The sequence below is a fragment of the Aythya ferina genome (genome assembly GCF_964211825.1).
Source record: "Aythya ferina genome assembly, chromosome: 8".
Classification (NCBI taxonomy): domain Eukaryota; kingdom Metazoa; phylum Chordata; class Aves; order Anseriformes; family Anatidae; genus Aythya; species Aythya ferina.
Genome location: NC_140304.1, coordinates 30,864,590 through 30,936,261, shown reverse-complemented (window position 1 = coordinate 30,936,261; position 71,672 = coordinate 30,864,590). Strand labels below are relative to the sequence as shown.

General features: G+C 42.7%; 2 protein-coding genes and 1 long non-coding RNA gene across 19 annotated transcripts in view; 2 read left to right on the top strand and 1 right to left on the bottom strand.

Annotated features, from left to right (window-relative positions):
• Positions 1 to 17,909: 17,909 nt before the first annotated feature.
• Positions 17,910 to 45,000, bottom strand: ATG4C (autophagy related 4C cysteine peptidase). 2 transcript variants are annotated; one of them, XM_084528552.1, is made up of 13 exons: positions 44,872 to 45,000; positions 44,432 to 44,510; positions 42,413 to 42,548; positions 41,660 to 41,790; positions 40,557 to 40,640; positions 39,655 to 39,888; positions 36,598 to 36,928; positions 34,568 to 34,638; positions 32,954 to 33,090; positions 28,425 to 28,503; positions 27,687 to 27,763; positions 23,285 to 23,404; positions 17,910 to 19,177 (listed from the first exon to the last, which is right to left on the bottom strand). In XM_084528552.1, exons 4-13 carry the CDS (start codon positions 41,733 to 41,735, stop codon positions 19,007 to 19,009), a joined length of 1,380 nt encoding a protein of 459 aa, XP_084384678.1. In that variant the 5' UTR covers positions 41,736 to 41,790; positions 42,413 to 42,548; positions 44,432 to 44,510; positions 44,872 to 45,000; the 3' UTR covers positions 17,910 to 19,006. The 2 variants fall into 2 exon arrangements, with proteins under 2 accessions (XP_084384678.1, XP_084384677.1); XM_084528551.1 differs by lacking the exon at positions 42,413 to 42,548.
• On the top strand, positions 24,772 to 27,707 carry LOC311440978. Its single transcript, XR_014695697.1, has 2 exons — positions 24,772 to 25,844; positions 25,880 to 27,707. It is a non-coding gene; the product is annotated as an uncharacterized lncRNA (long non-coding RNA).
• Positions 45,001 to 51,977: 6,977 nt separating the features above from the next.
• Positions 51,978 to 71,672, top strand: part of DOCK7 (dedicator of cytokinesis 7) — a 97,850-nt gene continuing 78,155 nt past the window's right edge. For all 16 annotated transcript variants that reach the window (XR_014695703.1, XM_084528589.1, XM_084528588.1 and 13 more), the window contains exons 1-2: positions 51,978 to 52,130; positions 60,106 to 60,211. Coding sequence is in view for 15 of the 16 variants with exons in the window: in XM_084528589.1 (XP_084384715.1) it covers positions 52,093 to 52,130; positions 60,106 to 60,211 (144 nt within the window). In the remaining variant the exon portion in view is untranslated. The remainder of the gene's footprint in view (positions 52,131 to 60,105; positions 60,212 to 71,672) is intronic.

Genomic DNA, 71,672 nt, shown 5'->3' with positions numbered 1-71,672 from the left:
TAATTGAGCTGTTTTGTTCTGCTCTCAATCAGCTTCAAATCAAAGGACAAATTGCTCAGAGACAGCATAGGTTGCAGTTGAAAACTGACAATAATAAGCAAACATTACCGTCAGATTTGATCTGCTCTCACTCCAGTGTAATAACTTTCTTTGAAGGTTGGTTTGAGATACATGGCAATGTCTGCAGGCCAAGAACCTGATTTTGTTCTTGTTCCCAGTCCTGTGCACTGCAATCTCTGTACTATATATCAAAGGATGCTTGGCAGCTTCTCTTGACTAGCCATGAGTGTCATCCCCATTCTTCAGGTGAGCGACCCACGCAGCACAGCCAAGCTGCACTGAGGCGTCAGTGCATAGCCAGCCGCCTTTCATAAATCATGTGCTTTGACAAAAAGCTGCAGATTGCACATTCAAGGTGTGCAGGAGCACCAGGGAAGCTCTTGCAATGGGATTTGTGTTCCGTGTTCGGATCTCATGAGGCAAGATGTGTTCCTTCCCACACAGTGATCTTCTTCTTCCACTGCAAATGTTCTCCCCAGTTTCCTGAAGAAAATAGTCTGGAGAAGAGTCATCTTTTAACAATAAGAACTTGGATGGGAAAACTTTCATGGAGATGAGACTCATACAGAAGGGTCACCGCAGAAAGGTCTGTGGTTTCAGGAGCAGAGGCAGTACATTATGCACTCACCCAGCACGCTTCATACAGCACCTTCCAAACCGACAGCTAGTTAATAGTCCCTTTTCTCTTCAGTGTTTAGAGCTACAAAGATTGTTTTTAGTATATAGTAACACTTTAGCACCTTTTGAGGATCTCAAAGCAGATATTAATTAAGCTTCCTAGCACCTATGGGAAGGGAGTAAATAGCCCAATTGCCACTTTATAGAAGGGAAATGACTAGCCAAGGTCATCCACTGAGGCAGAGCCAGCAACAGCATGCAGGTGATAAAGAGGAATTATACAGCTGCCTTTTCTCCAAAGAAGGATGGCCCCAACTAAGAGCTTACCCAAGCTTTTGCTCAGATATGGGGAAAAAATATGCAAGACAGTTCCTAAGATTTTTCCTGTCTCTACCATGAAATCTCTGTTACATTTTTCACCCCTAACTCTGAACGCTCTCACTCCATCTGAGGTAGGATCTATACTTCATGAATGACCATGGCAGATATTATGCTCCTGGCAGGAAGTCTTTGATTAGTTTTTTTTTCCTTTTAGCTCGATTCCTTAAACATATGTATATATACATGAAGAAAACATTAATTCTGATGTGTTTTCTATAGCTTTTTAATCTCATTTACCTGTTACAACAGCCTGCAATGGATCCAAAAAATAACACTGAGTGAAATTTCTTCTGTTGTCTTGGGCTGGGACTAGTTCGTTACTTTTCAGGGATGGTCTCAGCAATGGAAATTGAGAATTAGAAATAGAATGCAGAAAATATTTTGAGCAACACAGCAGACCTTTGGCCATATGAGACATCCTCATTAGAGCTTGATAGCAGCCGTTGTGACTGAGATCACAACTTTCCCTTCGGAAGCCCAGATACCTGCTGCTTGCATTCAGGTAGAGCTACCATCATCTGTTGTCAGTGTGGGACCTAGCACACAAAGTCATTCTACCCAAAAAGAAAGAGCAGACATAGCAACCCACGTTCTCGTTATTTTCTGTCTCATTTGTCGTTCAAACATCCCTGTCCCCTTCCACCCTATAAAAGAAATTGTAATTGAAAGTAAGCATCAGCTCATATGTTTTGAGGCTAGAGTCACTCTGTGATCATTTAGCTTTATCCAGGATTTAACAAACGCTGCCACAAATGCTTATTCCACTTTTTTTTTTCTGTACGAAGAAATAAAGAGCACTTGCACAAATGACATGCATGTCAATCTTTAGGTCACAGTACTTCTTGCAATTGTATCCCAAGTAGGAGACATCAAACTAAAGGCATTTAAGAATTAACAGTCTGTACCCAAGACAGGAAATGGAGTTTATAAAACAGGTGGATGAAGACCAGTATTCACTTGCATCACATTAAAGCAAATCCATTTATATTTTATTTCCTATATACTGACTCGAATGTGCATTTTTACAATAATCAGACTCGGCAGTTTCTGCAGGATATGTGGGATTTGCAGGCAGATTGGTGTGGCTTGGTAGATCTTCCATGTAAGAAGCAGTCCATCAGAGGAGAAGAGGGAGACACTGACCAGACAGTGCTGTACTGCTCCATCTGTACCAGCTAAGGTTGGCTTTCCTCCCCAAATCCGCACACAAATTGTAGGATTCTTCTGTAATGTCATAAATTGTACTAAAACACAGCGAAAAGTTAGCACCCAGCGACAGTTCTCTAGGTTTTTGTACAACTGCTCACTTATATTGGTATTGCTATCCTGGGTGTATATTAACCATGATTGAAACAACGCCCATTGGAAGTCTTAAAACCTTAACCACCAGTTTTACTTCTAAAATAAAGTAAACTGCCAAAAGTTCTGATAAAAGTGACAATTTATATTTTTAAGTAGTACATACGGAATTTTCCTATAGCTGTAGACAAAGGAATTCTTACCCAGATAAGTATAAGAGCACCAATAAATTTAAGGTAGCTTATGCAAGTTAGGCACTAATGAATGTCATCTTCTGTTTTGTCATGAAAAAAGATCTTTCTGCTGCTAAAGGAGACTGATTTAGATTATGAATAGCTGTAGTGATTTGCAAAAATGGCTCCAGAGAGATAGACTGAGATTCCATATACTCATGGCACTTGAGGTTTCTGCCCTTTTTGTTGAAAATTAATTTGTCCTGTGGGTTATTGGATTCTAGCTCAGCCAATGTATATTGCTCAGTCATCACAAATTTACTTAAAATTTAGTGTAGCTGAAGTTCATTCAACAAGACAAAAGTCTACAGTTGAAAGCTTCTAAAAATCTTTTTAAAAAACTGGCTAACAATGTAATTGAAAGTGCTGGAATCAAAGTAGATTCACAAAATGTTTTGCAGGTATCAATATATAGTTTATTCAAGTAAAGAGACTTTTCACTTTCCTTTTTCAATGGTGAAAACAACTGGGTAGTTACTGTCTCCTTGACATAAGGCATTTTTAGTGGCCTATGCCTCAAACCCTAAACTTGCATTCCTAAAATGACAAAAGGCACCATGTAATGTTGTACAGCTTGCTGCACTACTTCTCTAATTTGACACATACTCCTTTTTATTGAGCAGGGAGGAAAACTCTGGTTATAAAATGTGAAATGCATCTCCTCTCCTACACACACTTTTTCTTTTTTTCCTTTTTTTCCTTTTTCTTTTTCCATCTTTGTCAACCTTTGATACATTAGTAGAAATTTTGGTTGTATTCTTAGAATCCCCATCTAGTTGGTTCACTTAGGATTAAACATTCCTGATGCTTGTATATTTGACGTCCCAAAGACAAACAGGGTAAGGTTAAAAACAAAAACAAAACAAAAACCCTAATTCCGTTCAAATTAGCAAGCTTCTTGTTTAAATTAAAAGGCTGTAACTAATTTGATTGATGGGTGGAAGTCATCTGTTAGCCTCCACGTTGGTGAATCGGACTCCTGAATCGCCACTCAGAGGGATCAGGAGGTAAAGCTCATCAGCAGTGCAACCACACAAAGGTGGCTGGGGTACAAAAACTAACACGGGCAATAGTGGAAGGAGGTGATTAAAGAATAAGCAGATCTTAAACATTCACAGGAGAGTGGTTTTTCATTAACTATAAAGGATAAAACTCTTCTTGAAGAGAAATAATTCTCTTTATTTTAAGCTTTATCGGAAACAGTTTCATGTCTCATTTAGATGATGGGGATGTTTTAAAAGAAAAATATAAAGGCAGATGGAACTGACATTATATGGGAAAAGCTCATTTTGTGCACAACTACTGTGGATGGTTCCCAAGTAGTAAGTCTATAAACAGTTTGTTTGTGTGCTTTCTATCAGGAATTACGCTTTGAAAAGCCAAACAAACATGAATTTAAAATTCAGTGTAAATTTAATAATAAAAGCAGTTCATACACACCTCAGTAAAATAAGACAAAACATTCTGAACAAAAAATCATTCACGGCCCAAGTCTGTGTTCAACTGGCTATTTTTTGTTTCTATTTATTTATTTTATTCCTAGCACCAGTGATATGTCTGAATACAATTGATCATGTTTAAGCTATAAGGATCTCATCTCGTTGCTTGAAACACAAGGCTTATACGATTGCAAGAAATGAGATACAGTGCGGCAACCAAATCATGACACAATGGACTGGAAATTTTAGATTAATAAACCTCTTTCAGAAAAGAACTAAATAACTTTTACAGTTTTATCTATGGCTATTTGTTTCTTTGAAGATTTATGGTCCTTGCAACAGATATGCATCTTATCCTTCAGTCTTCAGATTAAAGAGAGATGATTTTAAACAGGCTCCTGACTGGCATAATCTGGAATTGCAGATGATCTTCCTTTAAAAAAAAATGCTAAAAGTGAACTTGCAAGTCAAATGAGAATATCATTACATGTGTCAGAGGGTCTCAAAAAAAAAAAAAAACAAACAAAAAACTCTGCATTCAGCTAAACAAGATCTAATCCTTCTTATTGCAACCTACTGTCCTCAGGAAGGACTTTAGCAGCGAGGTGCGAGCTGTAATGCTTAACTAGGAATTAAAACTTTCCATGCTGCTGCTGCTGCTTTAATTGATTGATGCTAAAAGTTTAGAAACTAAAATCCAACCAGCTATTACAAAGCTCCTTTAACCAAGCCTTCCCCTTTGAAAGCCGGATCCTCAATTGAAACTGGCAGCCCACATTTTTAGGTTTCAAGCAGCTCTGTCATTCTACGAGGAATGTGTCTGCCACTTCACACGATAGCTTGAGCTGAAAGACATGTACTTTGAATCAGAGAATCAATAGAACACTTAATGGACAATTAGGAGAACAGCTGTAGGACTGTCAAAGGCCCATCTGTACACAGCTCAAACAGCCTCGGCCTGGACAGGGCATGGAAAACACAGCTTACTGCCCCAGGGCACCCGCTCCCATTACAAAATCCCCCTTTCATTTCACATTTAATGTTAATATAGTATTCTTTTTTCATTACAAATTTTAACACGTGTAGAAAATTATGGAAATTGCTCAGGCCATTTGTCAACTTATATCATGTGAATTGATCAATAAATTTCACCACTTTGTTGTTAATGTAGATAAATTTTGGCATTTAATTAAGCTACAGCGAAAATGTGGCCACTTTTAATTTCGGCAGATGCTACCTTTTCATCTGTAATACAGGACTACATTGGCAAATGCAATCCAGTCGCTAAATATTTATAGACAACATGACAATTCCTAAAAGAGTTATCATCAATGATTTTGGTTCTGAAACAATTAGCATTGTTTAAAAGAGCTCATGTGGAAAGCCGAAATAAATTCTGAGCAGCAGATTAAGTTATGGCTCTACGGATACACTGCATGTATATAAAACACATAAATCTACGCACATTATTAACACATAAGCCCACGGTGATTATTATCGGAATACTGACTACGGCACACATGCACACAAACATATGTAAATTCTGATAAACAGGTACTAATTCCTGTACGCCTAAATACGCATGCGCTGCACATACATCTCTACAGATATCTCTGCATTAGACCTATATAGCAATATTTATCTTTAATGGAGCAGCTTTGCTAAACTGTAATGGGAGAGATTGATCTCAGAAATTAACGGCGCAGGAGGAAACATTTCATAGCTAAACAGTTTATGTAAAATAACTAAGAGCCGAAAAGGCATTGCTATTTAGGAAATGTATTTAACTTTTTAAAATACCAAGTAAATTTCTAAGCCACAATAATGCAGGGATCAGCCTTTAAACTTCTGGATATTTTTTAAGCACACACAGATTTGCCCAGACAATAAGAAACATAAATGAACATTTTAGGCTTTCTATATGGCCTTAGGGACCCCAAGATGAAATCCTGCCTCTGACAGCCAGAGGCCCTAGACACAGCACTCAGCAGCAAGGCTTGACATGATAAACTGCTGTATCTCATTGGAGCGGGTAGGGGGAGGAGGTTGCCTGGTGGTGATATTGCCAGTGCCTCTGGGGTAGGAAGACTCTTGAAATCCCAGTGATGTTTTTGCTATAATCCCTCTGACCGAGCAGACTCCCCCCCAGACCTGGGATTTCTGCTAAAAAACTTGCTTATCATTTAGAGGACAATTTTGCTATCAGCATAAACTCATGTTATGGAAGAAACCACAAGACAGGGAAATCCGTGGTGGTCACAGACCCCTAACCCTGACGGGGTACTCGCAGGAACTCGAGCAGACAGGTTCAGCATCTTCCCACACTCAGGCAACAAAACAATCCTGTATTCAAGCACCAGACAGAAGGGCAGATGTCCAGCATCCCATAGGTAAAATTCCTTCTGTTTGACTCCTGTGTGACTTGATCAATTTTCAGGGAAGAAAAAAAAACACACACACACACTCAGACACAAATCATTTTTAAAGTGGAGTTTCTGTTTTTGTGGATTTGTCACCACTGCAGCATGTTTTATTTTTAGGTTTTCAGAGAAACTGGTCAGCAGATTTCTTGAAGTTGCTGGGTAGTAAAGGGGACTAGAAAAGTGCTCAAAGTGAGACAAAGTGGCTTCTAGCCAAGGATTTGCAATTCACCCGGCGAGACCATGGGAACCCAGATCTGTAACTGTGGTTTATGTGCAGCAGTTGAACCGCAGGGAAATATCTGGACAGCACAGAGTACACTCAATAAATATGGATCATTCTAACCAAATCTGGAGTCATTGAAATTACCTCACTGGCCTTTCCTCTTAAACAGAAAGCATTGCCTCAGCTTTCCGAGGAGCTTTCTGCATCCCCAGCACAGCCATTTACTCCTCCTGGCTGGAGCTGGGAGTGCCAGCAGAGCCTGCCTGCAGCTTCTGGAGTCCCAGTGGAAGATGATCGAAGGGGAGATGATGATGTCCCAGTGGAAGATGATCCAAAGGGAGCTGATGATGATGGGTGTCTGCAGTTCTGGCTCAAGAGCTGCAGCTTCTACATGATGTGCTGCAAGTGGACTCAGGTCAGTGGGAAGAGGCCTGTTGAGATGGTTTGTGTGAGAGTTGCTTTTTGGTCTTTTATGTCTTTACCTGGTGAACCATGCATTTCATGACAATTTTTTCTCTGGAATTAGAAGATCTTCAGAAGGGAAGTTAAAAAAATAAAGATTTAAAAACCTCAGTGTCATATTCTGCAGTTAAATTTCACATGCACCCATAGTAGGGGATGACTGGTGATACCTGCTGCTGAGCTCTTTTATCACCCACCCTTTCTCCCTGTCCCTATGGCAGAGGCAACGAGCAGAGAGCGAAGGGACGTGTCCCAGCACCAAATCCAGATCTGGCATCTACAGCTCCCACACCATGCCTTTGTTTCTTCTTCAGTGAAGTGAAAAACACTTGATGGTTTGAAACAGGAGTGCTTGTTGCTCAACCAGATGGCACTGCCAAGGATATTTACTAAGTTTTTAACATCAAAGAGCTAAACTCCAGGTAGGAGGGGATTACACTGGAATGAACAACCGAAGAAGCCTATTAAACAATCGTTGTTTTTAAAGGATCTCAAAAATAACAAATCCATTTGTCTATTTCACCACTAGAGCATTTTTCTGGGAGATCCCTATTTATCTGATTTATTAGAAATGCTCCATTGAGACACAAAGCATTTTTCTAATAAACCTAGAGGTTAGCACTATTGTTTTCAGTACAGCTGACCCTTGGATTTGCTGTAAAACCAGAATCATTAGAAATGCTCCATTGGTTATATTGAAGCATTTCTAATGAATCAGAGGGTCAGCTCTATTGAAATAATGTAAAATATCTAGATTCATGAGGAAAACTCCATTGAAATGCATAGAGCGTTTCTAATAAATCCAGATTTTAGTGGAGCTCAACCCTGAATCCATTAAAACGTTATGAAAAAATAGTTACTAAGCATGCACCTTAAGTACTTTTTCCCTGTGTTAATCTCTCATTTATTTTAAAATGCGTTGTAAAGATAGCAAAAGGCACCAGTGAAAATTTGTTATTTAAAGTCTGCTGTTTCCTCTGTGTACACATGAGCAGAAGGCCACTGATGCCACCAGAATGACAGTGCCTGGTAGCTCGTGACAAGTGCTCAGCTTGGATCGTGCTCCAGCAGCTTCCAGGCAGGAGGATGCACGGGTAGGTGGCTGCAGGGAGCACAGCCCTGGACATGCTGCTGCCTTCCTGATGTTAGGCACATACCAAGCAGGAGGGAGCGCTGGGAGGGTCAGAGCTTCAAGTTTTAGGTGCCTGCAGAGGGGCTGCTTGCTGGGAGCACTTGGGTGCTGCAGTCGGGATGGCTGCAGGAGGGATCGGGGAGCTAATAGAGACCAGAGAGATGCTGGAGTCAGTGCCTGGGAGAAAGCATCCTGGGTGCACACAACAAGAGGCATATCATTGCCTGGGGACTGTGGAAGGAAGGAGCAATTGTTTATCTGGATATTTAAATGCCAATTATCTATGGCACCTGAAAGCAGTTAATGATCATAAGCAGCAGCGCTTCGTGGATAAATATCGCCCTGGAAGTACATTGCTGCTAATGTCATGAAGGGCATCCTCACTGAGGGACACAAGCATGTTTGGTGGAGGGCAGGGCAGAGGTGTTTGGCTTGTCCAGACAGAGCCTGAGTCTGAAGTGCCTTACTCTTTACTGAATAACAGACACTGAAGGTGATCCCTTGCTGTTTTCAGAAAGGGATGTTTAGCCAAATGAAGCCTCTGCTAGCTAGATGCAGATGAGAGATGCTCTTTGGGCATGTGTCCCTAGATTAATTGCCAGGTACCTTGAGGCATCTGCGGTCTACAAGTGTAGTTATCAATGGCGAGGTTAGATGGTCCATGCCTGAAGAGAAATCACAGCCTGCTCTCCTCTGCAAGTTTGATATTTATTTGTAAGTTCCAATCACAAGGCCAGCAGTAGAGTAAGATTTTTATACCTGACAAGCTGAGTTGGCTTTTTCCACCATTTGTACTGCACAACACTATCCCAAAGCCTGGCAGACTTTCAAGTTTATTTTAAGACAGATTCAACAGCTATAATCTTCTAATAGTGCATCCTAAGGACAGGTTGGTTTTGGCTTAATGCAGTGACAGACTTTCTTCTTGCCATACAGCTAAATTACACATTCATGGGAGGTGGCATCTTTAATAACAAAATAATAATAGTAAAAACATAATTCTCAGTTCACTATTTGCTCATTCAATGCTGCCAGCTTGTTAACTCTCTGAAAACTGAGGCCCATAGTAATAAAAATTAGTTATTAATAGTAGCGTGTTATGGGCCAGAACACAAAAAAACAAACAAGAAGTCTCTCTAATTTATTGTTTCACAACAAAGCAAGAAGAAGTAAACATTGGCAAAATTTATTGTAAGGGCAGGGATGAGTCAGTCCCTCAGTGCTGCTCCTGGACTCTCAAGCCCCTCCTCGGAGCAGAGTTGAAGCTAATTTTGTCTGTTTTGCACATGAACCTCATGTGTAAGTTGATGTGGCGAGTTTTCACGATGATGAGGATGGTGTCTGCTACTCTTGCGTTTTGCAGCTGGTATTTCACTTCACGTCTTCTCTTCCAGAGCGCTTCTGTTGCAGTGCACATGCTGTGGACGTGGTGCTGCATGTGCCAGCCTGCAGAGGAGTTTTGAGAGCTCTGGACTGGTGATGTCCTGGTGACCCCCTGCTTTCAGGTGACACGGGTCAAAAGCTCTGAAGACAGAGGCAAAGGGGGTGATCGTATTTATGGGCTCATCCGATAGGCCCAGAGTGAGTGACGTGAGGTTCAGTATCCCTGATGCTGTAGTTGAAAAAGCAAAATTGATCACGCCAGAATTGATTAGACCAATGTTATGTTAGGCTCCTTTCTCCCTCGTATTTCTGATGACTGAAAGCTGGGTAAGAAGCACCTGGAGGTTTGGACTTCACTGCTCTGTAAGCCATAGAGCTCTCTAGTCCTGCTCTTAGTTTCAAAACAATTGAAAGAGATTATAAGAAGCTTCTTTTTAGTTCAAGGGCACGTCACTGAAAAACAGAAAACCAATTTTGGACAAAGGAGAACCTGCCGTGTGACACTGAGCCTCTAGCTCTGCATGCTCCTGGAAAGGGTTCCTTGCTGGAGCTACACCAAGGTTGTGAATGGCAAGGCTACAAACACCCCAAGCAGCCTCTCATTTCTGCAACTTTACAGCACACCTTAGATGTATTTCAGACTAGTTTGCTTAAAATTAAGCCGAGAAAGACAATACATTCATCACATCCCCTTTACAAGGCCATTCAAGGAACTAGGCTTGTGTGTGTCGTAGTGTTTTATAGCAAGGGTCTCTCTGTAGGTCCCCACGCTTTCAGCAGATAACAGAGAGGCTGCTTTGCCTCGGAGATGCAGACCAGGTTCTGTTTATTTTATGAATGCATACAGTCAGCGTATCTGCAGTTTGTCAGCTAATGGTGCTCTTCGCTTAGCTGCTCTGTACTTACATACACACATACATAAAATGTATATAAAAAGTATATTAATAGAATTCTATCTCAACAGATTTAATTCTTAAATGCTACATATACTTGTTTAATCTCTCATTTTAGAAGTAGGAAAGGTTAGATTATAACATCAGGTTAGCTCTCTTTGAAGCAGGTAATAATTAAGTTGATTCACTGTTGCAATTACTGTCAAATCCCCCTTAATTACCACGGATTTTATAGCAGCTTCATTATACGTCTGCTGTAATGCATTGTGGCCCTAAGGAGAAGTGTTGCAGGAAATTCTGCATAGCATGTATAATTCTAACCTGCAGTTAAAGCTTCCAGTGAAAGCCTCTGCACTAAATTTATCTTTTTTTGACATTTTCCCCCTATTATTTAAAGCAGTTGAACTGCAGTAACACCACTAAAATATACACCTAACTTCATAAGTGAAAATTGATCTCTTCACAGGTATTAGGAATAAAAATGGAGAAATTATAAAATTAGCAGTGAATTATTCTTGGGAAACTGCTCAGCAAAAAATGAGTAACACTTTGGGTCTGGTATCATGGAGGAGAACAAACTTCTGCCCATCCTACAAATCAGGTAGCCCTGAACAACCTTTTCTCACTTTTCCAGGATGTCAGAATTTGCCAGATCAGTCTGCCACACTTTGATACGTTCACCTATTTTTCATTTTACGTTTTATAAACTGGATTACACAAATATAAGGCATGTGCACAGCTTTGACGATTTTTATTTCATCAACATATTGAATATGCTGTTATCGTATATTATAAATATATTTGATGAAAATAGAAATTTGGACAATGCTAACACCTACTGTACGATCAAGCACACCAGATTTTTTAAAGCAGCTCTTCGTTATAACTGACCTTCCAGCTAACTTTTGTAACAACATAGCCTCATGAAACTGCTGCTTTATGGCTCATGTGTCACTGCTTGTTTCCATTGGAAAAATCTTTACAAATCAGGGTCTGTAAATTGAGCCTGCAACAGTTCAAAACAGATAACTGAATAATGTGTCCCATGGATTCTCTTGTAACGAAGGAATTTACTCCACCGAATATATTAGATGCAGAAAGGGCTTCAGTGTCAGTGACACTATTGGCAGCTGTGTTAACAGTTAAGGAGCTGGCTTTGTACAGCAGTACAGTTATTAAATTTCTCCAGAGACCATGACTCATTAATCAAATATTCATACATCTCTGTAAATACACACTGAACAGAGAATACCCTCAGAGTTGAGCATCCCAGCACAAGTGCTCTTTCATGTAACACTGACAAAATCCTGAGAACATGCGGTCATGTTTTGCATTTCTAATGCTGTATGTACTCTGTAGTACCCCGATTCCTAAAAACAGAACACAAATGATCTTACTGATTGCAAGTGTTACACAGTCACAATTAAAATTGCTTCACTATTGCTTCATACCATCTTTTTTAAAGTGAAGACAGTGAATCAATTCTTCTATTCTTTGTTTACCATCAGACAAGTAACTTTTTCCCATACGGATGGAGAAACCCGAGGCCATGCTCCTATTAATACAAGAATTTGTATTAGCATGAAAACAACAAACCACTGCTTGAACTGTGAAAGCCAAAGCACTTCATATATTTGCAAAGACATGAGCTTGTATTTGACAAGTACTTTATTCTGTGTTTCCTCATTGCTATAAAACAGATTGTCCTCTCACCTGGCAGAAATGTGTCTGAACTGAGGTTTTGACCTTGATCCTGTTGAGATCACAGTTCATAGTGGAAGCCTCTCTCTGTGATCAGCTGAATCTCTTTCTCCATGAACCTCTGAAAAAAAACACAACAGTTTTCTGTTTGAACACTCCATCTTAATGCATCTGTATCTAGGACTTTGTTTTGGGCTACTGCAGAGTTACAAAGTTCAGATTTGTACTTCTGATTATGGCTCTCTGCAGCTTGAAGGAGTCAGATGCCTTTACATAATGTTATTTGTAAGTGGGGGTTATCATATTACCGAGTGTAGATTTTTTAATTTCTGTGCTACTGTGCTTTGATCTCTAGGGAGCAAGGGCATGGAAGGGAACAACCTGCATCTTCAAATCCAGCCCCCCGAAAGCATGGCCAGCACAAAATCCTGAAAGATCTTGGTAACAGAGAGGGAATTTACAAATGAATCCTGGAAAGAGGTGAGTCTCAGAATATATTCATTTTTCATTTGTAGAGGCCAGGGCATAGACTCTACCACTGGAACCAGAACCTAACGGCAGGTTTTGAGGGGCACTTTATGAACCTCCATAACTTCCTTATATTCTGAAAGTACCTTGCAAGGACTCAGCCTAAGGACTGATCTCTGATTAGTTTATTGCGCAGCAATTTAGGAGAACAGGTTGGCTGTGTTTTTTCACCAACAGTATGAAGTGCTTCATTAGATTTGTGCTTGTTGGAGGAACAATAATCCACAAGAGAAAATACTTCTTTTTCTACTTCCTCTTCTAAAAAATGTAGACTCTTTAAGCACCTCCACAGTTTCTGCCACATCAATTTCATTGTGTTTTAATTTTCTTTAACAGAAGTTGACATTTACGTTTTAGAAAGAAAATCCTCTCCTAGGCTTAATTAGGGCACTGATTGAGACAGGGTGGTAATAACCTCCCCCACTTCTTCCAGGTAAGACAAAATCCAAGCCACCTTGCTCCACAAGTCATCCCACATCAGTAAAGAAGCTGTGGGTATATGCTGTGTGCCACATCGAGACCAGCATGGCCCTGTGGTTACCTTTGCCTCTTGTTTGCCTGGGGACAGGGACAAGAGTCCAGTCCCAGTCCTGGTGTCCTGTTACCCTGGGTGACCTTATCCACTGACCCAGCAAACTGACGGGTGTGGATGAATACCTAAAATATTGACTTTAATAATGTTCCCTTGGGACATGGCGATTCATTGGCAGGATCAGAGTGTAAGAAAGGAGTGGGTGGAAAATAAGACTAATGTGTGAATGCTGAGGGGAAAATGCACAAAGCCTTGGTTTTAACACATGCCTGCACACCCACTAGCGCTAGGTGAAAACAGCAAACATTTATTTGTGCATCTTCTTGCATAAATAAAACCCTGCTGATTTGCTTTGATGGCATTTACGACCACATTTATTCATAAACATTAGAGTGAGCAAGTTTTTATTTGCAGGAGCGTTCATAGAAAACAAAAGCGTCGTGAATTCTGGTGTAAATAAATACCAGAGAGCTCTCACACAAGAAGGGCTTCTGCAGTCATTAAGTAAAGCTCTTTTTGCTATTCACACTGTGGATTCAAACAATTACAGCTGCCCGTGAACTGCTTACAAACAGAGAAGGGAACTGTTTATAAAGCTCAGTTAGCCTCAATTAGGCAACAGAAATCATCTCATGAAGATAACCAGTCATACGGTCAAATGATGATTACTTGGGGCTCAATCCTGACTCACTCAAACGCCTTTTTACATCTTGTTGGCAGCGGAGATAAGTTACCAGCATTTTACAACCTCCTTTACATGACATGGTGGTGTCTAACCAAGGTGGCACCGGGCTGTAACACGGTTGTACAGCTGGAAAGCAGCTAGAGTCTAGCAGGGGCTGGCCGAAGGGATGGCACAGGAGTGCTCAGCAGGAGTGCTGCTGTGCCATTTCCACCCAACTGTGATCCGCAGCCCTCAGCACAGGATGAGGGAAATGTGCTCCAAGCACTAAGAAAGATTGCAGCCATGCTCCCAAATGATGCACAGCAAGACCCCACAAAGTGATCTGGCATGTTCTGCCTCCTTGGAGCACAAGAAGAGCTGCTGCTTCAGCCTCACCAAAAAGCTGTCCACCCGTGTCACCTGGGATGAAAATGTTTCATGAGCAGAAAGCAGGGTGGGCTGGATTTCAGATGTGCTGTTTGTATTCGTTTGTGGTATTATTGACCTTTCATAACTCACGCTTGCTTTTCATTCCATCATTGGTTTAAGCGATTGTCAATAACTCTGGAAATAAATCAGCTCTCCAGAGTGAGTCCCCTTTCTTACTGTAATTAATGGCAAATAGAAGAGACCTTCCCTGCATCCCCAAATCCACTGCTGCACCATGCCTAACAGACACACTAGCCTGCTTTCCATTACCAGCACTTCTTGATTTAGAGGGTTAAGTTAAAATAAAAGCAAAACAAAAAAAACAAGACTCCATCTTGCTGTACCCACAAGAGCGGAGCTGCTCTGAGACCTTCAGGATCAAATTAGGGAGGCCTCAGTTTTCCATACTGCAGAAGTACTGGGGACCAGCAAGAGGAGAACCAGGCCTTAAAGGAGAGGCAACACAAGCAACTCTGTTGGTGGTCACAAATGGGCTCTGACTGGGTGATGGCCTTGAGGTCCTTTGTGCTGCACCCTGTGGGCTACCCATACTTCAGTCCCAGCCGCAGCAGGGAGGGACAACCCCGAGCACCTTCACCTGCAGATCGGGAAGCATGACAGGCTTTGTTCACTGGTCAGTGAGAGGCAAGTCAAGGGGAACCCTGCAGACTCACAAAATGGAGCCAATCTTTTTCTGAGAAGGGGAAGAAAGAGTCCCAGCTACTCATTTAGTGTCCTAGGGCTGCTAATATTAGTGTCAAGCTAATATTAGGTATTATAAACACACAAAGAAAGGTAATTAGGTGATTCAAGATCAGACTTCTCTGAAAAGAACAACTATTTGCCACCTTCTGTGGTACGTGCAGTCTGGTTCAGTCAGGCCAGCGAGTCATCAGTCAGTGATTCGCGGCAGTCCTTTAAGGAAATAGGCCACTGCTGGGTGTGTGAGTAACTAATGCTCATTTGGTTTGTGTTTGAAGGCAGCAGCAGCAACAGTGATGACACAAATTAATTGCACAGTTTTCAGGAGATAATGCAGACGAGGTAAAGAGAATTACTATGCGATTAACATAGTTTCCAATTAAAGTCCCCTGTAGTTACTGAAAAACATTAATTTCTAGTAACTTGGTAATTTAACTTGTGTCACCACTGTACATGGATCTTCAGCACCAGGGCAACTTGTGGGCTTGTCTACGCCAAGTCTTGTATGAGAAACTTGGGAAAAAAAAAAAAAAAAAAAAAAAACACAACTGAAAATATCTATTAGTTTTATCAGCCACTTATAGCTGGCTTCAAATAAAATGGCACTGTGGTAAACAAAAGGATTTGGTAACAGATTAAGGAAGCACACTGAACAATGGCAGCTGTTCCAGCAGTGAAACCTTGCCTTTAGTTTTAAAAGGAAAAAAAAAAAAAAAAAAAACTATTTAAATTTAGCAATGGTTTTCAACCGTTATGTTTCTTTATGAACAAGTTGCAAGAGGGCTGAGACAAATGAAACTATTTCTCCCTTACAGATAAGTTTGCTGTTGGGGTGGTAGAATTACATTTTTCTTTTTAACACACATACCGTAGCTCTTATATTTCCATTCGACCATTCCTATTACAGCACTACCAAACCAAAAGCCCTTTTAATAGCAGCGCATTTCCAAAGACAGAGCTAGCTTTGGTGGTACGTGCACATGGGATTTTTGGAGGTACCCGAACTTCAGCCAGTGGAGCTGAGGAAAAGGGGAAATAAATCCTTTGGCTCCCAGCTGGGGTCAAAGATCTCCATGGTCTGTGTGTGAGCGTAAGGCAGGTCAATGGGTACAAAGGCCTGGGCATGGAAAACTTGCAAAGGATGGGTCTCAGCCAGGCCTTGTGGTCTCAGCTGGGCCTCAGTGTGAGCTCAGGGGGCCGCACAGCAGCAGCTTGGCCTCCTCCAGCCTCCAGCCTCTGGGCTTGTCCCTGCAAGGCTGTGAGGTTAAACCCCAAGGGGTCACAGGCCTCTGTGTAGGTCTGGAGTGACTGGAGATGGATATTGGTGCTGTGCAGGTTCTGGCATTTTCAACAACAAAACCAGAACACCATCAGGGAAAAGCCCAGTGCTCAACTCTCTATTTTTCTGTGTTTTACAAAACTGAGGGCTGCTCTCAACTTCATTACAAATATTGTAGACTCCTGTGCTTTAAAAGCCTGTAGAGCTTATTACATTTTATTATTATTACTACAACAACAACGTTGTAAATGGGAGAGACGTTATTGATTCAACTAATGTGCTGAATGCAGGATTGCTCTTTACTGTGCATTTGTTAGCCTTTGGGCCAGCCTGCTTCTGAACAGCCTGACATGGGAAGACTTCTGACACTGCTGTGTGAGTAGCACACAGCCTGGCATTCCCCTCTAGGAAGCTTTTCCTTGGCTGTCTTCCCCTCTGCTGAAGATGTACGGCCTCTTGCTGTTCCCTCCAACTCCTCCTCAGCAGTGCAGGCAGAGCGTGCATTTGTAAACTGTCCTGCTTCCCTCTCACCCCGAGCTCTCTTCAGCCACAGCCTACCAAAGGCCCAGAGCTCCAAGTTTATCTTCCTTAAATCTGTCCCTGCAGGCTCCCGATCATTTTTACTGTTCTTCTGCGACCTTTAATTAGTTAATGCCTTCCTCACGGAAAGGTAAGCAGACAGGAGAGCATCAGTGAGACCAGATTATGCCAAATGTATCCCCCCGCTCCGTGACAGCTTTTAGTGATGCAGCATAGAACTGCATTTTTGGTTCTTAAATGGGAAAGCAAAGTACAACTTTGTGTGTAATTTCCTCTCCACTGTTACCCAAAGGAACCACTTGACACTTTTGCATTATTTTTGCTAGAGCTACATTAACTTGAGCTTCACTAAACAGAAGTCTTCTATTTTCTGGTTCTCACTGACATTCACAATTCCCCTCCTTTTGACATCTAAATTCCATAAATATGTTGTTTACTCCCTCTTCTGGGCTATTAATGGAAAATACTAAGTAAGATCCAATCCGAACACCCTCACATACACATGCAGCATGTAAAAATACCGTGCCAATTATTAGCGTGATTTAACAGTGCAGAGGTTACTAATTCAGACAAATGATGTATGTGGTTTCTGCTGTTGTTGTTTTGTTTGTTTTTCCTGAGAACAAGTGAAATCACAACCTCATTTTGGCTTTTCAGAATATTAACTCAATTTTAACACCTGAAGATGCACACCACAGCTCTGACGTGTATACATGATTTAGTTCTGCCTGACATCTAGCTATTAGTCACTTTTTTCTCAGAAAATGAGCTTTTTTAATGTGTACACGTTGTCTCTCCAAATAAGTATCACATTTGTGTCTTCTGTGCCTGAATGGCACATAGAATGGGTTAACATTTGGTTTACAACACAACAATTAAATTTGTCTTTATTACACATAAACAGAGTATTTGCACCTTAATTTTTTTTTAGATGTGGGATTACATTCACTTTTAGTGGACCTGGTATTAATAAAGGAGGCACATGCAGTTAATGTTTTCACACCTTTTATTTTCCAAGCAGTGTTAATACATAGTTTAAATATTGCATTTGTTAAAACACGGAACTATTTATGTACATTTCTTTGCAGTTTGAGAACACACACCATCAAGTAATCATTTGTACAGTAATAACATATCAAAAAAAAAAATAATTCACACCCCAAAATTTTAAACATCCAGACCCCATTTGCTTTGATCTAAAAGCTGCGCTAGTAGGAAAGAAGCCTCAACATTATAATAGCTGAAACAGGAAACAAACACCACTCCTTTCTAATAATTGTTTTTAGCTGCTTTGATTGGTTGCAGTTAATTTAATAGTATAACCTTTAAAAATTGTGGGGCAAGGTAATACTTTATCTTCACTCCTCAAATTAAGGTTCCAAAGCTGGCTTAATGAGACACCATTATAAAATCATACTGCTAAATAGTATCTTAACTCACAATTCAGCCTATATAATTATATCAGTATTGCAACTGGCAATTACTTCTGATATATCAAACTTACATCCTGGGCAGCGCAGTGGAAGAGAGGTATGTTGCAATTACCACAATAATTATTATTTGGGCTTAGGAAGTGTAAGGGTAGAACTCTAACCTGTTTCAACAAGAATTACTCAAATTTTGCTTACAAACAGAAATAAGATGGTCTCAAAACCCACAGGTATGTGCCCATGACATAAAACCAACACGTATTTGACAGCCTCTGCTCAGGATTTGTCCCGGACTGAAACAACCCTAGGATCACGTTCAGGCTTACGGCCAGCCCAGCTTTTTCCGAGGGCGAGACCAGGACGCAGGCACATTTCAGCACACCTGCCTCTAAACAATGCCATCTATCTTCACTAGCACGATGCGACATTACACTCATCCAACTAGTAGTGAACAAAAATAATTAGTAAGTACATTTATAAATGACATTTTAAAGACTATTAACATATAAAACATTATCATCTTTATGAAAATAGACCAATTTCAGCACAGCTAGCCTTTCTGGAAGAGAAGGACACTATTATTATTATTTAAAAAAAAAAAAAAAAAGACAAGTGTTCTCCTGGACAGCTGCCAATAATCTAGTGTAAAATGTCCTTAAAGCAAGACAAACTCCTCTGTACTAAATCTTTTTAATCTTTTCTTTTCATCCTCAGAGAAAAGGTCATTTTCTTCACGGAGTGGACTGGAAGCAAAGTCATAGTCTCTAGAATGACCCTTTACAAAAGTAAACAAGGGGTATTTCTCCTTAGATGAAGATTTCAGCATCTACAATGTAGAACACATACCAGATAAAATGTTAAACTGGATTTGAAGAAATACAGTAAGCAGCAATATTGATGTAATTATGACTGTAAAATGAAAAATGCATTTTTTATTTTCATTATCATATTAAAACAAAAGCATTGCACAATCTAAACATCTCCTCCTCCTTTGAAACAAACATCTACTTCTATTTCTTCTCCTTCAGACAGTGAATAGCTTCATTCACAATTTTATGCCTAACCCTGCAACTTGTTCGTACAGATCACCTCTACATACAGAACGCAGATTGCTTCAGTGCAGCTTGAGATCTTGTAAGATTAAAATATATTTATCTACAAAACAGTTAATGCCCGTAACACTCTCCTCAGACACAGGTACGAATTCTGGAGCACTTAAACAACCCAAGAGATATTTTTGGTGTAGTATCAGTATGTACAATAGTCAACACTGAATAAAAGCATAAATATATATACTTAAATAAGCCAAACAAGAGCACGTGGTTAAAAATACATTGACAATTGTAACAGGCCGTGGTAACTAGGGCACCAAAAATCTATATGTATAAATAAGAGAACTGAGCATACAGGATGAGGATAGTAGGAAACGATAAATACTTGAACAACCACCACCACACCAGCTACATTTAGTAGCAGATACTAATCCTCCAAATACTGGCAGTCATTTCCACTTTTCAGGCTGTTTTGACAACTGTTCACTGATTTTATTCATCTATTTCTTACCTGCTTTGAAAAAACACTCGGTAGATAACAATGCAGTGACATACAGAACTATACTAGCCTACAGGTAACCGCTGTGTGGAACTAAAGCCTCTAAACATTGTTTTAAGGAGAAACACTTAATGTAAAGCAGCAAAAAAAAATCTTTAAAGAGTAGGACCTATTTTTAAAGACACAATCGGGAGGCTGGAAAGAAAAAAAAAATCACTCAGATTCCTTGATTTTTACTGTGGTCTGAAATTTTCCCCTTTACTCTAGCCTACTTTAACTGCATTTGGTTATTTTGATGTGAAACCTGGGAAAAGGGGAAGGAGATACAGAAAAGACGTACACACAGTAACAAACAAAAGCAAATAATAGTAACAAGTATTTGTGGAAGAAAGGAAAAATGCTGGTCTGGAAACAAAGTGTTTCTGAGTCTTGCACAACTAGGTAAGTGGATGCAAAGCCTCTCATTTCTAGGGGTTGAATACAAGCTGGGTTAGGAAGAACTGAAATTTGGAGCCATATGAAGGTCTGTGAAGTGGACGGCTGGACTTCTCTTAGGAGCTAGATGGCTGGCCAGCTCCTAACTGCAAATCTGCAACAGAAAACTTACCCAAATACCGCATCTCAGGGAAGCCATACGTTCACGGAGAGCACCTATAAAGACAGTCCCTCCAGCTGAGGACAGCAACACACCTGCAGCGACGCTGCTGCCGTCTGTTGAACTTCCCCAAAGCGCCCTTCTTACCGTGCCAGGAACATCGCTCTCCAGTTACCCAGGGAGGCGATGAAATACTAAATACATCAACTAGCCCGACAAGCAGGAGCTGAGTGGATCTTGGTTAAGGTTACTGCAATGATTATCAAGCTACATCTCACTTAGTGATCACAGGTAATAAATACCTGATTTTACCTACTAAGTTTCATTTATTTTATAAAAAGTAAATTGTCCAAAGCTATGTCCTTTATGACTTTGAGAAGGCACCACAGAGGGCATTTTCCAAAGTCCAGATTTTTAAGAGTACTTCACACCCAGCAGTTCTGAAGCTCCATGAATGAGACTGGTTCATAATATCAGTGCAAAAATTAAGAATACAGATCTATGACATTTACATTACAGCTGAAATTACCCTAGGCAAAGCCAGTGAACAAACTTTAGAAACATGGTTTCTGCTCTCAGTTTTGCTGGGGATATCCTATGTAATTCAAAGTAACCAAGTGTTGGACCCTGGGCCATAACTTAGTATAATAATTCTCTAATTAAGAATGCCATTGGGCAGATCTGTTTCACTTGCAAGCTCTTCAGGTAACACTGTGATGATTTCTACAGCTTATTTAATAAAACATCAATATTTTTTTTAGGATTTCAGGGTTAAACAGGACTCACACTGTTGCCACTGCAATAATTCATTTTTGTACTGAGCTGCATCCAAGCTCAATACACAGTCAATTCAGTTCTTCAGAGAACTTTCTCTTTCTGCTTAGAACCTGGGCTACAAACAGTGAAGTGCAGTTTGGCCCAAGTGGATTATTAATTTGCAGCCATGAATTGTGGTAAGGGAATGATTCATTGCGTTAGCAGAAAGGCAAGGCTGGTATCAGTCAGGTAATGTAGTAAAGCAGCAGCAGAGGCTGCAGCCAGGGAGAGGCAGAGGCTTCCTTCTCCGGTGCTGTGCAGGACTGGAGCTTCTTGCTGACCTCCTGGATGTGCCACGTGGAGCCAAGAAGCCAGGCAGGAGTGGCTGTGCCTGCTGGGTATTCATGCTGGAAATAAATCTACTGACTATTTAATTCTAAGTATTATTAAACTGCTTACTAACACCCACCTAACTAGCAAGTACAGAATGCAATTTGGATGGATTTTCACCATTCACTCTATTTGGGCCCTTGATTTCAAATTTCTCTATCACTGAATAAATGGCTCATCAGGTTTATCCTCACACAATAAAAGCAAAATCTTTCCTCCCACCTCTTATAACCCACAAAAGCAGCAGGAATCTGAATTTGCTAGTTTGGCCTATACAGTGAGAGTACGCAGTGCTAATAGTTCTGAGTTAGAGCATTCAAATTGCAAACAAAGGGAAAAATAATGGAAGAGAGCAGGAAAAAACAAAGGATGTGAAGGACGGATTGAAAGATCATAGGATGTTTTTCGCTTGGTATTTGTATCCAAATTTTCCTCTGCTATGAAACTTGCTGTGTCTGAAATACGTTGATACAAGATAATGTCATCAACATTAAAGAACTTCTATCTGAAGTGCTAGTTCAAAGACTTCAATCAGACCTGGCCATTTTCACAACAGATTATTAGGGGAAGAAATGTACTTCAGCCCAAATTCAAAAGAAAAGTGGGAAAAAAAAAAAAAAAAAAAAAAAAAAGAGAGAACTTCCAATGCAGGTGATTTTGTAGTTAAATTTTTACCTCTCTGTATGAGAACCAAAAAAAAAACTTCAACATCAGTCAAAACCTACTAAACCTTATACCCGGTAAGAAGTTTAAAATCCTGCTTTAGCTATAATACTAACGCTGCTTAACAGGACACTCAAAATATTGCACAAACATTAATTCTTGCATACTTATGCTAAGTAATATGGTTTGAATATTAGCATCGCAAATATCTTCACTGCCACTGAGTCTTTCACAGACCTTTTTTAAGTCACAAAGCATGGTTATTGGCTACCACAGTTAATATATTAATAAATCTGTACTTCAAATATTCATATATGGGATAATCAAGAAAAAAGAAGTCAATTAGATTTGAACCTAAGTAAACCTATACCTGTATTTTTCAAGTGGAAGGACACGATCAGACAGATTTACTGGGTGATACCCGCTCCGCTGACTTCCAAACATTGTTACCCAATCATGAGCACGCTGCTTTACATTGAAATGCAATCAGAAAAAGCACTTATGCTAACAAGAAATAATATACAATTTTGGCTTGATCAAATACTTTCATTAAAAAAAAAAAAAAAAATCTTCCCAAGGGATTTATTGCCTTTTAAAAATTCCTCATCAGGTACCGGGTAATTCCAGCACCTCGGCAGGGTGGCTGCAGAAGGATTTTCACTTCAATAGTGCCACCTCGTGGAGCTGCCATGTGCCATCCTGGCTGCCCGGCTCCGGCTTTGTTTGGAGCCCTTCACTTTGCTCCGTTAGCGACAGCCTCGCAACACGCAGCTCGGTTCTGCCCAGCTTTTATGTATTGGTAAAAACAGACGAAACGAAAAACAATCTGGATTTCTCACGCTTATAAATTCAGCAATAAATATCAAGAAAAGAATTACTGGTATTTAGTAAAGCTGCGCTGATCCTCTGCCCTTACCCCTACAGAGCACACACATGCTGTTCTGGCTGAGCAATCGATTTTGCAACTTCGACACCTACCTTGGTAATTTCTTCAGAAGCCTTCTCAAAGTCCTGCACAGTTCTACAATAAAATCCTATTGTACAGCTCGGATCCATTTTTTTGAATGACATCTTTTTGGGAGACGGACAGTGGAATGACTGCAATTTGCAAGATTAAAAAACAGGAAATGGATTAAGGTTGAGAACGGCACAGAGCAACGCATTTACTTTTTCCTTTTTCTTTAACCGACAGCTTTGACATCCAACCCGCTCTGTCACTTGCATTAAACCCCAGCACATGCCTCTGAAGTTGCTTCTTCCAACCCCCACCCAAAGAGATTCTGGAAATTTGACTCTCCACACGTGGAAAGCCTCTTGCTGTTTGTGCTGCATTCACCAAACTTGCACGTAGCACCACGTTAGTTTGAAATCTGTCAGAGGTCCGCCGCTCCAAGCAGCCCTGTATGAATATTCCCAAGGCAGAGGAGGTGAATGCTCTTCTGCAAATTGAATTTGTAACAGCTTTTGCACTATCTTACAATTACTGCTTTACTACCACCGCCCATTGCCCCTTTCCCTCCCCCAGCCTCTATAAAAGAGGCATAATGGGATAAACCAACCTCATCTATTTTCCTTGAGTGAATTAAACGGGTTAAAAAACGCACACACAAAAGCAAAACTGCATTACAGAAGCCCAGAAGTATGAAAAACAAAAGCATGCCCTGCTTTATAAATATTTTTCTCCCTAATGTGGAATCTCTTTCCATGACAAATTATGCTCTGACAGTGCTGTGAACTGACGCTATCAGCAGCCGTGGTGTAAAAGGAAAAAAAAAAACAACAACAAAACAGTCTTCCCTCCACTCTCATTCACAGTTCCTGAGAGAAAAGATAACAAACGTGTGCTTTACCATCATTATGATGTGTGTTCATTTATTAGAGGGATTGTAGCTTTGGTGAAGCTCATCATCTGCAATTATTGCCTAGGTGGAAGCCACCCCCTGCGAGGCAGTCCCGGCGGTTCTGCAGCCAGCAGGCAGGGCCAGCAGCTCCGCCAGCCCGCTGCACCACCAGCGCTGCTGCCACGGCTGCTCAGCACCACAAACAAACGCTAACACGCCGGGTCGGCACCGCTCCGTGACGGAGATACCCCCGTGCTAAAATACAGATTTTATTTTTCCTGCACTTCCCACGGCGATCGATATTCCCCGGGGACTGCTCCGTGCTGCTTTCTTCCCCGTCTCCGTGCGTGCAGCGTGTCGGCAGCTCCTGGCACAGCGCGGGGCCAGGGCAGCTCGCTGCCACAGCCCCAGCACCACCACCTTTCCTCGGCTGCCATCTGATTTGACCACAGCACCATCAAGCAGTCTGTACTGTAGGCTAGAACCCATTCAATCTTTAATTCTTTTTTTTTTTTTTTGCTCATCAGAAAAGTCAATCTGCAGAAGACGACAGCACTTGTTCCCTACCCGGAGAGTATCTGGCAGTGCAGGAGTTTCACCTGCTGAAGGGTATTGCTCTTAGCTTGTGATTACAAACCTGAGAGGTATTTGTATTAAACCTCTGCTAAAAAAAATAAAATCTAAGCGAAGATTAGAAATAATATTTATACAAGACTGATTTTTATATTTTTTTTTTCCTAATTCTGTTCAGACTTTCTCTGCAGAAATTGCAGGCCGAATATTCATTCCTGAGTCCTCAAAAGCACAAACCGAATTCCGCCTTACACATCACATTGCAACAAGATTCCCACTACACTTGTGCTGCACCACTCAGGGCAGTGTTCTTAATGCTACACCAATCACTGTACAACAAAAGAAGTGGAGAGGCTTTTTTCTTTTTTTTTTTTTTTCCACTCCTCCAAACAAATGGATTCTGGAAGCCGATACAGAGTGGATTGATTTCCAACTTATTCTGGACAATTTGTCAATTTTGAAAATACTCCCCACAGATAAATCTAACAAGCAACTATCCACACTAAGAAAGCAATTTCTGTTTACTTTTGACATTTCTGGACAAAGATATAATACTATTAAATGCACTAAGCATTAAATTGCAATATATTTTCCGTCTGCAGAAAAGCATTAGGATGCGATCAAGCCAAGCTGGCAGCTTGTGTACCTTCAAAATACATTTTAAAACCTTATTATTTGGAAATTCATATTAATGCCAGCCTGCAGCATAATCTGGAGGATTAGTCATGGGAACAGAAGCCAAAGAGATGTGTACTTTTTGTAGCTTGCCCACTGAGCTCCAGCGTGACCTTAAGGAAGTCACTTCAGCTCTACATCTCCGTGCTCTTCCCACCTTTTGTCTGGCTTACCCAATTAAACTGTAAAATCTTCAGAGAAGGCACCGTATTTTACAACAGTTATTAGCATAAAGGGGCAAAGATCTTGGTTATAATCTCTGGCTGCTGCCACAATGCAGTAGCAAAATAAGTAGAGAACTGGGACTCTCGACAACCCTTCTTCCAAATACCTCAAAGGGGTAAATTCAAAGGTATCTCCGAAAAGAATTAAAGTTTCTGCCTACGATATTTTCTGATTCATTTTGCTGAATCTAAAATAGCAACTATGTGGTTGTTTTTGTTGTTGTTGTTGTTGTTTTTGTTTGTTTGTTTTTTTAATTCAGAACCTTCTAATTTCCTAGAGAACCTTAAGACTTCTACATCATGTCATGCCAATTAAGGCATCTTGTTAAGAATAAATACCGAAATCTATGTTAATGTTTGCTTTAAGTCAGCCCTAGGATTTAACATTAGCCCTGTATAAGCCCTTTGATATATGTAATCTCTTTTCCTATACATTTTTGGATGGTATTTTGATTAAGGTGTTGTGATCAACTTCAAAATATTACCTCCTTGAAAGTGGTTTGTTAACAGTTCTTTCTTTTCACAATAGTAACATACAGGAACACTGACGTTCCCTCCACTGCATTCTCAGTTTAAATTAACTCTTAGCTGCTATACAAACGGAAGCCATGATGATGTAGAACTTGATTACATACCATTTGACTTTCCTTCTAAGTGTAACCTGTCAGTTTAAGATCACCTACCCCATTCTTGAGCTGTGACTTCCACTCTTTACAAGACTTTACTGCAAACTTGCAAGAAACCTACATTAAGTAACTCATATTTCAGGGGTGGTGGACATAAATCCATATTCCTCTTCCTTATTGAAATGCAACATGTTTTTTTCTGAAGCTCTGTTTCCATGTTTTGGAGTACTTAACTTTGCAGAACACCGTGGCATGAGGAATCACTACTAATAACCAACTCTGCTCCAGCACAGTTGATGCTGTCCTAAGCAGTGGATGTTTTTGCACTTAATGAAGGGTTGCTCCGAGGTGCCTGGAAGTTCATGCAGAACTTGACCACACCAATGTCAAAAAGGAGAGTCTGTATGGATGGCAGTGAGTGCTTTTACTGTGAGCTCTGTGGCTACTGAGCACTCCCTTCTGTAACTGATAATGTTTTCCCATGGTGCTAATAAATAGAGTCCTTTAATAACCTCTGTTAAACTCCATCTATTCTCAATGCAAATTATTTGGAAAGAAGTTAAAAGGGAAAACACTACTGTAAATAAATAAATAATAATTAAAAAGCACGATTTTTAACTAGTACGCATAGCCTGAAAGGACACATTCATTATACCTTGATGCACCCAGAGAAAGGGAAAGTAAGAACAAACCTAGCACCTATGTTTTCAGACCTGTCAGTTTCTAGGAAACAATTATTCTATAAAAATTGCTGGAGTAAAAATAATAAAACTTGTTAAAAGAAACAGTTGAGAAGAGTTGAGTATTGTTCATCTAGTCAATGACAAACCTCACTGCTAAGCCTCAGTAATTTCACTTGTAGGAAGCTATAAAAGTGACCTGCAAAGTAGTGAGAAGCAAAAATTACATTTAAAATATCCATCTACTCCAGTTCAGAAATATTAACAATTCCTGGATAAATAGTTACCAGACACGCCTATATAAACTCTGGTTCCAAACTGACTACAGACACCTACTATTGAGCACTTCAGTAATTCTCTCAATAATGTCCACTGCAACTTGAAATTACAATAATTTATAAAAACATGACCAAAAAGATAAACTAACCCAATACAAATCCAACTAAATCACGTTTAAGATCTCCAAGTATCGTCTATTTTCTCTGATAGAAAAATACGTAAGTAAACTGATATTTAGTTTTGAGGTTTTCCGGTCATTGAAAAGAAACAGAAAAGCGTTAATGCAATAAAAATTAAAATCTTATATTGAATTTTAACCTCTGGTCATTTTTGTTGATTATAGGTCTATAAAGAAGGGTAGAACTTTGATAAATAACATGTAACTGTAAAACCATAAAGATGCAGCTAGCTAGAACATCTCTAAATAATTAGTGTTTGATTCATATGGGAAGAAAACAGTGCCAGGTCTATATCCATACTACCTCAAGAGGGAAATCCTTTATGCTGACATCTACAAAAGATTGGCAGTAATGAGGATCCATGTAAATCAAACTGTCATCTACAAGGACAAAACAGAAGACAAGTAATTCAAAAAACACCTTATTATTACACTGCTTACAATCCAATTTCTATGCAGAAAAGCTGAAAAAAACGCCAGCGAGTAACAGCTTGCCAGGCTGATATTCATTGACTGAAGCATAGGTTTTTGCAGGACAGATTAACTTTTGCATAATCAAATATGCTTGTATAAGCAGAATTTTTATAAAGTGATGAGACTGTCATTTAATTTTTGGTGATAAAATTACTTTTACAAACACACAATTATATTCTGGAGTTTGCATATGAAAAATGCATTGTGCTGCTTCAGCCTGACAGGAAGAATATATTGCTTGTCATTTAGGCATCAACTAACACCACTTAAACTAGCAAAAAGTAAATATGTAAATAAGAACTGCCAGACAGTAACAGCAAAGGCTCCTGAAGTTTGGTGAAATGGATAAATTATGCCTTGTTTATGCAACACGGGAAATTAAATGTACATTTTACAGAATCCAATTATTGTATGAGGTAAATGACAAATGACTGGACTTTGGTAGATATGATGAATTAATAAGGTACTCATTTTGCTATTTTAATCATGCTATTTCCCACTGGTCCTATATTAACATCCTAACTCCTAAAGCAAAATATTGAAGAGTCATTAACATTAAAACACTAACCTTGAAATCCAGCAAAGTAATATGACTGCTTGGGCTTGCCACCAATGATACCGACACAATACTCAAGGCTTAAAATTCCCTACAAGCAAAACATTAAATAATTAGAACAGTGTTAAACAGAAAACATGTTAAACTAAATTAAAATCTGCTCTTATTTTACTGTTTTAGGCATTATTTTTCTGTTTTTTTTCCTTAAAAAAAAAAAGGGGCAGTTGACTTAAAGATTTTCTGGGAATTTACTCAATTTTATAAGCTTGCAGCTGACCACAGTGAAAGCCTGCCACCAGACATTCCAGAGAGACTGAGAAATTCTCTTTTTTTCCCCGATATGCTCGAACATTGAGAGAATTGGCAGTATTATTTTGGGGGATGAGACAAAACACAATGTCATAACAGTTGAGCGCAGGTTGCATAGTCAAAAGATACCAAAATATTCAGATTTTCAGAGTTTATGTATGTTTACATTCTGGGGTCTTGAAGGCTCTCCTCTTTTTGCATTCAAATGTCTAAGTTTGTCTGGAGTAGGGTATGAATTTTTACATCCACAGGGAGAAATGCCGTTCAAGGAACAGTAATTACATGATACAGCCCTAAAAACAGCAGCCCAAAGAACGAGATCAAAGGGAGAGAGAGAGAGAACAGAAAAGCCCATCAATGTTACGATGTTCTGACCATGAAGATAGGGAATTGGAGCCACCAATAGCTCGCCTCTTTGAGAAAGATGCATCACAAATACACCTATGGGGGTGTAAAGAGAGGTGGGATGAAATCCCAGAATCATTTTTGTCTGGGGGTGCAGAGGAAGGAATACACTCTCCTGACTGCTGCAGCTGGGAGCTACTAAGGACAGGAGCTGGGGGAGCCACAGGCCACAGTCACACCGGTGCTGCCAGTGAATTTCTGTCCCTTCACGTTGTAAAGGAGTTGGGATCTGTAATGCGTGTCTGTGCTATCACACAAACCGAGATGTATCATTCTTAGAGTGAAATAATGCAATCGCCCAGAGGTTTCTCGCTAAGCCAGCCCCAATGCCAAAGAAGCCCTCCTCAAAAACACACCACCAAACGTGCTCATACCCTATGCCTCATTCTAAATATGGTATCAGGAGAAAAAAATAAAACCAGCAATAGCAAGATTATTCTGAAAATAGTTTTAAGGAAAACACATCAGCTCTTAAAGCAGCATTATTAATGTTATCTCTTACAGTGAAGGTTCTGGTGAGAATTATAACAATGGAGAGATGCCATTATTATGTGTTTGGTTTGCTATTTTTAATTAAGGGGAAATAAACAAATAAATAAATAAACACAAAGGACAATCACCTCCCATTTGAGGTAAAACTGCTACTTCCCAGGCACTTGCCATTAAGACTTGCTTTCCTGGCTGTGTCACCACCTGGGAGTTCCTCACTCACCTGGTTTATTACATTAAGTACCCACAAAGGAATGAAAGCAGGCATGGAGGCTTCCCTCTTCTCTCCAACACAGCTCTTCCTTTCACAAGGCTCTGTTTCTTCACAGGACTTACTAGGATTTTTGTGAGCATTCAGTCCTGGCTTAACAAAGCTCTCCGTGAGTTATCCTACCAGCTGCAGAGGGAGGTGAATTTTGCCAACACCGAGCAGTTCTGAAAGCTGAACCCAAGTGTTCCAACAAAACTGCAGCCCAAGACCATTAAATACTCTGAAAACTGAGCAGCCTTTAAACATCAGTAAATCACAGGGGCTTTCTGGTGGCACTAGACAAATCTTGGCTGGCCCAAAGTGGGACAGCAATCCAGAAGACAATCACCTGAGCTAAAATGAACTCTCCATTAGCCGGCGGTCATATCCACATCCTCTCCTCTAAGAGATCAGCCATTAAAATCATAACCTGTACATTATCGTTGTCCAAACAGGGAACATTTCTCTCAACAAAATGATTGATGTTTCCTGTTCTAATAAGACCAAGGTTTCTTGTTGAGGTAATTTCTTCCCTACTTAGACAATGATAAAGTAACGTAAAGTAACAAAAAACGTTGTACCTGAGACGCTAACAAAGTCAGCTTCACTGTGGTTTATACAGGTTAAGAGAGGGCTGCTTTAGAAAATGTTCTTTGATGGTTTAACATTACAGGAGGTTTAGCAGATGAGAGGCAAAGGCTGAACCAGCTCATGAGGACACATTCTCTGCCAGTGAAACAGGAAGAGAGCAAAGCTATTTAGAGTAATGAATAACTGTTTAATCTATGGAAATTCTCTTGTGAAACTGAATTATAAAATATTTATCAATTTTCATCCATAAATATAAAACCCTTTGTAAAAATTACCTCTTGTACTACATGGTAAAATCTGCATTTTTAACTTTAAGCCAGACCCCCAGAAATTCAGTCACTGCTCAGCGAACAGCCAAGACAGAGACCAGAGTGACTGATACAAGCAATCCAAAGCCCGCTTATCACAGTCTCCTTTATAAGCAAGGGGAAGAGACAGCCCCAGCCCTGGTGTCTGAGCAGCAGCAACCTCTAAGCAAAGTGGGATGATGTGGCTGTGCTTTGCAACCCAGGGCCATGAAAATGTATTTCACTCTGGCAACAGGAGTGCTTCTGGTAGTTAAATTGAAGAAAGCAGGGTAGAACTGGCCACTGCCACCCATCATAAAAGGCAGCGTTAAAGAACCAGAGCCACTTTTCTTTAGCTGAGGAAGCCTTGGGAAAGTTGCAAAAGCAACTGTTTGTTAGCTTACAAGTGATGGATCAGGAATTGGCTTGAAGGCCTCACCCAGAGAGCAGTGGTCAATGGCTCCATGTCCAGGTGGAGGCCAGTGATGAGTGGTGTCCCTCAGGGGTCTGGGACCACTGCTGTGTAATATCTTTATCAACACAGACAGTGGGATCAAGTGCACCCTCAGCAAGCTTGCAGATGACACCAAGCTGAGTGGGGCAGTTGATACAATAGAAGAAAAGGATGCCATGCAAAGGGACCTGGACAAGCTGGAGAAGTTGGCCCAGGTGAACCAAATGAGGTTTAAGAAGTCCAAGTGCAGGGTGCTGGGGCAATCCCAGACATGAGGACAGACTGGGAGAAAAACTCACCGAGAGCAGCCCTGCAAGGAGAGACTTGGGGATCTGGTGGATCTAAAGCTTGATGTGAGCCAGCATCATCCTGGGCTGTATCAAAAGAGAAGTGGCCAGCAGGGGAGGGAGGTGATTGCCCTCCTCTGCTCTGCCCTTGTGCGGCCTCACTTGGAGCACAGTGCCCAAGCCTGGGGCCCCCAGCACAAGGAAGATGTGGGGCTGTTAGATCAGAGGAGGGCCATGGGGATGCTCAAAGGGCTGGAACATGTCTCCTATGAAGACAGAGAGCTGGGGCTGTTCAGTCTGGAAAAGAAAAGGATCTGGGGTGACCTCCTTGCAGCTTTGCAATACTTACAACAGGGGCTTATAAAAAAGATGGAGAGCAACTTTTTTCTCAGGCAGATGATAGGACAAGGGGGAATGGTTTTAAACCAGAAGAGAGGAGATTTAGATGTCATGTTAGGAGGAAATTTTCACTCAGAGGGTGATGAGGCACTGGAACAGGTTGCCCAGAGAGGTTGTGGATGCTCCATCCCTGGAGGTGTTCAAGACCAGGGTGGATGGGGCCTTGACAAACCTGATCTGGTGGGTGGACCAGATGCAGGTGATTTTTAAAGTCCTTTCCAACCCAAGTCACTCTGTGACTTTGTAAATACCAATAAAGTGTGCAATTTTAAAATTTAGAATGGAATTTAAGGACAGTATTTCCTACGATAAACGGCATCATGGAAAAAGACAAAGCAGCAGGGCTAAGAGAACCCTCTCTCACTAATGTAAATATTCTTGTGCTGAAGGTGTAGGAGATGGTCCATTGTGTTACTGTGCATCAAGCATTAGCTCCGTAAGTGGAGCCTCCACTAAAAAAAAGGACAGCATAAACCTTCCTCAAGTTTTACTCCCCCCCCCAGTTCATTTTTATTTGTGGTGACTGCTTACTGCTTCTGCATCACTGTCCTTAGAAGCATTCATCCTACTGTCCACATAGCGAAATGATAGTGGAAGCAATGACTAAAGGTGTCAAAAAATGCTATCCCCTCTCTTAAGGGGAAGAAAATGAAAAGGTAGGAACAGACAAGAAACAACCTTAAGCCATTTGACATTTCAGAAAAGAAGAAACAGATTAAGGTGTTTGCTATATTTATATTTTAAAATGCTGACAGATACTTATAGCACAACTCTGGCAGCATATGTAGCTAAATTACCATTTATAATTTGAGCCACTACATTAATGTCTTTTCAGGTAGCTACTTCAGGAGCAGAACAGTTTTCACTGCTTTACCAAGGGACATCATGTGCTCTGCAATTATGTCTGATCTTGTAATAGGGAAATTTAAAATCTGTAAAGTCAAACTTTACAACCTTCAACTGTAAAATCACCACCACACATTTAATAGGTAGAAGATTACCATCGTGAAGTCTCTTTTCATATCACCTAGTGCTACGATTTGAAAAATGATTGAACTCTCATTTCATACCTTTACAAACTCTAAGTAGTCCGTGTTTGTTCTCTCTCCACCAAGTCTCACAGGAACTAATATAATTACAGCTTTTGTGTCTGTTTTTTCAGAATCCGTACAAGAACACTGTCTGTCAATAACGTCTGAGCTGTAGACTGGAAAGAGACACAGAAATATTCATATTTAAGACACATCTGCTAGTTTTTACAGAGACACACCTTCAAAATGACACCACTAAGTCTGACAAACTATTTGTAGTCCTTTGAAAATATTGCTGTCCTCCTGAAATATAACTCCTGGGCGACTCTGATAAAAGATAGTGTTATGCTTCCTTATTTTCAGCAATATCTTATAATAATCAGCTGCTGCTGAGACACATAGCCAGGAAAATGCAGCAGGAGTAGGTTAAGGAGAGAGCCAATAAATATTTATTCACAATTTCTTCTAAAAGGAGTAATTTAAAACTTGAAAGCCTACGACTAACAGAAACAAACACATTAAAGGAAAAAAGGACAATAACTGATTTTAATATTCATGTTCACTGTCTGAAGTTAATACAAAGCAGTCCTTGAAAAATGAGTGAGAAACATTAAATGCAGTATTACTGCTTATTCCCTCTAAATTAAAAAGGATATGAAAATCATCACCAGGACAAAGAAATGAAAATTAAACAGAATTTTCTAAGTTTCCATTGTCATTGTTAAGTCAGGTAAAACTGGTTTGAGGCATACAGTTAAAGAGTGTCTCTTTAAAACTAGTCTGATGGATTACACACAGATCCCATTCCTTCCTGTCCTATCAAGATCCGTTATGATTTAACTAAAATTTCTGGCAGCTAAACATGGCTACTAAAGTAATGCACTGTGCTAGATTTGAAAGACTGCAGTCATTAGTGTAAAGTTTCACCCCATGTTTATTCTATCTTGTCATCACTTCCTGCTCTTGAACATCCAGGGCTCTAAGCTCCTCTGCCTGTTATTGATTATTTAAAATGCCACGCTGCAGCAGAGGAAAGGTTACCACACACTCTGGGTCGCTATCCTGCTCGCATCTCTGAACTCAAAGCAAAAATGACTTCTTACTATTCTGAGAGACTGGTGCAGTATTGTTTTTAATTAGATACATACATATATATTTTTTTTAAAGAAACCTGTGATGCAAAAGAGAAGATAAAATGTAGCTAACAAATCTATTCCAACTGAAATTAAGTATCTTATTGCTTGGGATGGTTATTTTTATGAAAATACAGAAGCTGTTACTATCTTATTACTTAAACAACATTGACACAGAGTAGAAAAAAGATTAATTTAAATCCTCAGACTCCTCAAATAAAAAGCTATTATGGGCAGATTGTAAGAAAAAGTTTTCTTACTGGATTCTGAATTTCATTATCTTAGTAAGAAACCAAACAAGCAACGTGTAAGGCTTTCAAATCGTGATGCCCGATTCTCAAACAAAAGAACAAACACCTGCCTCTACCAAGAACCCCTTTGTCTACATAATCTCAATTTTGTGGATCCATTTTTGCATTTATTTATTTTTTTCCTTTATGGCTCCATTGTCGAGTGCTTAGTGAAAGGCATAAAGAGTGTCTAAAACGTTTGCAAAAATCTACATAGTCACAACATTTACCTGTACAATCCTGAGCAACATAGACTGTTACTCCTTGTAGCTCAGGGTCTCTGGCTTCTTCAACAGCTTTTCTAAGTACAAACACAAAACTATCATCTCTGATTTTAGAGAAATTAACATTAAATAAACACATATTATTTCATTTTTAGAAACAGGTTGTTTTTAATTGTTCTGCTTTTTATTTGTCTTTTAAATTCAAAACCCCTTCCATTTCAGATCACTACAGATGGAGGGTGATTTTCAAAAACAAACAAAACCACACAAACAATAACACTGGATACCCAGATCCAGTTCATATGGCAGTATTTTTTTTTCCCCAAACAAAGATAATAGTGCCTGGCCATTTAGAAGAAACAATGAAAAACCACACACACGTTAAAAAAAAAACACAAACACACACACACACATTAACTTACGATGAAATTCATATTCATCTACTTAATTTCTTTCAGTTTATAGCAATTTTCAGTTGTGTATTGATATAATAAAGGCTAAATTTGCTGACAAAATTATTATTTTCAACTTGATAGATCTCTTTAGTTGACCTCCATTTGTATAACTAGCCACAAATTAGCATCCCACGTCTATTGAAATAAAATCTAGCACATAAAAAGCTATAGGGTTTCACCAAAACTTTCAAAGAGATAATTGCAGTATTAGACTATCCTCAAAAGAATAAGAGTAATGGACCTAAAAACTAAAGAGAAAATATATGTCGATAGTCTGAAGCATGGTCATCAATCAAGGACAACATTTGTAAAGAAATTAAACTGTTCAAAATAGAAGATTAGCCTTTGACTTCCAATACATGCTTGCATTAAATGGTCACTATCCCTTTATTTCACAATATATTTTGAGGAATCGTTTAACACAGCCATTCTCGAGTTATGAGAGTGCTATACGTTCTTAGTGCTGCTGTAAGGGGAAAGGAGATCTAGGAATGGAAACCTTGGTGGTGTTTAAAATCGCCGGTGGGTTGACGTTAAATGGAATGCTGGGCCGAAATTTTCCCCCCACTATCTATTAGGTAAACAGGCTACTGAAATGTAAAACAAGCAAAAAGAATTCTGACAGGTTCTGTTATCAGGAAAAAAATAGAAGAAAATGCATAGGTAATGCTAACCTGTCACATCACTCTGCATTTGCATGTAGGCACACGTACATCAGAGCATTTCATGATTTGTTTCACTTCGGACAAGTATGTTTGGATGCTAATTATCAAATTGTTCCCTCTATACATATAGATTAACGTGTATATGTTAACATCTCTACATATACATAGACTGACATAGGAACTTTGACTTCTACTGCTTAAATGACTTCTTAGTGAATCAGTAAACTGGAATCTGCTAAGAACCTAAGTATATATGACTATAAAAAAACCCAAATCAGTAATATTCAAAGAAATGGTATATAAAGGCACACTGTATGGAGAAATTTGACTTTCGACTTTTTTTTTTAAGCCACACTGAATGTCACAGACCCTTTACTTTTACTGTGATATAATTATAATATTAATAGTCCCATACATTTACAGTTTCACAAGAATTTGATATGTGCAAAGAAATGCTGAAAACATCAATTTTAGCTCTGACATTTCATTACACTATCAGTACATTACAGCCCCCAGGTTACAGTATAAAAAAAAAAATCTATAATGTTATGCATGTTCCAAGGTTGAAAGAGTGGTTAGTTTTTAGAACATTTCATTAAATGCAGCTCTACTTAAAAGCCCAGGTTTGGGAGAGACCTTGGGACTCTTACTGCACAATGTACAGGAAAACAGGAATGTTGTTTTTTTCCTGAAATACATTTGAACAGAGGCTCAGAGTTTAATTCCTGTGCCTACTGCTATTTCCATTCCTGCCTCTGAAAAAAAACTCTAGAATTGCTGCTAATATGGACATTTTACAAAGCCAATAATGAACAGCTAGATGCTCAATTAAGCTCAAGTAATCTCATGACACTTTGAAATGCTTCTCCTGTAATGGGCAAGGCACGATAACAGCAAAGAATAAAGATACTTTTACCTTAAAATGTGTGCAACAACAGCAGGCCCGTACCAATCTCCAGCAATTTTTCCAGACTTCTTTCCATATTCTATCAGCTGATGTAAGCCAAAAGCTGCCAGCGGAGAGTCACCAAACCAAGAAATTATTTTTCTATGATAAACTTCATTTCTCATTTCACTGTCGCCACAGTTTCTCCTTAGTGTTCCCCGATGATGGTTTGACAGGATCTTGGGTTCCCTTTCAGCTGTAAGCGAAGCTTCGAACGATGCTGTCAGCTTTTTAACTGTATGGGCCGTCCAGGATTCAGAATCTGAATTCTCAATGTCCAACGCATCTGGCCAGACCCAGGCTGCAGCAGGAAACATTAAGATGCAGATTAGGCTTACTGTTAACTTTTGGTATAATCAGCAAAGCACATTCCCTTCTCCCCCCAGGTTCCTCAGACCAATACGTACTTTATATACCAAGATGCAAACGTCACTGCTAAAATGTAAACAAAGGACAAACCTGCAACATAATTTGCTTTATTTTCTGCTGTATGACAGGAGAAAAGAAGCGCAACTAACAGTAAATTTTGTTAGCTATTTATGCTACCTGGTGTAGTGGGTTACTTAGTTAATATATAAAAGACATACCCGATCACAAGGCACAGAACAGAACACTCATGCATATTAAAAACACAAAAGTTAGCTATTAAGTAGCATTTAGTTTTGTTCAAGTCAGTCAAGAAGCTTCAAAGCCTGTTTTTTATTGTTTTGGTCTGTCAGTTATTAAAAAAAGGCAAAAGTGAGGAATTACTCATGTAAAACAAACGCTGCTTCCTGGCACAAAGCAGAGCAGCAGGAAAATGCGACAGATTCCTTTAGTTAATACATTTGTCAATTCTTACATTTACCTGGTTTCCAAGACAAACTTGTTTAGCTATTCAGCACGGTATCTACAATGCTTTTCTAGCAAGAGGTCTCTCTTACAATGCATCCTACATGCCTCGTTCCTATTAATAGCATAATGGTGGTTCAGCACATCTAGAGAACAGCAATGTTTCACTTGTCAGATGACTGAAAGTCTCTCCCACAAGTCTGAACAACTATTTGCAACACGGAGCATGTGAGGAAGTCTCTGAAACACAGCAAACTTACTGCGAGGCCAGAAAACATTCTGAAGGTCTGCAGGGAGCACCCCAAAGTGCAGTGGGGAAGGCGGACACAGCCAAGCAAGGAACAAACCCTAAGGACAAGGTGCTCCATGTAGCAGCATCAGGGCCCTTGCTACTCCTGTCTTGTGAGCTTCAAATTTAAGTCTGTCTTGAGCACAGACATGTCCAAGTAAGCTTACCAGTGCCTTAATATTTAAAATAAAAACTTATTTACAACATCACTCAGCGATATCTGGAACCTTCCACACAGCAGTGAACTGTGAGTATTCCAGCTGGTAACTGCAGGCAAGTTTTGCTTTGTAACAGAAACAATACCATTAAACTATAATGAAAACATCTCTGGGAAAAGAGTAAGCAGCAATGAAAAACTTCACGTAAACACTTAAATCTGTTTAAAAAGCTACCCAAACCTCATAAAAAGCTTTGCAAAAGATAATTCACCAGCTGTCAGAAGACTACATAATGAGAAAAGTAGTCCAGAAAGACCATACATATTCCACTTTTCTACATATTTGGATTGCCACAGAAACACCAACACTCTGGAATAACAAGAACACTTCCCAAATGAGGATTCATGGGGGACAGTGCAAGAAATTCTTTGTAACCATAGATTTTAAAGATATAAACCTGGGGCTTTTTAATTTTGGGTTGCTTCAGAATGAGCTGTTACATCCTCCTATTCACAGGTAGACTTCTGATCTTTTTTTTTTTTTTTTTTTAATATATATATAACAAAAGTTATATATAAGGGATTTGTGTTCTCTCAGCAGAAGAATTTTTATATGTTTTGATACTTGCAGTCAGTTGGAAAGAATAATGAATGTTTTATGATTTAGGTACCTACAGGAATATTCAGTAAGCCAGTTTGACATTTCAGTCATGACACTGCCAAGAAGGAAGGCTTGGTGATGCAGCTGTCTTGGGACTACGTTCACAGCTTACATCATACTTGCACATTAAGTACCAAGTATTTTCAAAACAGGCTTTCAGAACTATCTGCTACTAAAACATTCCTAAGGATTCACCAAAATGGTTTAGTAAACAATATTCTAACTAATGTGTCTGGGTGGCTTCAGGCCCAGAGCTCAGATCATTTTGACAACAGTGGTGACAGAGGATAAGAATGATTCTTTCAAAGGGGCAATGTGGTAGATTATGAAAGAGATTGAGGAAAAGAGGATGAAAGACAAGGTGGTTAACCATAAGAACCAAAAATACCTCTACAGAGGACATGGCACAGCTTAGAAGAATGGGGATGGCATGAAACCTTTGAAAGCACAAAGTGTTCCGAGCATCTTAAAGCTACTTCCTTTAAACAGCTGTGACTGAAAGAGTAATTTCAGACAGACAATAAAAAAAAAAAAAAAGGAAAGTTCCTCTGTAAGTACACAGGGAAATGGAAAAAATGAACTAGTGAAAATTTCAACATAGAATGATGTATTAAAGTCCTTCTATTGACTCAAAATATTAATACTAGGATAAATTGAATAGTGTACAACTTAAAAACTGATAAAAGAACATTGCTTTTGCTATAGCCCACAGCTACGGGCTGTGGAACTCAGTTCGACATTCAGAGTTGAAGAAACGAGCCAGATTTGAGAGAATCGGACATTTACATGGCTCACAGCAATATGTAGATATCAGATCACAATTTTTTGTGGTATTTGACTTCACAATTGGCTTCTGTGGAGCTTCCAGTGTCTTTCTTTGACACAATCTGGTATTCCTTTTTTCAGAAATGGAAGAGTAGATCAGCTAGATCACCACTCTGTCACAATACAATCCCAGTATTAATGAAAGGAAGTCCAGAACCAAAACCAGCTGGAACTTTAGATTCTAGCCATATAAAGACTATCACACACTCGACAAAACACCCATGCCTGTCATACCAAATGTACAGATCCTCCCTTGTAACTTACCTCTACCAAGAAAATGAAGCATAAGACCTTGAGCCAACAACATTTGACCAGTTCTCAGTGTGCAACCCCAACCACAGTCTGTTGTTAATGCAGACCCCTTTATCTGAGGAAATTCCTCTCTGTAGGTCAGCCATATTCTAGAAATGAAATCTTTACGAAACTCATCAACGTTTCCTGAAATCTCTGTATTGATATTGTCAAAACTGGATCCATCTGTAGAGAGTTCACCAGACTCTGTAAGCCAAAGCACAATTCAAGTTATAACTTGGCATGGGATTTCTGTTACTGGAATGAAAATATACAAGTATTCTATCAGACAGATAGGGCAAACTTGCAAAAATTAACAATTGCTTCAAATACAAGAAAGGAAAATATATCAGAAATGTTCCAGCTTAAAAAAGACTAATACAGACAGTGACTGTCAATGCAATTGCTAACTTGCAAGTAAACAACTGCTTAATTCACCTAGACGTAAACGGTCTAATAGAGGCATTAAAAAAAAAAAAAAAAAAAAAAAAGACAAGATTCTTAGAAAACTGCACACTAAAAATGACAACAAAAGAAATGATAAAAGGTGCTGGTGTGTGACTCTTTGTACACTTGTCACTATTTTATTCATGCATTTTTAGAAAATCTCATTTTGATGGGTAAATGAAGTAAAATGTAAATTACAGGTCTGATATTTACAGAACAAGACTTCACTGTAAAATACGAATAAAGCAGATAAGGATGGACTGCATTAGTGGTGACGTTCAACACATTTAAATAAGAATTTTCTAAGTTTTTCACATTTACATTTTGAATTCGGTAATTGTTAATGAAGGTCTTTCTAGATGATTAAAAATATATCTGTATAGTTCTTGCCAGGTAAGACTGTAATGAGCTAAGTGCTACGTACATACCATCAGATTTGAAGTGGTAACATTTTCCCAGCAGGAAAACTGGAGAGTTTCTACTGAAGTAAGTTTTTGTTTTCAATACCCAACCTAAAATAAATGCAAAATGCAAAACAAATGCAATTTTGTGACTGTAGCATTCCATAAACGCATTTCTAATAGCATCTGATTAAGCCTTATAGGGAAACATAGGGAAAATGTAGTAAAATTGGGTCTTACTTTCATAAATAACAAAAAGGTTAATATCACAAAACACAGATAAGAGTTCTGCCTTGAAAGTGATAATGTTATCCATGTATGAGCATCTGAATGTTAATACAATTGTGCTACTGTCTAGAAATTGTTAGCATACAAAAGTGCTACAGCTGAGCTTAAGTTGCTTTGTCTCCATTGTGAATTCATTATTGCATAGTTTGATTCTGAGAGATTCCCAACTCCTCTAATAATACACACAAAGCTTTGCACATGACCAGTAAAAATGTAGGAAGAATACTAATTTTCCTGTAGGATTAAACATGCCTCATTACAACATTACATTGCTGATTTCAGACTCAAAAAGTATACAGAAAACTATTCTATGTACATTAAGCCAACAAATTAAGATTAAGGACAGGTTAGTAAAAGGGACATTTGAAAATCTGCTTATTTTCTAAACAAATTACTGACATCCAACTGTGGAAATGTATGTTACACAAGCGTGTGAAGTAGATACGTCAGTGGTGTTTGTATTTCACACAAATCCTATTTTTTCAAGAGTACATCTAAAAATAAAACCCCTGGGCAAAACATTCCCTACTATCCCCGTACAAAGGCTATGCTAATCTCATGCTATTTAGTGTTCCTTACATAATGCATGTATTGCTTTCTGAAATAAGCCATTTAAAAATGAAATTATGCAAATCAATTTCAAAAATAGAATGCCAAACAAGTTTGTTTATTCAGACTGCTTATTATAACAAAGTTAAAATGGCTTCAAGGGCTATATTGCATTTTTGATCATTAATATTAGTTGTTTCTGATTCACGATTCAGATCATATCAACAAGACAAGTTCCACTTGTTTCAATGGAGACATTCAATGGAGATTTTAGCGTGCATTGTTTCACTTACTGTATTTCATGTTGTGCCATGCTGACATAAACTTTGATTTTATCTTTTCTACTTCATCTGTCCCTGTGGCCTCCATATTCAAATTCCAGAGAAAAAGCCATCGCTGTCTTGTAAAACATTAAATTCTGCTGCTGTAAAAAGAAAAATACAAACATATCCATGGGCAGAGAGCACAGCAGTATCACTACCCACACACGTGGGTACTTAAGCCTAACATGACCAGAAACAGTAATAAACTTGCAGAATCCTCTACTTTCAGGGACTGGGAAGCAATCACATGTTCCATGAATAAATCATAAAAACATTTGATTCCAAATACCCACTAATAAAATTACAATGCAAAACTAAATAAAATATAATGTTCTCCAACAGCTCTCTACTGCACCACAAACTGATCTAGGGCATACAACCTATGCTGGTGTACAAGCACACTCGTTCTAATTTGCAGTGTAATAAAGAGCTGTATTTCACTACTACAGGTTAGATACTATTATTTTCTGCTAGAAAGAAAACAGTGAGTAATTTTTTTCTCACATCAGGGAGTCAGAGCACTGATAAACACATCCTGGCTTTAAAAAAACAGCATTAGTTTCAGATTTCTAGTGTTTGTAGTCAAGAATTTTCCTAAGCCCTAGTGTATGTATTTTAGAGCAGCTGATAAAGAACAAGATGCTTTGCTGCATGTGTACAAGGCAGAAAATAGTTAATGAAAATGCGTGTAGTAACAGTGACATAATTCTGAACAGAACTAACTTGTTGGAGGGGTAACATCAGAAGCCGAGCAGAATACTGTCAACAAATCCATGCTTAGTTTACATCCCTTCGAAGCATCACTTGAAGTGCAAAAAGGCTCCCTTCTGATTTGATCATGTTTTCTGCAGTAGTCCAGCTGTATTACAGAAATGAGAGTGGTAAAAGGGTGGTAAAAGGCACTACTGTCCAGATCTTTTTTGTTAAAAAAATATACTATAAATTGTCCAAAAGGTGTGGCAGCAGCATGGAAATGCACATTTACTGACTCTCTAAGTTGCAGGACATGATAGACTTTACCTTAAAACCACTCTGAACTCCTGATAATAGGAAAAGAATATATACTACCTTTATTTATCCCTAGGAAGTCTGAGGATGCAGGACAAAACTCCTTTTGTAGTCCACCTGCACCACTTACTAACAGGAAGTTTGCTGCTAAAAAATACGGCTTCCTTCTCTGCGTGCATTCTGTCAATGATTCACTTTTAAATACTTGGTACAGATTTTCCTGATGATATGAAGTAGCTCATATCCTTAAATAGGTAGGTGGAAAATATTTTTTAATGTGGGACATCAGGAGTTGATAAATAGTGGAACATCACTGCAGCCTTCACCATATTCTTAGCTAAGTTTGATAAGAACAAATGATAAAAATGATAAATGATAAAGTGAAGAAAAGTAAATTATTTCATTTAATTAATCAACCTAGAACAGGACGAGACGCCATCAGAGATGCTGAATCAAGAACTGTATCTACCTTTCCATGTGTGATTGTCCACGGAACTGAGATCAAAGCAGATGAAGTATAAAGCCTGTTACTTCTCTCCACTGGGAGTATAGTTTCAGGAAGTAAAATGTAACCCCTGTTAGCATAATTCCTGATGCTCGTATCTCTCGGTTAAGAGAATATGAAGATGTTGGGGTGTCAACATCTTCAGAGCCTGGAGGTACTCACACAGATGCACTGTTTCTGGGATCTGGAGGTAAGGCACAGAAAATCTTTTGCCCAAGCCTCCCCTAACATGTTTTTCTGCTATTCTATTGTATTATTTTTTATAAAAGTTACATCAACAACCTTTCTGACCAAACAAGAGGCAATACAAAACAAATACTTAAAAAAAAAAAAAAAAAAAAAAAAAAAAAAACACTTAAATTAGCCTTTAATTAAACTGGTTTTTTTGTAGGGGAAGGAAGAGAAAGACAATTAAAGGTTGGGTTTTGATTCTTGCCCTCCCTGCCCTGCCTTTTTTTTTTTTTTTTTTTCCACTTCAGGAGAAAAAGGAAAGACTTTGCATAGACACATATCACTGACTAGCTGGCAGTGCTGGTAAGACCAGCTTCTTCAGGAGGTGTGTTTGGTCTGATCTGTCCTCACGCAATCCATCAAAAATGGTCATTTTTGTAGAGGGCAGTGACTGCCATAAAAGCCAGTAACTGTAAAAGCTCCCTCTAGCTAAAATTAGGAATGAAACAAACTCTACTGTTCCTAAAGGGGCTGAAGGAAAAATTATGCAATGTGAAAGAAGCTCCTTTTCCTTCAAAAGACAACGGCCATCTCAGTACATTTTTCTTCCATTTCTTCCCTAGCATTATGCTGCAGATGTGAAAGGGACTTTAAAGAAGACTGCTAAAACAAAGCTGACAAACTGATTGCACTTGAAACATCCCGGGTTTTCCCATTAGTGTAAGAACTTAACAGTAACAGTCCTGCTGAAACTACCGGAGCAGTATCAGGAGATGGTCACTGTGAATAGATCCAAGCCCAACAGGCACAACGCAAGCCCTGTTATTAAGCCTCATGCTGATGGTTTTGTGGGGAAGTTGGCTCACCCAAGAGGTTATCTGGAATATATGCTATTACCTCAGCGTGGCACCACAGCCTGAGCACACACTGACACCCTGTCTGGGACTGCCACCCACCCATCCGTGGAAGGGGACGGCTGTACCAAAGTTCCTGCTTTTAGGGTTGTTTTATTTTTTATTTTTTTTTTCTGTTTATTAACAATGGAAAAGCAACCTAACCTGCCGCTGCGACTCCAGTGCAAGGGATGAGCCGGGTCCGAGCGTGACGACCTCTGTTAATCACAGCTTTTACTTCAACCTGCAAAGAAACCTCATTAGCAGCAGCACCACTTAGCAAACCTCACAGAGAAGCCCCTGACGGAAAACAGAAACGTTTATAAAGAAATAGGGTCCTCTGTACGGAGCCCCCCCGGCTCGAAGACGGCTCCCCCGTCCCGGTTTTGCAGAGGACCCACGACAAATCCTCCTTTTTCCCCTCAGCTCGTTGCGGTCCTGCCCCGCTCCGGGCTGCCCGGGGGCTGCGGGGCTGGGCCCGGGGCCTCGGAGCCGCCACCGTGAGGGCCCCGCGCCGCCGGCCGCGCTCCCTCACGACCGCTCCCCCTCAGCGGAGCTCCGCCAGCCCCTCCCGAGCCGCCGCTCCCGGCGGGGCCGCCGCTTACCCCCTCAGAGAGCTCCGTGCTGCGGTCGGCCGGCAGCGGCCTCCCGGTGCCTTGGCCGCGGGGGAGCGGCCCAAGGACTACAAGTCCCGGCGGGCGCTGCGGCGGGAGGAGGCCGGGCGGCCGGGCGGTGAGCCCGCGCGGGGCATGCTGGGAGTTGTAGTTCAGAGGGAGGGCGGTTTTCCACAGCCGGGCGTGGCGGGATGGCGGCGGAGGCTGAGGCGAAGGGCGGGAGGAGGCTGCAGACAAGCCCCGGGAAGGGAGGCCTGAGGCGAGCTGCTGGCTCGTGTACCAGTAAAAAGAGTGCCAAAATCCCCGAATTCTGTGGGGGCTGGTGGTATTTAAACCTGCACCCTCAACGTCTATGTGTTTAGTTGTATGCCAACACTATTTCCAGTTGTTTTTAATTATTTTTTTGAATTCCTTTTCTAAAAATGGTCAAGGAATCACATCTGCTCTCAGCTTCCTAGGCTACTTGTGCTGAGGGGTTGCTTGTAGTTCGTTTGTAAAGTAGCTTCTTCATCATAGGTTCTTCATCAGTCAGGTGCTTAAAATAATCATTGGACGTACCAGGAGCCAATGTTTGAAAACAAAGCAAAATAAAAATAAATAACAAAGAAACACTATCCCCAAAGAAGTGCAGGATTTGGGAAAGATAGGGCTTGAATTTGCTGAACACCTGTAACTGACATTATTACTTCACATCCTATAGAAAGGCGGTGTCCCTGCGTTCTCCATGTGCCTGGGACTCCAGAAGCACGAGTTTGGGTCAATGAAGGAAGTTTAATGATTTTTTTTTTTTCCCATTTTGTGATTTTACTGCCTTCTGCTGGCCAATGATGATCAGGCTGGGTTTAATTTTTTACATTCAGCACGTGATTATAGCACCTGATCTAAAGTCAAGCTTCAGGAGGATAAATGCCAACAGCGGGTATTTCATGCTGTTTTTTTTTTTTATGTGTCATCACATGGATATATGTTCCACGTACTGCGTCCATAAGGGCAGAAGATCTTGGGTGTAAGGGTGCAAAGCAGAAGAGACACCGCATTTCACAGACCACATATATCTTTATATTCCAAGCAAAGATAAAGATTTAAATAATAATTTCCTGTTTGTACTAAATTCCTGAAAGACTGTCCCCACAGTCCTGGGTAATCTGTCAGTGCAGAAGGAGACAGACCTGCCTTCAGAATTTTATGACCTATTTTAGAAATAATAGTTCTTTAAAGTTTCAGCTTTGCTTATATTTTCAAAGACAAAGATGAATGTGCTTGTCTGTTTGTGCATGGTCTCGAATATTGAGAGCTCAGTAGCTCACATGGCTTGGATTTGGGTAAATATTGAACAAAGAATTATTCAGTTGATCAGATGAGATGACGATTCCCTTGCCTGAAATTAGTTGCCTGCACCTTCCTGCTCTGAAATTTAATAACCATGCCCTGATTTGATAGGCCACACAATATGCCATCTGGATATACATTGCAAATCCCTCAGGCAATCAGGTTATGAGAATGAAGATATTTATTTTCTGCTTTTTGCATCAGTCAGATCATGCAAAACAAAGCTTTGATTGCAGAATAATTCCATGGGTAACCATAAATAACTATCTGTAAAGAAAGAGTTTTCTTCACACTGACTAATTCCTATTTCTGTAGGAGAGATTTGCAGAGGGAGTGGGAGAGGGCAGATTGCATTCAACAAACTTCTAACAAACATCACAGAGTTTATTCTTTAAGTATTTTAATGCCATAAAGGCCATGCAAAGCAGCTTTGAGCTCTATTTGTACTAAATTAATATGGTAAAAGTAACAAAATATTTAAAATCTGTGTTTATGGAAAATTTAATATGTCTTTCCTTTTTTTGGTAGGTAACCCAAACAGGTAACACAACGAGGCAAAGCCAAGAAGACTGAAAATTAGAGAAGCTACTCTCTGCTTTATGGATCTTTGAGATACCATGGTTACAGAACAGTTACCCACCAAATACTGCAGATCGGTGAGGTAACACCAAATTGTTGGGCAGTCAGGTGAATGCAGCTTCTACTGCTGTATGAGCCACTGGACTACTAGATTGCCTCTGGGAAGTCATCTAAGCATTCATCAATAACCTGCAATATATTTAGAAAATATTTGGCCAACATCTATGTGCTTTCCAAAATACCCATTTGTGTGTTTTGTAAACAGAGCAGACCTTAGGTCAAAGAGCTATAAAGAAGGGAAATTTTCCTCACTTATTTTTAGTTTAATTTCCTAGGGAAGTAAGCCATGTTTGATCTGTTTCCCTCTGGAACATTTTGAAACCACTCTGCAATTTAATCAGGTTTGCAGGGCCTTGGAGACACTAAATACCTCTTTTTTTGTGGAAATAGCTGTTCAAGTAAAAAGAGACCCAGGGATAGGATAAAGGGAGAACACTGGAATCCAGGCTGTGTTAATTCTGCTGCTCGCAGAACTACTTGTTAGAATAGGTTACACCAAGGTCGCTCCCACTCATTTCAGAACAGAAAACCTCAGACATGCTTGTAGCAGGGTTGTTTGCGTTTAGCAACACTGCTGGAAATAGAATGGTTAGATGAAGGATACAGAGCTTTATAAAGATGAGAAGCATTTTTGATTAAAATATAACAGCTATGGACGAGTATTTTGTCTCTGAAGCAAACCCATCTCTCTACAATGTCACAGGTTTCCCAAAGAAGTCGGGATCTTCAAGGTTAATAGTCAATGCAAGCAAGCAATAAAGCAACAAAGAAGCGTGTATGCTTGAGGAATCCTTTCAGATAAGGATTATCCCATGTTGCTTCTTGAAATCTTCCCACATGCCTGCACAGACTTGACGATGACTATGCTATCTGCAAAGGGTGGCCCTGAGGTCCTTTTCCAGATCTGACTCACCTTTCTACCAAAGTGTGAATCTGCTCATGTGTGCCTGGTGTGTCAGTCTGCCTGTGGAAGCAATTGTGACAGTGCTTTGTGCACCATTCTTGAAGTCATGCAAGATGAATGTGACAAACTGGGCATACCCCTCCAGAGATTGCTGTTGAGGTGTTTGCCTCCACTGATTTAGCCAGCATGGTTCTGCTTGTACCACTTACTCCATCCAAAACCAGATTTCCTTACTGGGATGAGACTAGAGAAGAGGAGGTGCCAGTCAGATACCTGTAAGAACCTGTGTCAAGGCTATGATTAATTTAAGATCTTAGTTAAATAGAAACAGTACCTAAAAGTGATAAACATTAGCAGAAATTAGTCAAATCTCAGCTGGGAATACTGCAAGTCTGTAGCCAAGGAGATTTAAGTTCAGGAATCTATCAAAATGAAGAAATCTGCAAGTGATCATTCCAAGAGACGAAGAATTTAAAAAATGAAGCAGATGTCAAACACTGCCATGCGAAGAAGGCTGCAGAAAGGCCAGTGCAGCTGAGGATTCAAATTTCCATTTCTCCTCCAAAAAGAGCTTTTCATGCAGGAGAAGTAGGGAGTCTGGCCACCATTCCTGTGCAAGTGTCTTCTGGTCTCCCCAAGCCACTCCACCTAAAATAGTGGAGGTAAGACCAAGAGGAGGAGAGGAACTGCACACCGCTGTGGTTTCACTCATCTTCTGAGAGTACCAGTGTCTGAAGCTGCTGTTCCCCAGAGAGGAAGCATGATCCTGCTGTGGGTCAGGCTCAGCCTGGGAAATCTCTCTCTAGGCAGGAGACTTTTATGCATAGCTGTTGTGCGTCATGCAGTAGTTGACATGATCTGATTCAGTGTCCGGAACTCATTGCAGCACCCTTGCCATGTGTATCCCTTGTGATCTTCTGATGGTAGCGATCTCTAAAACTCATCATTGAAGCACTAAACTCAGGGCACCTTGGCTCTAATTCCAGCTCTGCTGTTATTTGCTTATGCTGTACCTGACTTGAGCCATCTATAAAAGAAATAGCATGGATGTAAGGGACGTAGTGAAGGCTGCAGGCACTCGGACAGTCCTCAATCCATTCTGTTACCCTTCCTTTCTCATTCACCCAGTAGAATCCAGGCACTGGGCAGACGAGGCAGCTCCTTCTTGCTCCGAGAACCAGCAGCTTCACTCTTACCACATATGCTTTGAAATGATAATTATACACGGGTTTATTTGTGCTTAGTTCCTTAACTATAAAGAAATTTGCCTGAGAGAGGCAGAGATTTGGCCCTTAATGAGTTTAATTCGTTTCACTTAGTTGCCAGTAGATGGCTCTCTGAATTTACAGTCCCTTATTTACCTCATTGTTTATCGAATTATGCTGGACGCATTTTGTGTTTTGTGTTTTGGTGTTTTGGCTTTGAGGAAGTTTACGTAAGAATAAGGAAGCAATGGAATGAGTACGTGGACTGCTAAGAGACAAGGCACGGGATCAGTTCACATTTTGCTAAATGTTTTGTGGCTACAATCCAAAAGATATTTATTGCGCAAGATCCAACGTTAGGAATTATCAGACTTGAGGAGTTACATCTATGTTCACAAGATGCCTTTGCCACATTTGATTGTAGCTAAGTGAAATTCATTCTCAATAAATAAATAAATAAATAATAATAAAAAAAAAAGCATTTTAAGCATTTTAGTCACTTATTTTAGAGGATGTGGTTTTGGACAGGAATGGTTCTGAATGGATTGAAATGCTTCTTCATTCACAACCTTTCACTGTGAGGGAGAGAAGGGCAGGTGCTGTTTCACAGATACGTGTGTTGACAGAGCACTGTGTCTGAGCTGTGAACTTCAGATAGGTGGCCTGTTTTTGTTACAAGGTACAGAGAAAACAGAGGCAGAAAGGTTATATGACTCAGTGCCTGTCAGTGGCAGCACTCACTGCGGCGCTCGAAATGAGACGCCACAACATCAGTCATGCTGATTTGTCAGCAACACAGAGGAAGGATTTGTTGGCACTATGAATTGTAATGTCTGGCATTGTTGAATTTATAATTGTGAAAGACCGCGTCTTTTCCTCGTACTTCTTCACTTTTTCCTCGATTTCTTTTGATTATTGCTCCACACACTGCAAGATTTAGGGTCAATCTATAGAAGCCCTTTCCAAGTGTATGTTTCTGTTCCCCTTTGTGATCTCTTAGCATTTGAAGTCATCGGCGCCAACTTTGTAGACTGTTGCTGGGCTTTCTCAGTAATGAGAAATCTTTCTGTTATTTTTCTGAAATTCACTTTTGTACCTAGATGTTCCACATTAGGTAGGGTAGAGTCATTTTTTTTTCATCTCTGTTGATACTTCTGTACATTTACGTGCTTCAACAAGACAAATAACAAATCCTTGACAAAGAGGTGAATGTCCCTTGCTCCATGTAGCTCTGCAGTGATGATGTACAAGCAGCACAAAGGCCCTTTGCTGGCAAGCAGAGACTGTTGCCGTAGCTTAAACCTTGACTGCTCCCAGTTCCTATCCTGCTCTTCCAGGACAGGAGGCCTCTCCGGCAGGGGTGGCAGAGCAGGATGTCTGTCCCCACCTCAGCCAGCAGTTTCAAGCCCTGGTATCCACGCAGACTTCCCTTCCTCGCAGCCCGCAGCCTCCCATGTCAGAGCACATCCGTCAGGCGCGGCTGGGGTGCGGGCACGTCTCACCCGCCTGCCCTTCCGCCGGCAGCCTCCGGCACAGGGATGGGAGGGCTGCCTGAGCTCATCTGGCCAAAAGGTGCTGACAGAGGGGCAGAGCTGACCCCAGAACTCCACAGCCGGTTACCTCCAGCCCTGTGCCACACGCTGAGGAGGTGCAGGAACCAGCTGGCACGTGGCGCAGATGGTGTGCGGGCATACCCTCTGCTTTTCAGCAGCCCACGCTAACAAAGCAGTTGTAGAAAGCTTTAAAATAAGGTATATGTAGCTTTTGGGGATAATACTTGGCCAAATTTGCATGTGCCACCAATGAATCAAGTTCTTCTGTCAGTAGCAGTAACTGACTGGAGAATCCTAAAATCCAAGAGCTCTCTTGACGGACCTGAGCTCCTCTGTGTCTGTAGGAGGGCTCATGGGGCTGGATCGCTCCTGGCACTTTCGGGCAGTGATAAGAATCCCCCTTTTCAGAGATGCAGGATTCTCAGTTTCAGCATAAAAGAGCCAGGCAGTGACAGCTTCCCTTAAGGCAGGACTAAATGAGTCCTCCTGCGTCTCAGGCCGATGTCCTTTTGGAAAGGAAATTCCATGCAGGATGGGGGATGGGGAGAGAGGAAACGTTTCTGGTGGTCCCACATGATGAGGTCTGTACTTGTGAGCACGTACAGTGTACGAGAACTGATTGGGATGTCAGGTTTATGGCTGGCTGGGTGTCCTGTACACCCTCCGTGATGGACTTAGCCGGGGGGAATCCTACACGCCGGCAGCAATTCAGGAGCAGAAGTCTTTGTCTGGGCAGACAGTTGGGGGATTTTTCTTCCCCTCCCCCTGGTGAAGAGCAGCCCTCGCTGGGTGGCACACAATGGGTCTTTGCTTTGCAGCATCTCCATCTGCGTGCACGTGTGGGATGCGTGGCAGCACAATTTGGTGGCAGGCCACAACCATATCCCCGTTGGCCCTGCTTCGGACATGCCGCAACCCGGTTAACACCAGAGGGACTGCTCATGGGTGTACATATCTGCAGATTTTGGGGCCTGACATTCCCCGGGCAAACACACGCAGACAGAAACGCAGGATAACTGTGTGCAGCTGCAAGTCGCTGGTGGAAAAATGGGTGTGCTCGGGCTGCAGGCACAACGCGCTGGAAGCATTCACGCAACGCAAGCAGATGGGACGGGATGAATTAACACTTGCGACTTGGGGACACATCCTATTACTATTAATAGTTCCCTGGGTTAGATTAACCCACGCCACATGCCGGGGAGCGTCCACTCGGAATCATCAGCGAGAACGCATCGTGGGTCCAACAGTTTTTTCAGAGCCCCGAAACAGCTTTATTTTTGTGCATTCCTCCCAAAAAAAAAAACAAAAAAACACACGAGTTGGAGCCCCCTCTGGGTCCGAGCCGAGGGGTCGGGACCTTTCGGAGGGAGGGAGGAGGAAGAAGGAGGAGGAAAGAGGGCGAGGAGGAGGAGGAGGAGGGAAGAAGAGGAGGAGGAGGAGGGAAGAAGAGGAGGAGGAGGAGGAAAAAGGAGGAGGAGGAGGAAAAAGGAGGAGGAGGAGGAGGGCGCTGGGCCGGCTGCGCCGCTCGGGTGCGCGCCTCCTCCTCCGCCCAGCATCAGGGCCCCGGCCCCTCAGCGCGGCCATGGCGGAGCGCCGTGCCTTCGCCCAGAAGATCAGCAGGTAGCGGGGCGGCGGCACCGGGGCTGGCAGCGGCTGAGGCTGAGGGGATGGCTGCGGGGATGGGCTCCAGCCGCTGAGGGGAAGCCGGGCCCGGCGCGGCCCGCGGTCGTGTCCCCCCCCCCTTCCCTCCCTCCCTCCCTCCGCCACCACCCTCCGTGCCGGCCCCGGGGGGCGCCGCCTGCCCCCGGCGGGGTGTGGGGTGGCCGGGCAGGGCTTGAGGGGCCGCGGTTCCCCCGCTACAAGCGGCTGGTGGCGGAGGGGGGCGGCGGGGGGCGGCTCTCCGGGAGGCTGCCCGCGAACAAAGGCCGCGCCGGCCGCTCCCGGGCGCCCCGCGGCGTTTCCCTGCCGGGCCGCGCTGCTGCAGCCCCGGCCCCGTGGGGAAATGGAGCCCCTATGGGGGGCTATGGGGGCTATGGGGGGGAAGGCGGCTGGGGGCTGCTGCTGTCAGCCCCGTGGAGCCGTGTGATGCCAAGCAGCGCCGCGTTAGATGTTGTTGTTGTTAATATTTGAGGTTGCTGCGATTTTCCGTAAGAATTAGGCTTCCAGGTCCAGGTGGGAGCTGTGGGTTTTCCCCAGGCAGGCTTGGCCGGGGAGCCCCGTGTGCCCCTGGCTCCCCTCCCAGCTGGAGCTTGGGGCAGAGTTCAAGTGGGAGGCTGTGGGGAGAAGTGAAAAGAGGATCGTTTTTGTTCCACTGAGTGATAAAACAGCAGGTCCAGCCGGCTGCAGTTGCAGAAATCGTGATAGAGGCCACTGGAAAAGAAGCCGGTCAGAGGAAGAGGCTGGGAAGGAGGTAGAGGAGCAGCGTCCATCCCACCCCACGCAGGATCTGAAGGCAGGGGGGAAAACGCTGCTCCTCTCACACCTCTCTGCAGCTTTGGGTGTGCTCCGGCCAGGGGTTAACGTGGCAGGTCAAGGTCTGAGGAATGGAGAGGGCTGGATTCGCTGCCACACCATTTGAGCTGGGATTGTAGTCACAGGAATAGTCACATGAGAGACAAACCCTGGAAGCAGGAGCGTTGGAGTCCCGCAGCCCCGGTGGGAAGTGAAATAAAAGGGCCCTGGGGTTAAATAAAAGGGCCCTGGGGTCACCACCGTGGTGCTCCTTTCTTCTGCCTGCGTCAGCCTTGCTCGCAGCGCAGTCAGCTCATCACGCAGCAGCACGGACACGTTCATTTCATGGGGTGGTGGCCGTCAGGGTTGCAGCTGTGCCACCATTGTGTACCTTTGCATCTAAGCCGCCTGGGGTGTTTTCAAGCCGACCAAATGGCAGCAGCGTGTGCGTGCGGGCAGGGGTGGGCTGAGTCCCACTTGTGGGCAGAAGATGCAGCCAGAGGAGCTCGGACTGAGCTGTAGCCCTCCTCATGCTGGCACAGAAAGTGCTGCTCTGCATGCTCCTGTTCCCCAGGCTGAGAGATTGGGCTCTGCTCCCCAGCAAGCAGCGTACGGAAGTCCCAGGAGCTGCCTTGGTGGCTGCTGGAAGCCCTCCCCCGTTCCATTGTTTAAAGAAGAATAGATGCATCCCATATTCACGCTCTGCCCTCCGGTTTGGCTTGCTTGTTGAGGTAGACATACCATTTGTCTTATTCACGGGAAATGGTCATGCCGCTTTTGGTCTGGCTGAAAGTGTGTAATTCAAATGGGATGGACTGCAGGTCCCCGAAGGTAAATTACTTTGAGGCCTGTGTACCAAAGAGATGCAAGTGCCTAAGCTGGTTATTACAGTAGAAACGAGACGGGAGGTTGGCTGTTCTGCTTCTTAGAAAGACCACAGATGCGGTCTTCACGACACTGATTTATTGCCTGTGCTCCATTTAACCAGTGTGGTGAACCTCAAGGGTGCACGCAGGACTCCGGGGTCGGGTGGTGGCTGTTTGTTACTCCTGGCACGTTTAAATGTTAGGGTTAGCAGCTATCAGTGACTCCTGCGGCAGTTTGAAAAAACCTTTTGAAGGCAGCCTGTTAAAAGATACCTTTCTGACCAGGTCAGGCTGCTTTTTTATTGGAAGGCTTCAAACCAGAAGAGATTTTTAGCTTGAACTTTGGCCACCCCATGTACTTATTCATTCTTCTTTACCCTATCAGAAGAAACTCTCAAGTTAAACTTGCTGTAGAGGGGTAAACAATACCTGAAATCTTGCCTGAAATTGTTAATTTTTAATTGAAAATATATTGTTAATGATTTTTTTATTAAACTATTGGAATAATCTTCTAGAGTATCATAAGATTTCTGTAGTTGCTTGTATGCTATTTTTGCCATCCCTGTGTAAGAACAGACGTGTTTCTACGTAGTGCCTCTGTTCAGCTCATATGGTTTTTGAGGGACTAGAAAGATTTAGCAGAAGGCATGATCCTCACCAGCCAGGTGAACTACGGGCATTAAGAGCTTTCAGTAAAAGCCAGACAAGCACCAGTACGTTACTCTTGAGCCAGCTAAGCTGCCTCACCAAGGGCTGAGTGTTTTGTCTGAGTGCTGCGTGCGGCCCCTCTGGGGCTGTGCTGTCCCCTACACGTGTCCCCTTTCTCTCATCCCCATATTTTTTCTGGTTATGGTGTCGCATGTGAAATGGGATGTGGAAGCAAAACCTCCAGAAAGGTCAGTACCGAGTTCCTCAACGTCCCAGGCACTGAAGCAGGCTGGATCCCAGATCTCCAGTCTTCCCAGGGGCCTGCAGGGGAAAGGACCTACAGATTTGGTTGGAGTTCATATGAAGAGAAAGGAAAAATCTCTCTTTCAACATCACGCAGCATACACAGCTAGGCAAATGAATGCAGCCTTTCATACAAGTCCCTGTTTCAGTGCCCTCGCGTTGCTCATGAGCCATCTCGAGACTGGGCGACGTAGCCCAGAGCTGCTGCTTCGGTCAGACCAGTGCCATTCTGAAGGTGTCCATCCTTGGAAGAGTTTGTTCTTCCTTCCCTGCTCCCTGTTTGTGGTTGATCAGGGTCCTTCTGACCTCTCATAATGCACCTGCCTTACCTTCGGTTTTGCCATGCCTTTCAGCCTCACGCAAAGCTCAGTGTGATTTTTACTGGTGTTTTTTATTCTCCTGCTGAGGATTTTCACCTTTCCTGTTCCTGGCTTCTGGTGGCATCTGGAGAAAACACTTTTCACCCTCAGGTGTCCACCTGCTTGCCCCCAGGAGCTTCTGCATGAAGGGGAATCACTTGGAGCTGCATGGCACTGCTGCCTGGGGCCGCGGTCCTCAGCCGAGCCCTGCCTGGAAGGAGCTGACCCTGCTCTCGTGTCATAAATGATCCAGAAATTTCCCACCTTCCCGAGGTTCAACATTGTGTATGGACAGATTTCTGGAGTCCTCTCAGCTTGTTGTCTTTATGCCCGTGCTTTGAGGGCTAAACTCTTGTATTTGGTACATTCAGAGCTAGTGCCTCATTTCTGAGAAGCTCCCTTCACGCTGATGGGGTACTGCAAGAGGAGCCTTGGGAAGGCTAAATGTACATTTGTACATTGGGCTCGGCAGGGTGCTCGAGCACTCTGTTCTCCCCCTTTGTCCAGATGCCATTTGGGTTGTCAGAACGCTTTCACGGATAATTAAAAGTCTTTTTAACAGGAGCTTCTTCCCTCTTCTCCAAAAGCTGCGTTGCTGGCCCTGTTCTGCTGCTGTGGATGTCTCGTGCTGGAGTCAGCAGTGCTCTGCGAGGCTTACGGAAATCCCCGGCTGCTCGGTGCAGGCAAGAAGGCAGAGCAGCTCCTCTCTGAGGCTCAACTAGCGCTGCTGCTTTGGCCTAGGCTTCCTTGTTTGTCTTTAACGTGAGCCCTGAAGGAGTTCTGGAGGATCCAGTCCTGTGGTTTTCACAGTCAGGTCTCCTGGGAGCTCAGCCTGGGGGTGATCCTTTCTGCCTAAATACCCAGATGTTGTCAGGAGAGCACCACAGGTCGCGTTGTACGGTGACTGCTGCTTTAACCAGTGGTAAGGAAAAAGGGAACATGTTGTTGTTCATCTTCTCTGCCAATTAAAAACCCACACTCACCCGCAGCACTCATCGGGCAGGGTTTTTCCTCCCCTTCAGATTGTAAATCAAACCCATTCTGCTCGAAAGGAGAGGAAGTCGCTCCGGAGGAAGCAGAGCCTTGGGTTTCGGAGGGAGGCTGCGTGCAGGGCACGGCAGCTCGGGGCCAGAGCTCTCCCTCGTGCACCACGCCGTGGACCTGGTGACTCACAGCCTGGATGGAGCTGTCTGTTGGAAACGAGAGACTTCCACAAAGTGTATGGAAAAAGAACGATGTCTCCTGCTACATGGGGGCAGGAAAGCTGAGTGTTTTCACAGAGGAGTGAGAAGTGACAGCTGTCGCTGCATGGCAGTCAGTTGCTGGACACTGAGCGAGCACTGAGTTGTGCTAACATCTGAGTCTGAGAGGAGACCCATTGCTAAGCTCCATTTGGGGCAAAAATTGCCAGCTCTGTTTGACCTGTGTTATTTGTTTCTGTGAAAGGGAAAAGCTCCTAACCCCTCGAGTGGCACAACCCAGCACCCAGTGTCAAAAGGATGCTAAGGTCCTTGCGAGGTCTCGGTGCGCCTTTCCTTGGGAAGACAAGAAAAACTGATATTTCCAGTACGTTTCCTAAGCTAAAACCAAAAGGGAACATCTCTTGGTTTTGGCAGGGTGTGAGCCACATAAAAGCAGGAATATTTTTGTGTGCAGCGAGGAAGGACAGACGTGCAAACCAATGGCTTCACTTCATTCGCGGCTCTGAGCGCTGAGAAAATGACCAGTCGTGTTTTGCTGTATAAGCCAGCTCCGAGGGGAGTTTTTTTTTCCTCTCCTTTGTCTTTTTTTTTTTTCTTTTTCCCTGTGTGAACCGCATGCACACACAATAATTAACCAGTGAAGGAGGTCAGAAAGGAAGTGACTGGGGAAGGCGTGCTTTAAACATAGAGACCCTGGGCTTCGCGAGACCGCGGGCTGTAATTAACTGGAATGTTTGTCTAAGGATCCCAGGTTACATGCTGAATATAAGACAGCTATTAAAGAGGCAGTTTTTCATGTGTCCTTTTAATTATCAGGAGCTTTAATGGCTCTTCTGTTCCGCCAAATGGATTTTTTGTTCAGCTGGAGACTATTTGGAGATTTATTTCTTTTTTTCTGGTTGCATTCGGTGTACCCAAGTTGGTGTAGGAAGCCTAGCTTCTAGTTGTAATGGAAACAACGTTTAGGGTTGTACTCTAACGTGACCTACTGGTCATGAATAGGTGGCACTCCTCATGGACAAAGAGATTTTGGAGATGGAGGAGAGGAAGCCACCTGTGTTACTGCTGATGGTGAACCCATGCGATGAAGCCACGAAGAACCCATCCTAAAATTTGTCAGTTAAGATGTTTGCTCGACAGAAGAGGGTTGGGTTGGTTCTGCAAAGCACTGGGCAGGCCTCACCTGGAGTGAGCGATGGGGATGAAGCAGAGCGTTACGAGGCCAGGCTGCCAGCTGGACCACAGGGCTCTTGGACCGAACCGATGACGTTGCCACAAAACCAGACATAAATACACTTGGTGTCTTCATTACATTAGAAGGTGGCTTTTAAGCATCAGAAGCATGGTGCTTTCCAGCAGTTCAGTAGGTTTGTGAATGCAGTAGTACAGAAAGGTAACTGATGGGGTCTGTGATTGGACTGTGGGCTTGGAGTGAGGTGTAGGAAGTCCTGGAAGTGCCAGTCGGGAATCTGAGGCCCAGCCGTAGCCACCTTGCTCACGTAGGCAGGGTTTGGTTGCTCGTTTTGAATGCTAAAGGGGGGAGCATCAGGACTTGGGGTTAATGATGCCAGTCATGGTCACACTGGATGTTGTTCAGCTAGGACTTTCTGTGATTCATCCTTGCAATAGTCCTCAGGGGAACTTCTTGTGTTCCTTGAGGTTTTTAATGGGACGCCAAGATGAGCAGCCATCGACGCACAGCACACGGGAAGAAGCCGGGCTGAGCAGTGCCACCCCTGCGTTTTACAGCATTTCTCCCCCTTGGGCATCAAGGGACCTTCCCAGCAGGGATGATATTGAGCAGCGGGATCGCAGCCATGCAGACTCATGCCCCTGAGCAGCGCTGTCGTCGTAGCTGAGCTTGCTTCTCCTCCAGTTTGGGGTAAAACACAACCGTAGGGGAGTGAAGGTGCATTGACAGGTCCCAGCTGGGCCAGAAGAAAGGACAGAGAACCTCTGGACAGGCACGTTGGGTCCGTAAAGAGCTGCTGCTTGCAGGAGGAGCCTCACCGAGCAACACGTGTGGGCATCCATCGGCTGTGCCTGCACAGCTGAGAACAAATTTCCTCCTCGGGCTGTACTTTCCGTCTGGAAACAGCGCGTGTCCCTTGAAGCAGGGAAAGATGTTCAGTTTTTCCAGCGCTGTGCTAGGTCCTGATCCTCCGTGTACCGTGAGGAGCTGCACGGAGTGAGAGATCAGGTTTAAAACAGATCACCTGCAACGCGGGGCAGCATTTACATCCCAGATGTGTCACGTTCTCCATGCCAAGCAGCCATTTTAATGCATCCCAAATTGTGCTGGAGATGCCAGCAGCACGCGTGGTTTGCTCTCGGGTGTGCACGTTGGGGTGTGTGCTCGGGGGGGAGCAGGGCCAGGGGCATCTGCTCCCCACGGTAGGCTTCCTTGCCCCAGCGAGTTCCCTTTTAGTTTCCCTCTGTCCCATTGGCATCAGGTGCCTCCACCTGCCCCCATCCCTGCCCACCACCGCAGCAATCCCTGGGCTGGGCCAGGCAGGGGGTGGATTTCACCCTCTTTCAGGGTTTTAGCAGCCCTCACACCGTGGTGGCACGCAGCACCTTCCCCTGCGCCATGGCTGTTCCTGCAAAGATCGCTGATTTGGCAGAAATAAATCCCCCTGACAAGGGCCGTGCCCTCGCAGATGGGGACATCTGGTTTATTTGCTGCTTCTCATCTCCGTGGAGCCGGACACCTCACATCTGGGAGGCAGGACGGGCTGCGGTGCTGCTGCAGGGAGCACGATGTGGCCCACAAACCAGGCACAGCAGCAGCACCCTCCTCCTGCCCAGGGCGCGGGGAGGGGGTTGGTCAGCAGCTTTACAGCAAAATGGTTTTGTGGGGGAAGAATCCGGGCTTTGGGCTTCGCTTTGAAACAAAAGCGTTTGTGCCGAGGCGAGCTGCGGCGTGGCACGTGGCTGCTGGCATTTCCCTCTCCGATGTGCTGCTTGCTGAGGGCTTCCCTCGCTGGCTTTGCCCTGAGGTTGTGCTTTCACTGGTGCATGTTTTACTGGGGGAAGTGAAAACCCCAAGAGAGGCTCTGGATGTGTTTCACCCTCCAGCCGTGGGATGACTGACGTGCGTTTCCCCTCCCTGGTGAGAAAAATTGCCCGGCATTGGGATTTCTGTCCGGTGGAGGGCACAAGGCATTGTGTGCCCTGCTAGTTGCATATCCAGTCACCAGTCCACTGCTGCCTTTTCTTTGTGAAAAGGGAAAGGTTTTTGTGGTGACCCAGCCACTGTTTCCCCTGTGCTGGTCCCGTGGCATGTCAGCCCACCCTGCTGCGGAGCTGAGTGCCGAAGGGGCTGGGTGCTGGATGGAAAGGGGCGGCAGCAAACAAGAATTAGTGAGGGATGAGAAAGAGAGAGCAGAGCACAGGAGCAGATGTGTGGCCGGGCTTGGAACTGCTAAGGGGTATCGAGAGCCCTGGAGGAGAGCTTGCCTTGGTGAGAATCAGAGAGAGCCTGCTGGGAACACATCTATTTGTGCTCAGTGTCCTGTGTTTTATTGCCACGTGTGTGCACAAAAGAGCAGTTCACAAAGTAAAAAAAAAATGCACTTGCTGTTAAGAACATGGATGTGGAGCCTTGCAGTAATTCTGTGATTCTCCAGGAGTTTAATACACGCGGTCTGGTGATGCTCTTACTCCAACCAGCGCACTGAGGGCTTGGTTTCACTCCAGCAGCAGAGGAAAATGGTCTGTGTTGTAATTCTTTTCCAGAGATGACGTTGTCCCTGTCTCGTTTCAGAACCGTAGCTGCTGAAGTCAGGAAACAGATCTCAGGGCAGTATGGAGGGTCTCCCCAGCTCCTCAAAAACCTCAATATCGGAGGCAGCGTCTCTCATCACACAACTGTAAGTAACGCTCGGAACACGGGAGAGTGAAAGAGATGTGCACAGTTTGATTATCGTTTGGAAAGAAAGTTCGGGGTCTGTTGACAGGTTGTTGACCTAAGCCGATAACACCAAGGGAAATAATTCTGTGCAGAAAAATGCTAATTTTGGAGGTCTGTGTCCTGTGAATCACTTGGTGTGGTTGGGAGTTCATGTTCCTGCAGAAGCTTTGTAGGACTCAGGGGCTCCCTTGACCAGATCTTGGTTGCATTATCCCAGAGCAGCTTGCACTGGACATTAAATTCCACGTGCACATCTTGGTCTCCCCACAAAGAGCTCCTTGCAGGCTCGTGCTCTTCAGGTATCTGTGTTCTCATCATTCTCAAGTTTGGGACCACAGTTATGCAGCTCATGTGGTCTTCAGAGGAATTTAAAATGTTATGGAGAAAGTTTGAATGTGGTCATTCTTTGGGAATGTGTATTTATTCACGTGTTTACAGTCCCCTTTCAAGAGTGGCTGAAATGTAGGTGATGTTGTGAGGTTCGCCCTCTCTGAAAGTGCATTTCCTTGCACGTCCTCCCAGTAACCTTCAAAACTTACTCAGCATGGTGGTATAAATTTCAAGCAAACTTTTTTCAGGCTGGAACTGTGTTTTTGGAAGCATTACATGGATTTGGGTTGTTGCTCTGGGTTGTAGCAGTTTCTTTTGCAGCAGTCACTTCGAAAACAAATACTGTAGCATCTCGCTTTCTTCAGAGAGGGGTGATTAGATCAGGCAGTGCTGGAAATACGCCCTGAATTTGGTAATCTGTACAAGCATTCTGAGGTTACAGGAGTTCTCTCATTTTGGGGTAGTGTCCTGCAGAGTTCCATCAGTTCGTATGCTGCTGTGTCCCGTGTAATGCATTAAAGCTCTCTCCTCCAGAAGACACACGCATTCTTAAAGCTGTTACCATCTCAGAAGGGATCTCGAAGACTAACTTGACCTCTAGTCAACTAGAATGACTTCACTGCAGGCTGCAAGTTCATCTTTGAGGAGATAGGGCTGTGCCAGGATAGCTGGGGACTGGAGGGGCTGGAATTGGTGTTGATTCCCCAAACATCAGCTGTGTCCAAGAAGACCAGAAGGCTGACACTGCTGTGTGTGCAGCCTCAATGCTGTGAGCACAGAGCAGGAGGGGTTAACGAGCGCGGTGTGTCCAGCTAGTGCTTTATGACAGCAGTCTCCGCAGGGGTGTGGAACGATAAGGCAAAGCCCTGACTTTGTGGATCTGACTATCTTCTGCATAATCCAGTCATTAGGGAAAAGGGAGGCACTGCAGCATGGGGCTGGGTGGAGCGCTCTGCGTCACGCGCCCACTTCCCTGCAGCAACAGGCAGCTGAGGAGCAGGCAGCTGCCCCTCAAGGACCCACTGGAGTCCATCCCACAGACTTCTGGGCCTCGCTGGTCTCACACGTGGTCTCACCCAGGAACAAGTTGGGTGAATTGCCCTTCTGCTGCCCATTGCTCTCATAAAGCTGGATCTCCTCGGTGTACCTCTCCAAGCTGTCCTTCAGCCAGAAGATATTATTGATTTATTTTTGATAATTATTATTCATCGGTTGTATTGCCTTTTCTCCATGAGTCATCTCTTCCACTTTTTCTTTCTACTTCTAGTCTTTTCTGTTCTGCCAGCATCACAGTGTGCATGCTCAAAGCTTCAGTCCTGCTGATCTGCACATACAATTCTTCATGCAGATCTGATTTATCAGTCCCAACGTTGTCAGCCCTCTCTTGGCTTCTCGTGTCTCTCATTACCCTGTTGCTGTTGTGTTTCCTGGTAAGTCTACGCAAGAATTTCTAAAAATCCTGGCAAAGGTCATGCTAACTGGAAGCAGTCTTTGAACCTTCCCTATCAAACCGCCTTGTGTGACGGCTGATGGGATTAGCTGCTGGTTTGTCATATTAAATTCTGTGCTGAGCAGAGATGCTTTCAGAAGTACAATTAACACGGAGAGATAGTTTGTAGGGGATTTTCTGTAGGAGAAGTGTGTTTAGGCAAGCCATGAATCTCTATCCTGAGGCTGCATAGTATGGCGGAGGTTTCCTTTAAGGAATTTTGGGTTAATTTCTCTCCCTTAAGCATCATCAGAATCTGCTGTTCTTGCCTGTTCTGTTTGATAACATACGTTTTGCAGAGAGAAAGCATTACTGCTGTTAAACTGAAAGAGCAATTTGCTGTGAAGTTCAGAAGTTTGTGTCATAAGACTGGCACGGTGAAGAAATGGAGGGCCCTGGGTCTGCATGGCAGTTCTGCATAGCCGTATGGGTTTAAAAGCCCACAGTAGGATTCGTGGCGTGGGTTTACATTTTAATAATGCAGTGATGGAGTTTCAGATGGATATGCCCACAATGGCACCAAGTTGTACTGCTGAGTGTGTGACACGGACCTGGAGGACTCGTAGAGGTAAAGCAGATGTGGTGTCTCCTATCCAGTGCATCTTGCTCATCATCCTGAGTATTTATGTGGATAGATGAGTCCAGATGAGATCACACCACTGAGGCTCTGCTGGGAGTTGCCAGCAGCAGCTGCTTTTGGTAACACGTCTGTGAGTCTGGTGTTATCTGATCGTAACCAGTGTGATGTAGGCATCTGTAAGCAGAAATGTGTGGTTTTGTGAATGAAAGGCCGAGTGCTGCATGTGCCTGGCCCTTCTGTTTCTTGCTGGTTGAAGCCAGTGCAGGAACTTTTCACACTCAACAGACTTGGGTGTGGTTGAACCCGGGATAAATGCAAAAACTGTCAGCTGAATTTTAGCAAGTCTCTTTCCTTTTGCTTCACAAGCAACAGCCAAAATGCTGCCAGAACTGTTTCTAATTTTGTATCTGGTGGAGCTGGAGAAGAGATGCTGCTTTTGGCTGACTGTACAGGAGCTTGCAATATTATTGTCAACCTCCGCCCTTCTGCCACTTTGAGAGCAGCTGAGTTTAATTGTATGTCCCTCAAACCACAAGTACAGGTCCAAAGCCTTCAGAGGCCTTTCCTGTGTGCCCTGACATGCTGAATGGATCTCACAGGACGCAACCTTTGCAGCATGGAGCTTTTCTTTTTGAAATCCAGAAGAGGAGGCGCTGACAGGTTGTTATGGAGAAATAGGAGCTGGCGAGGTCTTAGTACGATGAAGGAGCTTTTATTTTCTGAAGGTACTTCTGCAAGTCCCTCTAAATCCACTGGCATGTAGAGTGTGTGTTTACACCTTGCTATTTGGGTTCAGGATCATAAGCCACGGGCCGTGCTCGTCTTCCGTGCTTTGAGAAGTTTGGTGTTCCCTTGCGGGAGCCTGGGCTTCTCCAGCTCCCACTGAACAGCTGCTTAAGAACAATTTATGGGACTGAATTCACTGAAAACAGAGATCTTTCACTTCCTTTTCAAAGAATTCCCCAGCATCTTGCAGGACGGGATATTTACTTTGTTTATTTGATGAACCGGACTGTTTACTACGGGCTATTATAGTCCCTTGTGACTAACCACTTTCATTTCTATTCAAGTTTGTTTTTTCTGTTGAGCAACTCCTTGTGCTCCGGTGCTTGTTAACTCTGTCTGCTGACCCTTGCACCTCTCCTTTCTGCTGAACGCTGCGGTGTGATGGAGCATCTGAGGATGCTGCAGTGCTTTTACCTGGATGCAGCTGGGTGGTTGGGCAGCGGTCAGACTGCCGTTAGCTGCTGGTGGAGTGACTCAAAGCTTTCTCAGCATCCTGATTTCTCTGTCTTGGGCTGCTGTTTAATGGCTGCCTGTTGTGCTGCTCTGGTTTAAGAGTAGAGTTTAGGACTGTAGCTGCAAATGGGCCCATACTCCAATTTTCCCCTGTGTTTGCTGGCCTTTCATGAGAGCAGACGATGTTATCAAAGGACAGAAAATAAGCACTAGGTACATGGGCTTCTCTTACTTTCCTGATGTGTAGTTGGGCTGTTGTCTTGTTCTGTGTTCTGCAACTGTTGTTGCTTGATGACACTGATATTTTTAAACGTCGGCAATGACTTGTAAAATCTTGGATTTCTGAATACTTCATTTCTGAGTGCTAAACATAGTCATTGATGTGTTTTTGGTGGTTGTCCAAAGGTTGACTTTTTTCTCCAAAAAAGAAATTTTTCATTAAAAAAAAAAACAAGCCCTCTAGAGATATATTTTAATTAGAAGACCAGCGTTTCACAGAACTTGCAAAGAAGCAGGAGGTATGTATAATCAATAGTTTTACAGCAAAATGACAGCTGTTTCCAAAGGACTAGAGGTGATATTTCCTATCTGCTGGTGTGTGTTATTGCAGAGCTGAGCACTGCTAAGAGGAGGAACACTGGTGTGAGAAATGCTAATTAGTTGGGGAATAAAGGGGGGCTGGATTCTTGGACATGATGTGATTCGACCACGCATCTGAGCTGCTTTCAGCGCACCATTTTCTTCATGTACAATAAAGGTGCTGACATTTATGTATCTTTGTAGAGCACCGCCAGGTTTATGGGCATTGTTAGGGCTAATTGAAGCTTTGTCGCGGGTTTATTGGATGTCAGGCTTGGGTTCTGTAAGTGCAAAGATAGTATCTAATTATTAAATAAGAGAATATGGTGTAATTGGATATTTCCATTGTTTATTTTAGCGTCATTTAAGAGAAGAAGAAAAGATAATTTATGCAAATGAATGGAAAACACTGCAAGGGAAAATCTGACAATATCCTATGCGGGATAGAAAAGGGCGTTTTGAAGTGTTCAGAGCCAAGTAATTTTATCACCAAAATTACTAAAATGAAAAGGAAAATGAGCCAAGTCTTAATGTTCTCTCAAAGCTGATTAAGGCTTAATAGTGACTCCCATTATATGTATTTCCTGGAGGTTGTGCCCTGCCTGGCTGAATGGTCTGTCCTCAGCAGCCAGGGGAGGATGGGAGAGGCATCCACATCCTCTTCCCTGCCTCCTCCCACTGGGGCTTGCTCACATTTAACTCTGCTCTGGTGCAGCCGTGTTCTTTAGTGAACCCAAACTGCTAGGAACTGGTTATGGGATCAGCAGAGAGTCCTGCTGCAGGGGTTGAGCTTTTTACATAGAGTTGGTGAGCCTGGTGTTCACAGAACGGCTGCTGAGACTCGTTTGTCTGCAATAATTTAAGCAGTTTAAACATTAGCAGAGATAACTAATCTTAACTAAATGCTATTACACCAAGTCAGTTCACTTACTTACAGGAAGCGTTACGACAGGCCTGCTAAGAAATACTCAGAATCTAAAAATGCAATTAAATCCTGGTCTTTGTTTATTCAAGTTCGTTGTGACACATCCTCAGGAGCAGAACAGCCAGCTCTGAGCAGTGGAACAGGAGACCCAAGGCTGAAGGTCCAACGTGCTCCCAGAGCATCGTCGGTCAGCAGTTTGGCCGGGTGCTGGTGCTTCCTACTGGCTTCCCCAGGAGCTCAGGACAGCGTTGAGATGTTGTGCCCATCTGTACCCAAAGCATGGTTCGTTAGCTGATGCTTCGCTCCCCACAAATGCAAACCAGCAAGGTCCGGAGGGATCTGGCTGTGCTGCTCTGATGTATTGTTTCTGCCAAACGTCTGTGAGTTTTCTGCAGGCTCTGGTCAAACTGTGCTTGATTTTTTCATCTCTTTAAGAAGAGAGCTTTGATGTTTCCTTTGTCTCGGTTTCGGGGCTCGGTTTCGGTGCAGTTTATCAGAGGGTAGCGATCTCTTTCAGATCTGTCTCAGCACTTGCATTTTCTATATCAAAGTCTTTCCGTTCTTGAAATACTCCTGTGGTGAAATTACATAAATCTTAGTCATCAAAGAAGGTACTTTCTTCTTACCCGTCCTTGGAGGTATAGCTCGTGTTTTCTGCATTTTGTAAGAAGCTGCTTTGGTATTCCCAGATAACTAATTAATCTCTGATTAATATTTCTATACCCTAATGGCTCCTTACATTAGCAGCCAATTATAATAGCAAATAACCTGGTGATATTTGTACATAAAACTTCTGACTGGTTTTGAGACTGGGTGTTAGTTATACATAGGATCCTCTTTAGATAGGTATTAGGTATATTTACAAATATTTTCTTTCATTAGAGGCTTTCCACATTTCAAGCTTTGTGACATTATACGAATTTGACACCAGTTACAGATCATTGGTCTTGTCTGTAAAAATAATCCAAAACTCGATGGTAAGTGCCTGTAGAAATTTTTGCCTACAGAATGCTTACAGAAACTTTTGAGGGAATTTAATAGATATTTTTTCCTTTGCACAGAGGAAAACTGATTCATGATTTACAACAGTGTGCCTTAAATATCACTGAATTTCCTTAAGGAACATAACCTTCATATTCTTTTACACAAAGGTCATTTTCTCAAACACATTTTCAAGCAAAATGTATTTTTTTCTAGAGGGTTTCTTTCTATCCTAGACCAGTGTCTTGAGTAAGATGAAGATACCCTTTATTTGAAGAAGATTCTTTGTTGGACCAAGTGGACCTTAGCTTCACCAGCAGTAGTACATTTGCAGTTTGAAATAAAGGACTTTTTAATCATCTATTCTCTGTAGTATTTACGTATTTCAAAACACCATGCAAAAGAAGTGCTGAGGGCAAAGCAGGAGATAGGAAGCTGCATTCCAGAGGCAGCCTGCATGCATGTGGTAGGGACTGCATTTTCTGGCTGAGGAGGTGTCATCCTCGCTGAGGGTTGGTAGCCAGCTGTGGTTGATGAACAGCAGAGATTGCCTAGGAATCTCCTTAGCTCATTTGAATATTTCCATATATTACAAATGCAGCTGAGAATTTAAATGCAGGAGTTCTCTGTGCTCACCAGTCATTAGGAATATGAAATTAGGTGTATGGATTTTCTTGAACTGCAGCAGTGACAAACGACGATTCTAAGAAAATGGGATTCTTAGAATTTGGAACCAGGGATGACCATTTTTGGAGTAAGTGTTACAGCAAAGCAAAATGTAGTTTACACAAGCAGAACATGTTTTTTAATTCCTTGAGCATTGTCAGTGGTTAATATTGCATTGCTCATGTTTCGGAACCTCTTAGATTAACTATGGCCTGTAGTTTGCAATTAAAACCAAACCAGATGTCTCTGTTTAGCAAATATACTTAAACCCTTACCTCCTCTAACTTGCCTGCAATTTTTATTTTTTTTTAGCAGCACATTTCCCGCATTCCCAGATTTACACCGAGTCCTTTCTGCGGTCCATCAGATAGATTTCTTGCCTGCTCCTGCAGCTCTCTGAGATACCAGTGTGCCTTTCAGGGGGACTCTGCCTAACAGGAGCAGGCCATCTGCATTCCTGAATGCTCCACAAGGGAAGTGCCTGTTTGCCCTGGAGACCCAGCGATAGCTCAGAGGAGGCTGGGGCTCAGCTTTGAAATGCTAATCCGTTTCTTCTGTCCTTCCAAGATTTTGCCCAGGGAGGCCGTGGGTGGGAAGTTGGTATTAATTTAGAATTTGAAGCTTTGGCGCAATCTGCTGCAGTTTTAGCACATTATAAATTGTTTAATATTTAAGGCGGTATTGAAGTTAAGGTGGAACTTTGTCCTACTTTCAAAATTACCAAGAATTACCCTGATTTTGAAAAAGTGCCAAGTAAAACTAGTAGTCAGGATCCTCCTCGTGATGAGGAGCTCCGCGAGGTTAATTTTTCAAGGTCCCTTATCATGTCTGCACTGGGAATTTTACTCCCACACAGGAGACAGGAGACACAACCCTCCAGTCTTTGCCAATATCGTTTTTACAAGGCCCTAAGTTGTACTGTGATCCTCAAAGACAAATGCAGACTGGGTCTGTGCCCCTGGAGAGTAGGAAAAAAAAAAGGAGAAAAAGGAAAAAAAAAAAGAAAATTGGTCTTGGACTGGGACACGGGGAACTTGGGTTCAAATCCCTGTTTTGCTAGATGCGTCCTGCCAACCCATCGTGCCATAACTGATTAAAATGCTGCTGTGACCCCTCATAAGAATGAGCATCTTGGGAGGGTGAGTAGGGGAGGGAGGAGGAAATGAGAAGGAAATTGTGATTTTCATGGCTGTGTTGACATATGCTAGCAGGAAGTCTGCAAAATCATAGCTGGACTTGAGTGTGTGTCCCACAAGACTACCCATGGTGCTCTCTATGATATGTGTGAGTTAGGCAACAAACTGTTGGAATAAGGTCTAGAAATGAATAGGGTCTAGAAATCTCCCCTCTGCCCTGCTGTTTGTGCAGGGAGAAGTTAGGTTCAAGTCCCTTAGACAAAAATCTGAATGCCTGTGGGCATCAGGCTGCACAGCAGTGATCTATACAGGCTGTTTTCAGTGCTACAGTCACTGTCTGTGAGATGGAGATGGTAATTTTCCCTTCTTCTGCCCTTGCTGCTGCTGTGATCCTTTACTGGGCTTCTGTGCAGTCCTCAGGACAACAGACCTTAATTTTTTAGGTACTAGCCTAGATGTAATTGCTTCATTAAGGAAGCAAACTGGAGGGGAAGGTTGTTCAGGCAAGGGCCCATAATGATGGCTAATGAAATGGTAAGCTAATTAAATACTTCTCCTTTGGTCATTCCTTGAGCGTGATGGAAAAGTGCCTCAATGGAAAGTGTCCCTGCTGCCTGGTCAGTGCTTGCCTTGTCCTGCACGCCGCTGGCTGCTGCTGTCCCTGTCCCTGCCAGCCACACCAGGCCGGCACCTCAGGGTGGCTCTGCCCTTTGCTTCCTATTTTTTGCCTCCTTGGTGGGGCAGAAAAGGCCACGAGCCTTATAGCGTGGTGCCCCAGGTGCAGAGCTCCTTGTGTGTTAGCCCTTTGTCCCTGCAGCTCCTGGGTGAGACGCGTGGCTGAAGTGGGAGTTTGTGTTACCTTCTGTGGGGTTTTGCCCTGTCCTCCAGCAGAGGTTCATGCCCCTGTCACCAGGTTTGTGCAGGTGCTGCCTCTGTAACTGATGATGATGACACGGGTGCTCAGAAGAAGAAATAAATAGGAGGGAGACACATTTTGGCTAGTGGCGCACTAAAACTACAGCAAAATACTATGTTTACTGTCTAGAGAAGGACAAAGTCGATAGGAAACGAAATTTTATTTTCAAGCTTTTAAGGGGATATAACAGTGAAGAATAACACAGCCTTAAAGAAGAAAGCTTGACTGTCCCTGTTTCAGGAGAGTTATAAACCTTTGAAATAGGGTTTTGTAGTGCAACTACTGAGAGCCAGAGCTGCAGCAGCACAAATGGACATATGGAATACGTGCATTAAATAATTTATATAAGCCAAATCAATGGGGCTGGTGTATTAGTTAAGCCGACAGAGTGTGTGCCCTTGGTCAGATTAAGGATATTTACAGAACCATGGCTTGCAAGTGATGTTTGATTTGGGGTGATTGGGATGTGTAAGTGTGAAATATGGACTGTTTGATTTCTGCTGTACCAGCAGCTTACCGGTATGTCGTGTTGGGTGTTAGGTTGGCAAGGGAGCAGGCTGTGCCCCTCGTAGGCACACCAAGTGTCCCTTTTCCCCCTGTACAGTCCTATTGATTTCTGTAGCCCCAGAAGAGCTCTTGCTGTGAGTGAAGTGGCCCTAGGGATCAAGACTGAGTGAAAGCTGTGTTAAGGAATTATCTGAAAGTCTATCCAAAAATTGATCTTTAATTACAGGCTGTGCAAAATCAAGGAGTACTTTCTAAAAGAGCAATAATCACAATGCTGAGAGCAGGCTTCCCTTTGCATATTTTTAGCATGTATTCGCTGTTAACTTAAATAATTCTGTAGTCCTAGCTGAGAAGATGGTCAGAGCTCCTGCACAGCTTCAGTTTCTGGAGGGGCTTCCAAAACACTTTTTGGTGGGAGCAGACACCCTGTGAGCGATTTCCTAAGAGCAGTGCTCTGGTATTCGTTCTCCTGCAAGGTGTAATTAGCAGGTTGGTAGGTGGACTGCCCGCTGGCAGATACTTGACTGAAATTGTCCCTGTGTTATCTGGAGTCTGATGAAGAAAGAACATCTGCATATGGAGGAGGCACCTCTGCTTTCTAGGAGCTGCCAGGGCGAGCTGAAAAGGCATTTTCTGGCGGCACCTAGCAAGATGGAGCTCTGTCTCCGGCCTGTCAGCAAACAGCAGTGTGGAATCACAGAACGGCTTGGGTTGGAAGGGACCTTAAAGACCATCCAGTTCCAGCCCCCTGCCATGGGCAGGGACATTGGAAGAGGATATCTCTGTAGCTCCTCGCATGTTCCCTGCATTTGTGCAGCAGCAGTTTTCAAAACCTTCTCATATGCAGCTGAAAGTGGGGCTTGGTATTGTGATAGTCTGGAGATCAGCCATACATCAGAATGATGCACAAGGGTAAGGACGAAACTCCCATACACTGAGAAAGTATCACAGTCATCTTAGGCCATGGGAGTTGGCTGTTGAGGTAGACAAGGTCTGGAGGCTCAGCGATGAGATAAAACAGGTTCTGCACCTTGGTTAGCGATGAAGCTGGGATGGTTATGTTGGATAACCTGGTCTTTATCTGAACTCATCTGACTCCTTCAGTGTGCGCCCTGGACCTGATGGATTTGTTTAAGAGTTTCAGACAGCTGATGCTTTGGCTAGGTTGCAGGTAATAGAAAAATAGCCCCTTGTATACTGTTCTTGTTCTTGGTCTCATCCACAGCTTCAGAGGGATGCAGGAGTGTGTAGCAGGATGGGCCAAGTTAAGCCGTCAGCAGTGAGCGGCCATTGAGGAGCTGTGGTGCTTCAGCTCAAACGCAGGGATGCCATTTGGGTTCACTTTCCATTTGGTGCGCTAGTTCATCCTTTTTTCCTCCTCCTCTTTCATCACTTCTTCCCCCACAAATATCTAAAGCTTAAAATAATGTGCTTGCCTTTTATCTGCCAATAGTCTGACACGAAGTAGTTCCTCTTCATAGCCATGAATTTATGTTTGGCCTGTTTACTCAGGTGCTAGACAGTATTTCTGGCTGCACAGATGGTGAGTCTAATACAGGCTTCTGGGTTTGACTTTTATGTTTGTTTACATCTTCATGGTACAATAGTTATCTGAAGAGACAAACTGGAAAATTGTGAAGTGTAACCTTGGGCCTAAAACTGAGGTGTACGAAGGGCTTGGAAATCCCTGGAGCCTGGCACTGCGTCACCCCACTAGCACTGCTGCCATTTCGCTAGAGAGCCAGCTGGTTCTCCTTCTGTCAAATGCATCATGATGCTGCTGTTGGACAAATGAAATTTGGGTTGTAAAATGCCAGGAATTGGGAAAAGTGGTGCAGCTTTGGCAGTCCCTGCCCTGTGTCCGCTCAGTCCTGTGCAGCCTCTGCGTTAATACAGAGAGAATTTTTTACTTGTCTTCTGTATTTTTCTGTACTTAATCAGGGTATGAGGAAATGTGAAAGACCAGAGGGAATGAGGAAAAGGTGCCTCTTTATTAGCCTGGGAAAACGTGTAGGTAAATTAATACGTGCTGATCTAAACTTAACGTTTCCACGGTCAGTTCTGCTCTGCTG

What these genes read in the sequence shown, in the direction of transcription:
- ATG4C (XM_084528552.1), bottom strand. Translation starts at nt 41,735, where the DNA reads ATGGAGGCCACAGGGACAGATGAAGTAGAAAAGATAAAATCAAAGTTT. An exon ending in ATGGCACAACATGAAATACA is followed by an intron (nt 40,641 to 41,659) that starts GTAAGTGAAACA and finishes CATTTATTTTAG; the next exon opens with GTTGGGTATTGAAAACAAAA. An exon ending in ACTACTTAGAGTTTGTAAAG is followed by an intron (nt 28,504 to 32,953) that starts GTATGAAATGAG and finishes TTTTGCTTGTAG; the next exon opens with GGAATTTTAAGCCTTGAGTA.